Source organism: Vigna unguiculata, chromosome 5 (genome assembly GCF_037176805.1).
Source record: "Vigna unguiculata cultivar grain cowpea cultivar isolate G323 ecotype 2 chromosome 5, ASM3717680v1, whole genome shotgun sequence".
Lineage (NCBI taxonomy): Eukaryota > Viridiplantae > Streptophyta > Magnoliopsida > Fabales > Fabaceae > Vigna > Vigna unguiculata.
In genome coordinates this window covers 10245123-10317211 of record NC_140796.1, presented here as the reverse complement: position 1 = coordinate 10317211, position 72089 = coordinate 10245123, and the positions used below count along the sequence as shown (strand labels likewise).

General features: G+C 30.6%; 3 protein-coding genes, 1 long non-coding RNA gene and 1 other non-coding gene across 7 annotated transcripts; 3 read left to right on the top strand and 2 right to left on the bottom strand.

Annotated features, from left to right (window-relative positions):
• Positions 1-17147: 17147 nt before the first annotated feature.
• On the bottom strand, positions 17148-17235 carry TRNAY-GUA (transfer RNA tyrosine (anticodon GUA)). Its single transcript is given in 2 exon segments — positions 17148-17183; positions 17199-17235. It is a non-coding gene; the product is annotated as a tRNA-Tyr (tRNA).
• A 1027-nt stretch (positions 17236-18262) lies between these two features.
• Positions 18263-21775, bottom strand: LOC114185777 (vacuolar cation/proton exchanger 3). Of its 2 annotated transcripts, XM_028073688.2 has the most exons (11): positions 21348-21775; positions 20774-20841; positions 20602-20630; positions 20114-20310; positions 19786-19998; positions 19449-19697; positions 19265-19318; positions 19068-19184; positions 18884-18974; positions 18729-18793; positions 18263-18648 (listed from the first exon to the last, which is right to left on the bottom strand). In XM_028073688.2, exons 1-10 carry the CDS (start codon positions 21615-21617, stop codon positions 18732-18734), a joined length of 1350 nt encoding a protein of 449 aa, XP_027929489.1. In that variant the 5' UTR covers positions 21618-21775; the 3' UTR covers positions 18263-18648; positions 18729-18731. The 2 variants fall into 2 exon arrangements, with proteins under 2 accessions (XP_027929489.1, XP_085529807.1); XM_085673681.1 differs by having other exon boundaries at positions 18263-18793.
• Positions 21776-23631: 1856 nt separating this feature from the next.
• Positions 23632-24734, top strand: LOC114186365 (uncharacterized). The gene is made up of 2 exons (XR_003605026.2): positions 23632-23880; positions 24428-24734. It is a non-coding gene; the product is annotated as an uncharacterized LOC114186365 (long non-coding RNA).
• Positions 24735-41536: 16802 nt separating this feature from the next.
• Positions 41537-46994, top strand: LOC114185994 (LIMR family protein At5g01460-like). The gene is made up of 14 exons (XM_028073987.2): positions 41537-42166; positions 42276-42361; positions 43637-43752; positions 43860-43970; positions 44304-44402; positions 44509-44631; positions 44813-44875; positions 44971-45035; positions 45133-45242; positions 45360-45474; positions 45568-45633; positions 45987-46097; positions 46326-46392; positions 46485-46994. Exons 1-14 carry the CDS (start codon positions 41817-41819, stop codon positions 46530-46532), a joined length of 1530 nt encoding a protein of 509 aa, XP_027929788.1. The 5' UTR covers positions 41537-41816; the 3' UTR covers positions 46533-46994.
• Positions 46995-50679: 3685 nt separating this feature from the next.
• On the top strand, positions 50680-68729 carry LOC114185419 (GDSL esterase/lipase WDL1-like). 2 transcript variants are annotated; one of them, XM_028073133.2, is made up of 9 exons: positions 50680-50832; positions 53286-53437; positions 56432-56570; positions 67172-67319; positions 67515-67592; positions 67697-67837; positions 67918-68000; positions 68089-68232; positions 68318-68729. In XM_028073133.2, exons 4-9 carry the CDS (start codon positions 67209-67211, stop codon positions 68529-68531), a joined length of 771 nt encoding a protein of 256 aa, XP_027928934.1. In that variant the 5' UTR covers positions 50680-50832; positions 53286-53437; positions 56432-56570; positions 67172-67208; the 3' UTR covers positions 68532-68729. The 2 variants fall into 2 exon arrangements, with proteins under 2 accessions (XP_027928934.1, XP_085530065.1); XM_085673939.1 differs by lacking the exons at positions 50680-50832; positions 53286-53437; positions 56432-56570 and having other exon boundaries at positions 65303-67319.
• Positions 68730-72089: the final 3360 nt, after the last annotated feature.

Genomic DNA, 72089 nt, shown 5'->3' with positions numbered 1-72089 from the left:
TTACGGGTCGAGATTGTGGTTCGTATCTTACATGGTCAAAAGTTATGTCGATATTGCGGGTCGTGTTTTTGGTTCTAGTTTACGGTCGAATTTACAGGTTGATTGTTCGGGACTTCTTTACGTGACAAGTTTACAATCGACTTTATTGGATAGGTTTACAGAACGAGTTTATGGGTTGAGTTCTCGGGCTGAGTTTACTGTTCAGGTTTATGGGACGAGTTTATTGGTTATGTTTACAGGTCTAGTTTATTGGTTGAGTTTTGTTTTGACTTTTAGAGCGGAGTTTACCAATCCCGTTTTCGAATCATGTTTAACGGGTCAAATAGGTTAGTTAAGTTTACGGCTCGAGTTTATGGGTCGTGATTGTGACTCATATTTTACGGGGTCAAATTTTATGTCGCTCTTTCGGGTAGTGTTCTCAGTTTGAGTTTACGGTCAAATTTACGGGTCGATTGTTGTGGTCGTGTTTACAGGAAAACTTTGCGATCAAGTTTATTCGACGGGTTGACGGGCCGAGTTTACAAGTCACCTTTTTGGGCCGAGTTTACAGGTCAAGATTTCGGGTCGAGTTTAAGGGTCGGGTTTTTGGACCGAGTTACTAGTTGTGTTTGTGGCTCTAGTTTATTGGTTGAGTTCCGTTTTGAATTTTCGAGCCGAGTTGACAGATAGGATTTATCAATTGTATTTTATAGGTGGCCTATGTTAGTCCAGTTTATGGGTTGAGTTTACAGGTCGTGATTGTGGCTAATATGTTACGTGGTCAAATTTTATGTCAATTTTACGGGTCATGTTTTCAGTTCGAGTTTACGGTCCAATTTACGGATCGATTGTTAGGGTCATGTTTACAGGACAAATTTATGATTGACTTTACGGGATTTGTTTATAGACCAAGTTTGTAGGTCGAGTTCTTGGGCTGACTTTACGATTCAAGTTTATGGGACAAGTTTACTGGTCATGTTTACAGATCTAGTTTATTGGTTGAGTTTCATTTTGACTTTTCGAGCTGATATTACCAATCCCGTTTATGAATCGTGTTTAACGGGTCGAATATGTTAGTCAAGTTTACACGACGACTTTAGGGGTCATGATTATGGCTCATATTTTATGGGGTCGACTTTTATGTCGTTTTTACGAGTGGTGTTTTTAGTTTGAGTTTACGGTCGAATTTACGGGTTGATTGTTAGGGTTGGTTTGCGGGACAACTTTGCGATCAAGTTTATTCGATAGGTTGATGGGTCGAGTTTACGGGTCGCCTTTTTGGGCCGAGTTTACGAGCTTAGTTTACGGGTCAAGTTTTTTAGCCATGTTTAAATGTTAGGTTTATGGTCGAGTTATTGGTCGTGTTTACAGCTCTAGTTTACTTGTTGAGTTTCATTTTGACTTTTCGAGCCGAATTTACATATTGGGTTTATGAATCGTGTTTTACATGTCGACTAGATTAGTACAGTTTATGGGTCGAGTTTACGGGTCGTGGTTGTGGTTCTTATCTTACGGGGTCAAATTTTATGTCGACATTGCAGATCGTGTTTTTGATTCGAGTTTACGGTCGAATTTACGAGTTGATTGTTAGGGTCAACTTTACGAGACAAGTTTACGATCGATTTTATTGGATAGGTTTACGAGGCCAGTTTGTGGGTTAAGTTCTCGAGATGAGTTTAAGGTTCTGGTTTATGGGACGAGTTTAATGGTTATGTTTACGGGTCTAGTTTATTGCTTGAGTTTCCTTTTGACTTTTAGAGTTGAGTTTACCAATCCCTTTTATGAATCCCATTTAACGGGTCGAATAGGTTAGTCAAGTTTACACGCAGACTTTAGGGGTCATGAATATAGCGCGTATTTTATGGAGTCGACTTTTATGTCGGCTTTACGAGTGGTGTTTTTGATTCGAGTTTACGGTCGAATTTACGGGTTGATTGTACGTGTAGTGCTTATGGGTCGAGTTTATGGGATAGGTTTACGCACCGAGTTTACGAGTCGAGTTTTCAGGTTGAGTTTACGGATCAGGTGTACGAGCTGACTTTACTTGTTTAATTTACGAATCTAGTTTACGGGTCGAGTTTACAAGTTGGGTTTACAAATCAAGATTAGGGGTCGTGTTTTATAGGTCAAATTTGCTGGTCAAGTTTACATATCAAATTTATAGGTTGAGTTTAAAGATCGAGTATACAGGGTCAAATTTTTAATTTAATTTTATGAGTCGTGTTTTCTGTTTGACTTTACGGTTGAATTTACAAGTCGATTCTACGGGTCATGTTTACGAGACAAGTTTACGATCTACTTTATTGGATAGGTTCACGGACCAGGTTTACGGGTTGAGTTTACGAGTCAGCTTTTCAAGCCGAGTTTATTGGTCCTTTTTACGGGTCTAGTTTATAGGTTGAGTTTCGTTTCGACTTTTCGAGCCGAGATACGCATCGTGTTTACGTATCATGTTTTACGGGTCGAATAGATTAGTCATGTTTACACGAAGACTTTATGGCTCATGATTGTGGCTCATATTTTATGGGGTCATCTTTTATATCAGTTTTATGGGTGCTTTTTTCAGTTTGATTTTACGGTAGAATTTACGGGTTGATTGTTAGGGTTGGTTTACAGGACAACTTTGCGAACGAGTTTATTCGATAGGTTGACAGGCTGAGTTTACAGGTAGCCTTTTTGGGCCGATTTTACGGGCTTAGTTTACGGGTCAAGTTTTTGGGCTGAGTTTAAATGTTAAGTTTATGGTCGAGTTATTGATCATGTTTACGATTGTAGTTTACTTGATGAGTTTTGTTTTGACTTTTTGAGCCGAGTTTACATATTGAGTTTATGAATCATGTTTTACAGGTCAACTAAGTTAGTACAGTTTACGGGTCGAGTTTACGGGTCGTGGTTGTGGTTCTTATCTTACGGTGTCGAATTTTATGTCGACTTTGCAGGTCGTGTTTTTGGTTCGAATTTACGGGTTGATTGTTAGGGTCAACTTTATGAGACAAGTTTACGATCGATTTTATTGGATAGGTTTATAGAACCAGTTTATGGGTTGAGTTCTCGGGATGAGTTTACGGTTCTGGTTAATGGGAGAGTTTAGTGGTTATGTTTACGAGTCTAATTTATTGGTTGAGTTTCCTTTTGACTTTTAGAGCTGAGTTTACCAATCCCGTTTATGAATCGTATTTAACGGGTCGAATACGTTAGTCAAGTTTACACGAAGACTTTAGGGGTCATGAATATGGCTCGTATTTTATGGAGTCGACTTTTATGTCAGCTTTACGAGTGGTGGTTTTGATTCGAGTTTACGGTCGAATTTACGGGTCGATTGTACGTGTAGTGCTTATGGGTCGAGTTTAAGGGATAGGTTTACGGACCGAGTTTACGAGTCAAGATTTCAGGTTGAGTTTACAGATCAAGTGTACAGGTCGAGTTTATTGGTCTAGTTTACGGATCAGGTGTACGGGCTGACTTTACTAGTCTAATTTACGGATCTAGTTTATGGGTCGAGTTTACGAGTTGGGTGTATAAATCAAGATTACTGATCATGTTTTATATGTCAAATTTGTTGGTCGATTATGGAGGGTCAAATTTTTAATTTAATTTTACGAGTCGTGTTTTCTGTTTGACTTAACGGTTGAATTTACAAGTCGATTATAGAGGTCATGTTTACGAGACAAGTTTACGATTTACTTTATTGGATAGGTTTACGGACCAGGTTTATGGATTGAGTTTACGGGTCATGTTTTCAAGCCCAGTTTATTGGTCCTTTTTACGGGTCTAGTTTATAGGTTGATTTTTGTTTCGACTTTTCGAGCTGAGTTTACGCATCGGGTTTACGAATCATGTCTAATGGGTCGAATAGGTTAGTCAAGTTTACGGGTCTTGATTTTATGTCGATCTTACTAGTTGTTTCTCGATTTGAGTTTATGGTCGAATTTACAGGTCAATTGTTGGGGTTGGTTTAATGGACAACTTTGCGATCGAGTTTATTTGATAAGTTGACAGGTCGAGTTTACGAGTCGCCTTTTTGGGCTAGGTATACAGGTCGAATTTACGGGCTTAATTTATGGGTCAAGTTTCCGGGCCGAGTTTAAATGTTAGGTTTATGGCCATTATTGGTCGTGTTTACGGCTCTTGTTTACTAGTTAAGTTTCGTTTCAACTTTTCGAGTCTAGTTTACGGATTGGGTTTATGAATCGTGTTTTATAGGTCGACTAAGTTAGTACAGTTTACGTGTTGAATTTACGGGTCGTGATTGTGGTTCGTATCTTACGAGGTCAAATTTTATGTCAACTTTGCGAGTCGTGTTTTTTGTTCGAGTTTACCGTCGAATTTATGAGTTGATTGTTGGGGTCATCTTTACCAGACAATTTTACGATCAATTTTATTGGATAGGTTTATCGAACGAGTTTATGTGTTGAGTTCTCGAGCTGAGTTTACGGTTCCGCTTTGTAAGACGAGTTTACTAGTTATGCTTGCGGGTCTAGTTTTTGGGTTGAGTTTCATTTTGACTTTTCGAGCTAAGTTTAGCAATCTTGTTCATGAATCGTGTTTAACGGGTCGAATATGTTAGTCAAGTTTACACGAAAACATTATTGGTCATGATTATGGCTTATATTTTACGAGGTCGACTTTTATGTCGATTTTACGAGTGGTTCGGTTCGAATTTACGATTGAATTTACGAGTTGATTGTACATGTTGTGTTTATGGGTCAAGTTTATGGGATATGTTTACGGATTGAATTTATGAGTCGAGTATTGAGGCTGAGTTTATGGATCAGGTGTACGGGCTGAGTTTATTGGTCTTGTTTATGGATCCAGTTTATGGGTCGAGTTTTCGAGTTGGGTTTACAAATCAAGATTACAAGTCGTGTTTTATAGGTCAAATTATCTGGTCGAGTTTACGGATCGAATGTATAGGTCGAGTTTAAAGATCGAGTTTGCAGGTCATGATTAGTGTCGTATTTTACGGGGTCAAATTTTTTAAGTTAATTTTACGAGTCGTATTTTCTATCTGACATTACGATTGAATTTACAGCTCAATTGTAGGGGTCATGTTTACGAGACAAGTTTATGATCTACTTTATTAGATAAGTTTACGGACCAAGTTTACGAGTCAAGTTTAAAGGCCGAGTTTATTGGTCTTGTTTACGAGTCATGTTTATAGGTTGAGTTTTGTTTCGACTTTTCGAGCCGAGTTTATGCATCGGGTTTACGAATCGTGTTTTACAGATCGAATATATTAGTCAAGTTTACGGGTCGAGATTGTGGCTCATGTTTTACGGGGTCAAATTTTATGTCGATCATACGGGTCGTGTTTTCGGTGAGTTTGCTATCAAATTTACGAGTCGATTTTACAGTACGTGTTTACGGAAAAAGTTTGCGATCAAGTTTATTCGATAGGTTAACAGACCGAGTTTACGAGTCGGCTTTTTGGGCCGAGTTTAGTGCTCAAGTTTATGGGTTGAATTTTTAGACTGAGTTTAAGGGTCAGGCTTATGGGTCGAGTTACTAGTCGTGTTTACGACTCTAGTTTACTGGTTGAGTTTTGTTTCGACTTTTCGAGCCGATTTTACGGATTGGGTTTACGAATCGTGTTTTACAGGTCGAATAAGTTAGTCCAGTTTATGGATCGAGTTTAAGGGTCGTACTTGTGGTTCATTCCTTACGGGGTCAAATTTTATGTCGATTTTGCGGGTCGTGTTTTTGGTTCGAGTTTACAGTCAAATTTATTGTTGATAAACTGAGTCATCTTTACGAGACAAGTTTACGATTGACTTTATTGGATATGTTTATGAAACAAGTTTATGAGTTGAGTTCTTGGGCTGAGTTTACGGTTTTGGTTTATGGTACGAGTTTACTTGTTATGTTTACGGATCTAGTTTATTGGTTGAGTTTTGTTTTGACTTTTCGAGCTGAGTTTCCATATCCCGTTTACAAATTCTTTTTTAACGGGTCGAATAGATTAGTCAAGTTCACATGAAGACTTCACGGGTCATGATTATAGCTCATATTTTAGAGGGTCAACTTTTACGTCAATTTTGTGGGTGGTGTTTTCGGTTCGAGTTTACGATCAAATTTACGAGTCGATTGTATGTGTTGTGTTTATGGGTCGAGTTTATGGGATAGGTTTATGGACCGAGTGTACGAGTAGTGTTTTCAGGCTGAGTTTACGGATCAAGTGTACCAGCCAACTTTACTGGTTTAGTTTACGAATCTAGTTTACGGGTTGAGTTGCGAGCTTAGTTTACGGGTTAAGTTTTCGGGCCGAGTTTAAGGGTCAGGTTTATGGCCGATTTATTGGTCGTGTTTACGGCTCTAGTTTACTGGTTGAGTTTCGTTTTGACTTTTTGAGCCGAGTTTACGGATCGGGTTTATGAATCATGTTTTATAGGTCGACTAAGTTAGTACAATTTACGAGTCCAGTTTACGGGTCATGATTGTGGTTCGTATCTTACGGGGTCGAATTTTACGTCGACTTTGTAGATCGTGTTTTTGGTTCGAGTTTACGATCGAATTTACAGGTTGATTGTTGGGGAAATCTTTATGACGCAAGTTTATCATCGACTTTATTAGATAGGTTTACAGAATGACTTTATGGGTTGAATTCTTGGGTTGAGTTTACAGTTTCAGTTTATAGGACTAGTTTACTAGTTATGTTTACGGGTCTAATTTATTGGTTGAGTTTCGTTTTGACTTTTCGAACTGAGTTTCCAATCCCGTTTACGAATCATGTTCAATGGGTCGAATAGGTTAGTCAAGTTCACACGAAAACTTTAAGGGTCATGATTATAGCGCGTATTTTACAGAGTCGACTTTTATGTCTGTTTGATGGGTGGTGTTTTCAGTTCGAATTTACGATCGAATTTATGGATCGATTGTACGTGTTGTGTTTTTGGGTCGAGTTTATGGGTCTTGTTTTCATATTTATGGGCGGAGTTTACTCGTCGTGTTTATGAGTCTAGTTTACTGGTTGAGTTTCGTTTCGACTTTTCGAGCCGAGTTTACGAATCTCGTTTATGAATTGTGTTTAACAGGTCAAATAGGCTAATCAAGTTTACGCGAAGTGTTTACGAAACATGATTATGGCTCATAATTTTTCGGGTCACCTTTTATGTCGATTTTACGGTCGTGTTTTCGATTCGAGTTTATGGTTAAATTTACAGGTCGATTGTACGTGTTGTATTTACGAGTCGAGTTTATGGTATATGTTTACGGACCAAGTTGACCAAGTTGACCAAGTGTCGCAACATCGAAAAAAATTGCGACGGGATGACCAATGTAAAAAAATGTCGTTTAAAATATAAATTTAATAAAGGGGACTTTCCACCACAGTTTTTGGGAAACTTGGGAAAACCTAAAGAAATAAATGGTTTGCAAAACCGGATTAGGTCCAGGAGTTGGTTACGGGTGGGAAAGATATTAGCACCCATACGTCTGTCCTAAGACGATACCTTTAATCAAGTGTGGAAAACTAATATTATTTTAATATATTTGTTTTTTTTTTCAAAAGTCAAACAGAACATTACTAAAATGAATGAATTTTTTTATTTATTTTATATTTGGGTCCGACAAGGTGTTTAACCTTACTCCTACGATTCTCATAAAAATGAGAAATGAGGGTTACGTAGTTCTCTTTTTAAAAAAGCAAATTATTAAAACTTCTATTTGATTAATATCTTTTTTCTCAATTTTTAATTTTAATATATAGGTATTATTTATCAAGTGAATCTGAGACTCAACATGATAAAGATTTACCATCAAGCAAGTCCGAGACTAGACATGATGATTAAAAATTATTTAAGAAAATTATTTAATTATCAAGTAAGTCCGGGACTGGACATGATAATTAAAAATTATTTAAGAAAAATATTTAATTATCAAGCAAGTCCGAGACTAGACATGATAATCAAACTTTATTTAAGAAAAACATTTAATTATCAAGCAAGTCTGAGACTAGACATGATAATCAAACTTTATTTAAGAAAAAATATTTAATTATATCAAGCAAGTCCGAGACTAGACATGATAATCAAATTTTATCATCAAGCTAGTTTGATACTAGACATGATGATTAAATATGTTTTAAAATTTTAATTTGTAATATTTTACTGTGTAATTTTGATTAAAAACAAAGAGAATCATCTATATGTAAGAACAAAACCTAAATAAAACATGAAAGATAGAAAAAAAATAGGGGTGTAAAGAACCTAAATCTTTAATTAATATTGCAGGGTATGCATATTAAAACAATGGGTACAAACAATAAATTGAATAAGACTGCAAGTATTAAACTACAAGGGTGAGCAAAGTAATATAGGTTTAATCCAATTATTAGCATATGGGAGTATAAAGGGTTAAAACAGGGTACAGAAAGAAAGTTCAGATCGTCCAGGCTTATACCCAATTCCTTTTCTGCTAAACTGTATTTTATCACTTTTATCATTATTATTGTTTTTTTATGGTTTATCCTTCTTTCACTTATTCATCATTTCTTCTACCCTTATCCTAAAAAGAACTTTAAAATATGCAGCATTAATAAGCTAAAACTTAAAACGTTAAAATCTAAAATATTTATAAACTAAAGTTAAAACGTTAAAACTTTCAGGTTTTGCTCTAAATACTTTGAACTCTTTGCACCTTCATCACTCAAGATACCATCACCAAAACCCTAATCTTCTATCGCGGCATCCAACAACAACACTGACTTTCTAAACCACCAATCATTGTATCACTTTAATCAAACTAGAAGCAAATTCTGTATTCCATTATGTACAAATATGAACCATCAACATATTACTCCGGACAGTGGAATCATGAATAATGCAATATGTAACCAAGCTTGTTTAACAGAAACACTTAGAATGATAGCATGCAAATCATAAAATCAACTAGGATTATTAAACATGAATACAAAACAAGAATTGAACAATGGAACCCTAATAGTAAGCATCATAATCGGTGAAGATGAAGGTAATTGCATATGAATGGAAATTTATTTGAAACTAAACTTCAGAAAACAAATGCAAGTCCAGTGAGTATAGGACGAATATTCAAATTAAAGCGCATGATCAATGCAAATCCATCAAATGCGCGAGCAATTCGAACAAAGGATTCAAAATAAAAATTCAATAGAAACCATAGGGGAGATCAAGAATGAGTACCTTCGTTGCAGTGACATTTCTTTCCTTTGCTATCCCAAATCTTTCTTCTCCCTCTTCTCTTTCTCTCTTTCTCTCTTTCTTCTCTTTCTCGCTTTCTCCCTCTCTTCCCAAGACTCCAGCCCGCTTCTTTCTGTTTCTTCCGTTTTCTTCCTCAAAACCCAATCGACTTTCTCGCTTTCTCTCTTTCTTTTCTTTTCTCTCTTTCTCGCTTTCTTCTTTCTTCTCTCTTCTGACTTTTTTCTCGCATTCTTTCTTTCTTTCTCCCTTCTTTTCTTCTCTTTCTCGAAACCTCAGTCGAATCCTCTTTCTCTCTCTCTTCTTTCTTTTTTTTTTTCTTTCTCGAAACCTCTTTTTTTCTCCCGCTTTTTCCTTCAAAACCGAATCCCCAACCTTTTCTGTTTTTCTCCCTCCTCCCTCCAAACCGAATCCCCTCCTTTTTCTTTTGCCTCTGCTTTTATAGTCATTCCCCGCGTGAGTGAAGAGTGCGTTGGTTAGTTAGTTGAGTTAGTTGGGTGAGTGAAACGTTAATTTGTAAGTGCAGTGTATGTGCCTAAGTTGCAGGGATGGCAACTCGGCGGGCGGGCACGGATTTCGTTATCCTATATCCATTTTCGTAAAAAAAAATTATTCACATTCTTATACTCAAATTTAACGGATATCAAACTTTTGTCTCATCTCCATTTCCATTCCCACCGGATAACGGGTATAATGAAACTTAGTTGATAAAATTAAAAAATATTTTCAAAAAAACATAAAAGGAAAACAAATATTCAAATTAAAATATATTTTAAATGTTTGTTTGCTTTAATTTTTTAAATTCTAATGAATATCTTTTTTATACACCAATAAAATTTATAATACATCACTTGATCAAAATGACACAAAGAACAAATAATAAATATAATAATAAAATTTTGACATAGATTTTGTATCTTTTGAACTCCAATATATGTTGGATAGTGACAAAAAAATATTCAAGGCAATTACATTAAATTTTTATATTGTAGTAAATAAAAGTTATTTATACAATTAAAGTGAAAAAATTACACTATGATTGATAATGAGTTAGAAAATAAAAAATAACTAGATAGAATATATCGAAATATTATTCTACATGATGAAATTAAACAATAAATAAAAATATTAAAAAGTTAACAAATGTGTGTCTTAAAAATAATTTGAGAGAGTATTGAAAGAAATCGCACAAAGGAAATCAAATGTATAATTAAATGTATAATAAGATGAAAAATATCATAGAGATCTAAGAAAACTTTTCAAATATCAACATATATACCCAATGGTTGAAAAAAAACGAAAATTATTTTAACGAAACAAAAGAGTTCTTTAAATTAAACAAAAAATTAATAATAATAAGTAAAGAATTTTTTTTATATTACCTTAAATTGAGAGTATTAAACATTCTCATTAGAAAGAAAAATATATAATAAATAAAATATTAAAAAATAATAGAAATATTCAAATGCATAAATTTTTTTTAATTGACATACATCATTTAAACATAATTACATAAAAGTTATGATATGGTTAAAAATATATTGGAGATGCGAATAAGTTTCATGACAAACCAAATAATTAGAAGAAAAAAAAATAGAATATATATATATATATATATATATATATATATATATAAGATTACTTAATTAATTGTGAATATTTTAAAAATTTAAATCAGGACGAAGATATGGTGGGGACGGGTATTATGGCGGGGATATGTACATCCTCATCCCCATCCCCATACCCAATTGAAAAAGTCGAGGATTTCCTATACCCATACCCAGACAATACGGAGATTCCCGTCAAAACGGGGACGAGTTCGGGCAATACCCACGGGAATGGGTTTATTTGCCATTTCTACTAAGTTGTAACTTGTGAGGTGAGTGTCTATTGTGTTTCGTGGGCCATGGGTTAAGTGTTAGTGTAGTGCGTGAGGTGCATGGGTTATGAACACGTGAGTGCAGTCAGAGGTTCTGAGGGAAGTGATGTGACCCACCAAGTCCAATTGCACCTTCAAGCTCAAGCTTAAGTCCATTAAAAGACCTAATAATAAGAAGTATGATAAAGAAGATTCAAATGGGCCTTCCAATAGATGGATACAAATCTAATGGGCTTGTCACATTATTTTCATAAACCAAAGAAATCACCAAGACCTGAAGAAGTGCATCAAAGCCCAGTAGAATAGATTTTAAATTGGGCCAATGTTTGGGCTTTGCTTTCAATAATGGTATAAGACATAAAAATAAGTGTTATATGTACAAATGGGCTCGGCCCACTAAGAGTCTCCCTTAGATTGTGACTTCCTCATGGATCATGCATCCCATAGAGCTAAGTCCACACTTCACCCATACGCCTCCTACATCTAAGGGCTAAGAGAGTATCTTCTTTTCCAAGTCTTCATTCAAAGGATAGGAAGATGCCTCCTTGTCCAAGCCACCATCCAAGGATGATGATTAAAGCTTCTCCTCCAAGCTTGATCTAAGGGTCAAGAATTAGTCTAACTTTTAGGCTCACATATAAAAAGCCAAAAGTAGACCATTTGTACATTTTTACTCTTGAATTTTGCAATAGAAGCATAGTGTTGAGAGTATTCCACCCTATTGCATTTGAGAGTCTCCTTTGCTAGAGGATTGAATCATCTCCTCTAGCCACCTTCCCCTAGCTTTCAAATACCTTAGTCCGAACCAATGCTTAGCAAGAGCCTTAAACACTTGCTTCCACTCCCTTTCATGGATCACGTCTACTTCATGGAACTTTCATCCATTCCGCACCAAGAGCTCCACCAAAAAATGAGATAATGAATGTCGTGTGCAAGTGTGAGAGTTTAGTGAGGTGTAAGTGCAGTGAGGATCTAGTGAGAAAAGAGTGTGTGTGTTAGACTTTAGTAAGGATTGAGTGTGAGGGTTTGGTGAGGTGTGGTGCAGTGAGGTTCTAGTTAGAAAATGTTGTGAGAGAGTGAAGCAAGCGGTGAGTGCAGTGAAATGTGGTGTATGTGGGTTATGTGTGTGTAGTGAAGTGAAGTGTGTGTGTAGTGAAGTGAAAATAGTGAGTGAAGTGAGGGATGAGCGTGGTTGTGTGTGTTACGTGAAGTTGGTGCTAGTGCAGTGGAGTGTGGGTGCATGCATGGTGTATGTGGGGGTTGTGAGTGTGAAGGTTTGAGTGATATGGGTGATGGGAAAAACAATAACACAAACAATATACCAGAGAATGCAGCGGATATAATTTTCCCTAACTTGCAAGAATCTATGAGGAGCAATAATCAAAGAGCAGCAATAATAAATCACCAAAAGCACAAATAAAGGCACCAAGATTTTTAACATGGAAAACCCCTCAAATCAAGGGTAAAAACCACGAGTCGTCCAGACCAAAGAAATAGCTTCACTATGATCAACAAGAGTACAAAAGAGTCTCAATCAATAGCACAAATTAGTGCCAACACCCAACCAAATAACAAAGCAACAAAGCTTTCAAAATAGAGAAGAACAAGAGAGGAAAACCTATAATATCACTGCTGTAGTGCGAAATTAATATCTCCCAACTCAGACCTCGTATCAAAGATCCGACCGGTCAGAATGAAGAGCAATGAGTTCCGAACCTGCTGTAAAAATTTCAGCCCGATCCAACGGTGAACGAATCTGCAGCGCCGAATTTACTGCGACAGCTCTATGAAAAACGTGAACAGAATTTTCCCTCTACCTCTCCCTCTATGTGTTAGGGCTTTCAGTGTGTTCTGACTCTATTGTTCTGCCTCTCTCTTTATTTTATACCCCCCTGCACTAGGTTAAGTGAGACATGGGCTTCTCAAATTTTGGGCCTTTTCTCCACATAGGAAGGGAGCCCAATACCCAACAGTGGGCCATGGGTGCGTGAGTTGCATGTGTGGTGAGTGCGTGTGGGTTCGGTGCGTGAGTATTAAGGGTGGTTTGAGTGTGAGTGAGTGAAAAAAAAATTAAAGGTGCAGGTTTGGCCGTGGAGTGTGCAGGAGAGTGGGGTGTGAGGGATGCAAAAGAAAAAAACGTGTGTGCATGAGATGAGAGGTGTAGGATGAACTGTGAGTGCAGCGAGGTAAAATGTGATTAGAGATGGCAAATAAACCCGCCCCCGTGGGTATTGCCCGAACTCGTCCCCGTTTTGACGGAGAATCCCTACATTGATTGGGTATGGGTATGAGTATGGGGAATCCCCGACTTTTTCAATTGGTTATGGGGATGGTTATGGGGATGTACATATCCCCGCCATAATATATGTCCCCGTCATATCTCCGTCATCATTTAAATTATTAAAATATTCACAATTAATTAAGTAATCAAGTAATCCTATATATATATATATATATATATATATATATATATATATTCAATTTTTTTATTTCTTCTAGTTATTTAGTTTGTCATGAAACTCATTCACATCTCCAATATATTTTTCATCTTATCATAACATTTATGTAATTATGATAAAATGATGTATGTCAATTAAAATTTTTTTATGTCTCATATTTGAATATTTCTATTATTTTTTAATATTTTTATTTATTGTATATTTTCTTTTCACATGAGTATGTTTAATATACTTTCAATTTAAATGTTTAATAACATAAACCTTTCATTTACTAGGTAATATAAAAAAAAAATCTTTACTTATTTTTATTAATTTTTGTTTCATTTGAAGAACTTTTTTGTTTCGCTAAAACAATTATTTCTTAACCACTGAATATATATGTTAATATTTGAAAAGTGTTCTTAGACGTCTAAGGTATTTTTTATCTTATCATACCCTAAATTATACATTCATTTTTCTTTGTGCGATTTCTTTCAATAGTTTCTCAAATTGTTTATAAGACATACAGTTGTTAATTTTTTTATATTTTTATTTGTTGTGTATTTTCATCATGTAGAATACTATTTTAGTATATTTTATCCAATTATTTTTTATTTTCTAACTCATTATATCAATTGTACTATAATTTTTCATTATAATTGTATAAATAACTTTTATTTACTACAATATCAAAATTTAATGTAATTGCCATAAATATTTTTCTATCACCATCCAATATATATTGGAGTTCAAAAGATACAATATCCATGTTAAATTTTATTATTATGTTTACTATTTGTGTTTTGCGTTATTTTGATTAAGTGATGTATTATAATTTTTATTAGTGTTTAAAAAAAGAGATTCATTAGAATTTAAAAAATTGAAGTAAACAAACATTTAAAATATATTTTAATTTGAATATTTTTTCCTTTAATTTTTTTTTAAATTATTTTTAAATTTTATCAACTAGGTTTCATTAATGTTTGCATTTTACAAATTTACAGTTTTCATTAAATTTTATTCGGTATTCTAATCTAAAATATAAACAATTATAATTTATTTCAAAGTATTTGATATTGAAGAAACAATCATCATCCTAATATTGAATATTTGACAATATTATGTTTCCTTTACCGTAATTTTTTATTATTTTATAAAAATCAAATAAAATTTATATTAAAGTAGTAAGGAAACGAGTATGGGTATGAGTACGAGATTATACCCGTTACCCTGCGGGGATGAGGATGGGATAAAACTTTGATATCCGTTGGGTTTGGGTATGGGGATGGGGATGAATTTTTTTTACGGGGATGGATATGGGATAGTGAAACCCGTCCCCGCCCCGCCCCGTTGCCATCCCTAAATGTGAGGTAAGGAAAAAAATGCATGGTGCAGGTGAGTTATTGAGTGAATGGGTTAGAGTTTTAAAAACATTTTAATCAAAATTGGGCGACCAAAACCCTAAAAAAATTTATTATTATTATTTTATTTATTATTTTTCTTAATTCCCAATTAAATCACTTGATCATCTTCTTTTTTTTGCATATTTTTCTATTTTTCTTTTCACAAACTCTATTTGTCTTATTTTTATCTTTATTATTATTCAGTATTTTTATATTCTCTTTTTTTTTTTCTAAAAGAAACATTTTATTGTCCGGGACGAAATTAGGTGTTGACATCTAATTTACGGATCAGGTGAACGGGTCAAGTTTACTAGTCTTGTTTTCAGGTTGAGTTTACAAATCCAGTTTAGGAGTTGATTTTATCAGTGAGTTTACGGGTCGGGTTTACGGGTTGGGTTTACAGGTTGGGTTTACAAATCAGATTGCAGGTCGGGTTTTAAAGGTCAAATTTGTTGGTTGAGTTTATGGATCGAATGTCGAGTTTAAAGATCGAGTTTGCGGGTCATGATTAGGGTCGTATTATACAGGGTCAAATTTGATTTTAGGAGTGGTGTTTTCTATTTGAAATTACGGTTGAATTTACAGGTCGATTGTAGGGGTCGTGTTTACGAGACAAGTTTACGATCGAATTTATTGGATAGGTTTACGGGCCAGGTTTTTCGACCAAGTTTATTGTTCCTGTTTACGAGTATAGCTTATTGGTTGAGTTTTGTTGAGTTTTGTTTCGAGTTTTCAAGTAAAGTTTATGCATTGAGTTTACGAATCATGTTTTACGGGTTTGAATAAGTTAGTCAAGTTTATGGGTCAAGTTTACGGGTCGTGATTGTGGCTCATATTTTATAGGGTCAAATTTTATGTCGACCTTACGGGTCGTGTTTTCAATTTGAGTTTATAGTCAAATTTACGACTCGATAGTAGGGTACGTGTTTACGGAACAAGTTTGCGATCGAGTTTATTCGATAGATTTACGAGTTTACGAGTCAAGTTTCAAACTGAGTTTACGAATCAGGTATACGATCCAAGTTTACTGATCTAGTTTACGGGTCGAATTTACGAGTTGGTTAGATGCTAGTAGCAAATAACTAGTAGCTAGCAACTAATAGCTAGTAGCTAAAAGCTAATAGCTAGTAGCTAGCTGCTAGTAGGTAGTAACTAGTAGCTAGCAGCTAGTAGCTAGCAGCTAGTAGCTAGCAGCTAGTAGCTAGCAGCTAGTAGCTAGCAATTAGTAGCTAACAGCTAGTAGCTACTAGCGAGTAGGTAATAGCTAGTAGCTAGTAGCTAGTAGCTAGTAGCTAGTAACTAGTAGCTAGTAGACAACAACCAATAGCCAGTAGCTGGCAGCCAGAAGCCAAAAGCCAATAACAAGAAGCCAACAGCCAACAACCAACCAACAGCCAGCAGCCAGCAGCCAGCAGTCAACAGCTAGCAGGTAGCAGTTAGTAGACAGCAACTAGCAATTAATAGTTAGCCGCTAGTAACTAGCAGCTAGTAGCTAGTACCTAGCAACTAGTAGCTATCAACTAGTAGTTAGAACTAGTAATTAGAACTAGTAGCTAGAGTTAGTAACTAAAAATTTTATATTGGTTGTTGGTACTGCGCGTTTAAAATTTAATAAAAGTACATTATTATAATAGTGGATAAACGTTATTAATATTATAATAGTGGATAAACGTTATTAATATATATTAAAAATTGAATAAATTAAGTTACAAATTTCATGTTTTCACTAAACCAGTTTAACACAAATTGATTATTTATTTTTTGTTGGCATCGGTTGGAGCTGGTCCAGAATTGTTTTTGTCGAACATTGGTATGAGGCCCATCGACCAAAACAATCAAATATGGACCATGAAAGGTTAGAATATTACTTCCTGCACCTTCACAATTACTAAATGCACTTTGGCACTAACATTAAAATATTAAAATACTCTTTTTCATTACACAACATTACCAGTTCAGAGGAGGAAGAAGAATGCTGCATAAGAAAAAAAAACATGGAAAAGAAGTTTGTCTTGGAATTTCTTTTCAGAATGCATTTCATATATTCTGAAAAACTTGTTCTATAAAACGTTTTTTAGAAAGTGTTATATATTTTTTGAAAAATTATTCTGAAAATCATATTTCAAAAATCTTGTTTTAGAAATCTTCTTCCAAAAAATTCGAAAAAAGTCTTATTCAAATTTCGGAACATGAAATTAAAAAATTACAACAAAAAATAAAATGTTTGCGGGAGTGCCAAATGCAAAAACCAAAATTTATTTTCTTCAGCAAAAGTTCCGACCTGCCGGATTCGAACCAGCGACCTAAGGATATCTATTCAAATCAACTACAGTCCTCCGCTCTACCAACTGAGCTAAGGTCGGTTTGTGATACAGGGTTATAACATGAGTAAAGACTGTCTTTTCCACCGAGAGAGTATATTTAATTCTATTTACAATTTCCTTTGGACACTCTTTCTACATATCTTTAAGAAAATACTCTTTTCAATAAATATTTCTGAGATGTATATTTAAAATCTTTCAAACTTTGGAAACTTTATTTTTAAAACTTATTCATTTGATAAGATTTTGGAAACTAAGTTCCAATATGAATAGGATTAGTTACGTTTTCGAATTTCTTTTGTCAAACCTTTAACCATTAGGCACATTATTGAAGTTATTTAATGGAATAAGATATATTTGTTATAATTTTGCAACTAAATTTTGGAGATAAGTTTATGTTGTATATACATGTTCTTTTAAATAACCTGATACATAAAACAAGACTAAAAAAAAGAGTGACATAAATTTAATATAAAACTGAGATATGATATAAAAAAAAGTGACATAAATTTAATATAAAACTGAGATATGATAAAAAGAAAAAATAAGATATCACTTCCCTGGGTATATAGATTTAGTAAGGCCAAAAATATATCATCTTTCGGGATTCACTACTATAAATTTTCATATTACATGAGATTTTTCTTGCAAATTTGTTAAAAAAATTTGCAAGAAAAAACTTTTTTATGTCATTTTTTTCTAAAAATTTTAATTGGTAGGTAATTTCTTCGTGTATAATCATTTCCTACAAAATTATAAAATTTGTAAGTATTTCTTACAAAATTTGTTGCAAAAAATGTTTATACAAAATATTTTGCAAGAAAATTGGTAGCAATTTCTTACAATTTTTTTTTCACAACAAAATTTGTAAATAATTTTTACGAAAATATTTTTAAAATAAAAATTAGTAGGAAATATGAGTTTTTTTAATAGTAATTATGATTAATGAATCCAAAATTAAGGTATGCATAAATTAAACTTCTGTTTATTTGAAACTCATAAAATCTTGAACAAGGCTTTTCAAAATCACAACTAAAATTGATGATAATCTTTTGGAAACATAAAAAGATGAAGAAAAACCAAACATAATATAACTTTCAAAAGGTCGTACATAGAGTAGTAGTAAATAGAAACAAAATAAATACAAGAGATCTAGATATTCTGCAAACTGAAAAGAGATTCTTTCTAAATCAAACTCAAACAAAGAACAATCTCCACTTATTGGCATCTACTGAAGCACAGGATCAAAACCAGCTCTCTCATAGAACACACGTATATGATTGATCATCTTGCACAGTGCTCCATTTGCAAGTACTATTGCAAACTTCTTTTCTTCCTTCTTTATGGATATATGAAAGTGATCAGAATGAAACAATAACCAATCCAATTGAATTTGATTTTGGGTTTGGATGCCACCATTCTTCATCTCATGAAAGGACAAATATAGGCCAAAGCCTGCAATCCAAGTTCCCAGTTAACTTCTGAATTTTTATGCCCACTCAGGGATTTTTATGTGCCAATAAGTTGCTACTTACCCATTAAGCACTTAAAACAGCATTAATGGCTGGTTTAGGAATGACGTTTGTAACATCACCTTGGTCTGTGAAAGATAAGTGATCAAATTTTAGGCATGAATAACTAATTTATAAGAATATCGTAACCATTTTGAAATTTGACATATTTTACTCACTCAAAGGTGTTCTTTCTACGAAGAAGCAAGCTCCAATAACTATGTAGCACAGCAGCAGAATAAGGCCTTTCATGTAGTGAGAAGTACCATCCTATATAAATACGAGTGGTTTTGTCAATGCTTATATATATTCCATTAGGAGATTAATATAAGGTTTTTGTCTCTTGAAGTTTGTTAAATATACCTGTAAAGTGAAGCTTGTGACTATTATTGCCAAAGCAACTGAACCTGTCTCTAGGATGTTGAAGTTCAAATCCATTTTGATACCCATTGTCCAAGCAACGATCACACACAAAGGGACCTATATATTGTAGTTGCATAATCCCTCATCAAAAGAACCAGAAAAAAGAAGAAGAAACTGCATCAAAAGAAGAAACTTACCACAAACATGGCAATCTGAGTTGCTGAACCCAATGCAACACCCAATGAGATGTCCTGTGGTCAAAGCATATACTTTAGTTTCCATGAATTTCATATTTCCTTATAACACTTATGGGTTGGCCACTAAGAATATTATGCTTAATAAAAGGAAGTGTGAAGTTAATAAACACTCTCAAGTTCTCACCAGCTTGTTCTTGAAAGCAAAAATGATTGCTCCTGCATGTTCTGCTGCATTGCCAACTATTGGTAGCAAGATTATGCTGAGAAAGCTCACAGACAAACCCCATGAATCTGATGCATCCTCAATTGTATCCACCACATATTCAGACAACAAAGCAATGAACACAGTCATCCCAATCAGCCAAGCAATGCCACTCCAGAGTCCAATCACAGCTTGTTCATCATCTGAGCCATTGTTGTCATCTTCATCCTCCTGATCAATTCACACAATGTTAAATAAAATATTGGCATTAGTTAATTGCAAACCAACTTCACCATTTTCATGATTCAAGAAACCTTACATCTTCAGCTTCAAATAACTGCCTGTGTGTCCACAGTTGAAAGATGATGTAAACAACATATGCAATCAGCATCACAATGCTAGAAGCTCTAGACAAGTGGAGTGAAGGGTCAACAGTGAGAGCAGCTGAGGCAGCGCTATATTTGAACAGCATTGGAAGTAAGTAGCACAACAGTGCCAACAACAGCATAAGTGAGTTCACATCTCCTTGTCTCTGTAAAGTAAATTCTTAATTAACGTTAGCAGTTGTTCCATTACTAAAAAGACACTAAGAACTAATGAAAAATATACAAAAACAAGAAGAAAGTGTAAGTGGATTTTGGTCTTACTCTGTCATATTTTTGTTCCAATCTAACGTTTGCAATGCCACCACATAATAGAGAGGTTCCAAGAACCAGAAGAAGGTTTGAAAGAATAGAACCCAATAGAGAATACTTGACCACAGCAATTTTGTTACTGCTAAGGGCAAATATTGCTATTATGAGCTCCGTAACATTCCCACATGTCGCGTTCAGAAGTCCTCCAACTGTAATTGAGAACATGAACATTTAGCTGTGATGATACCACAATCAATTTTACTTAACCATTTCTTGGTGAACTCTTTTCTATTGTAGTTTAAACCCATTCCAAGATAAAAATAGCACATGGTTTTCTCTCGAAAACCAATAGTCTAGAAACTATGATTGGTGCAACAGTGTCAGAAGAGTCTTGATTCATTGTCGTTTATATTTTTATGTTCCAAATTAAAAATTAACCAGTAAAGAAAATTTTCATTGTCAGAAAACTCTCCAATTGATGATGCACTCATGATTCATACCTGTAGGACCAGTGTAGAAGGCAACTTGTCTGCAGTATTTTGAAGGCACGATCACCAACACAAAAAATAGAGTGAGAATCAGCAATGAACCCAGAAACAAAAATGCTTGTTGTGTAACAAATAATCCAGAGATAAAAAGAAATGGTGCAACAAGTTCATGGAGGTTTCTTACTCCGTGATGAAGCTCACTCGTTCAGCAAGTGGGGTAAGTCCAAGCAAGCTCAACACGAACACCCAAGGCTGTTCATGATAATAATAAAATATAAAACATTCAACAGTCATATATGAGGTAATATAACTGCAAATGATTACCAATAGAAAAATCAGTTTGCAACATAAATCCTTTGATTGACATGAATTTTATAGTAGTTTCACGTGACCGACAAAGTTTTGGAACAAACTTTGAATGTTTAAAAAAGGAACCGCCCTCAATCATAACTTAATTCCGTGCCGTATTCAAATACAATCCAACTATTTTTAAATTTGGTTGACCATGGTGTTTATAGAAAACGATTCATAATTTTACTGAATGCTGAATTAATTACTTGCAGATGTTTCAGAACATTTGTTCATGTGTTTAAAAAACTCAAGTTATTTATCATTCACAGAAATTGCTTTGAAATGATCGTATTATCATAACAGGATTGATATAAGTGTTCTATAGCCATTTGAACTAGCTATCGAACACTTATAAAAGAAACATGTGTTTGAGAGGTTGAATGGAGCAATGAGAGAGAATAACTCACTCTTCCAAAGCCACAGTACTCAGCAACAATGGCAGCAGGAATGGCAGGGATGAGAATGGAAAGCTTGGTGCCAAGAATAACTTCTTGCAAGTTGAGAAGCACGTTTCGGAGAGTGGCACAGGGAACCTTGGAAACAAGAGTTCGATCAGACTTCTTGCGAAGTGAGTTAGAGGACTTGCTGTGTGCAGTGCGGCCATGTCTCATTTCCCTGGTCAAAACCTTCGGGTTCCCGTTCTCCAGTAGCCATGGTTCATGTTGGTGAGAACCCATTTTTGTTACCTGCGTGAGGTTTTAGCTAGAACAAACACAAGGACACAGGGAGTGCAAAATGTGATGCAACAAGCCTTTCCTTTTTGCTGCACAGACCCCAAAACTACAGAGGGTATCTTCTTGCTGTTCGTATAGATAGCTACGTGTGCATGTATTTTTGTTGGTGAAACAGAAGAAGCTAAGGGTGTATTTATAATGAACCTTTTGAAATCTTGTGGGAACCTTCCTCGAAGTTTCCCTTGCTTTTTGTTATATAAGATTATCTAATAATTCCTCTTAATTGTCATTCAGATGTGAAAAACTAAACCTAGTTAATATAATTTTCATTCGGGTCTTAATCGGTATTTAACATGCAAAACAAAATATGCATCCATTGTTGTTTCAAACAAAAAAATAAGGGTTGATGATAGAAACAAGTTACTTATGACATTGAAGAGTGCAAAGTACAAATCACTGTACGGTTATACTTTACGTTGGAACTTGACTTCAAAGAATGTCAATTGAATGGTGAAATAAAGTTTACATTACATCATTTGTCTTACAAATATAACACTAATAATTAACAATACTATTATAATTATTAACTTCTCATTCTTAAATCAAGATGTTAGAAGACTTTTTTTTTCTTATTAAATTACTACTGTTTCAAAATTTGATTTAAATAAAAATATAAATTACTCTAGATTTAGTATTATAGTACTTTAGAAGAACATTTGTTTTATTTTCAAATGTCAATAGTAAACTTATAGATTTATAAAATGAACGTTGTGTTAAAGTAAATTTTATGGACTAAAAGTGATTTTGTTGAAAACGAAAATTGAAAAAAAAAATTATTATACTGGCCAAGATAAAAATTTAACTCATTTAAAAAAAATAAAAAAATAGACATCAAAATTAAAATTTGTTTCTTATTTGCTATGTTGCACATATACGATACGTGTATCAGATATGTCGTATCTGATACGTCGATACGTTTATTTTCAAAATAATAATATATGATACGTAATTTATATGACAGTAATTATTAAAAACATAATAAATATATTATCGTAATTGTGTGAGTCCAAATTAAAACTATATGTACTAAAGTTGTCAACATAAAAAATATAAATTATTGTTATCATAAGTACCACTCCGATACTAATTGTTAGGATCAAGCGCTTACCATTTGACCAAAAGCTATAACTATTAGTCAGACTGAAACTCTTTTTATTTAAGCGTGTAAGAGCCCGACCCACTTGACCTCTATTGCGAGACAATTGATGCCACCTGCAACAAAAGTATGTTAGAGACCAATTATAATTTTTTGGAACTATTTTATTAGCTGTCAATAATTTTTAGTTTTTAAATTGGTACTCAAATTGGTCACTACATAGTGACTAATTAGTTTTTGTCAGTAAAATTGATCATTATCTTGTAGTGTACTACAATTTTATAAATTAAATGCTTCATTCATAAGTATCCTAAAGAATGATATACGGATATGTGTGAACAAAGATACATAATTCAAGTTGTAATATCGGTACATTATAATTTATTTGTTTGACTTAAATTCACTTTTTGTTCTCTAAAGTTTTACAAATACACAAAGTGATAACATCTTTCGGTAAACAATTAGGTTGTTTAATTTTGTAAGATTAAATTATCAAATTTATAATTAAAATATTATAAAGAATAAAATTATACACTTGCAAAATTATAGGAAGAGAAAGTGAATCGAAAAAAAAAAAGTTAATTTTTACTTGACATTAAGAAATTAAAAATCAAAATTTATAGTTTTTTTTGTGTTCATTGAAAGTACAAAGGAAAAAAAAATACAAATTTGACTTCAATACAAGTTTAGATGAAAGATTTGATGGAAGTAAAAGGATAGTAAATAAAAAGCTAACTTAATAATTTTACACATGTGAAAAATCTTATTATAATTAAGTGACAAGACACTTAAATTAAATTACACTAATTTGTATATTTCTCTTAACCATGCACTATTCAACATACTGTTTTGCATATGAAAGATAGTGTCCTGACTGTGCAAGACAAGAAGAAATTAACAAAGAACTTCAATGCTGGGAAGTAGCCAGACATTATTGACATTGAAAGTGGTAAGAAATTTCCCATAGCAAAAGACATAAAGTGCATTTTATCTGCTCTATATATTGCTCATAATCTTCTTGCACAAAACAATTGTTCAAGAGATTTAGAGAAGAAACCAGACTTGGTCCTAGTTTTTCTCAGAGGTTTGGGAAGAGCCACATTCCTCAAGGTACTGCGTCCTTCACTTTCCTTCACACTTTCACGGATTCGTTGAACTCGTCACTGTTTTTTTTATCACACATTCACGTTATCATTCATGAAATTTCTCTCTCCTGAAATATTATTAATGAAAGATAAATTATATTTAGTAGGGTTTAAATATTCTAAACAGGTATACACTAAAACATTCAGAATTAAAATTACCTTTTTAAGTAGAAAATAAAATAAGGAAACTTCTGTACATTTTAAACTTTTACTTTTACTTTTAGGTTAGTTACCGTTATTACTTTACATATGATCAAATGAAATCTCTTCTTCCCTTTTTCTTTCTGCAAACCCGTAAATAATAAATTACAATTCAATCATAGTGTTTTATTTTAAAATTTTCTTGTTAGTTTTCAAAAGCCAAATCATGCAATATAATCGGGGTCAGGGTAAAGAATGTCTGCAGACATGAAATATATTGTTTAGGATTAATGTTGGTCTATATCATATAATATAAGAAAAAAATCTCCCTTGATTAATTATTCTCCATTATTGTTGCATGTCTTCTACAGATTCATCATTGTTTGATTGGCTCTGTGAACACTGCAGAACATGGTTTTGATCAACTTATCAAACCTCTTTATTTCTCGTGACTGTATGGTGGTTACAGAACTATCACACCTTCCCTATCTCTCGTGACTATGGTAGCACAGAGGGACCGCAACCATTTGTCTTTATAATCAGTGTGTTTTTACTTTCAAATTTAAATCTGACATATCAAACATGAACCTTATTATGATCTCAAGATATTTGTAACCGTACCATGTGGCTTGAAATTTTTAGAACAATACTCAGTACTGTACTCAACCATTTCTGATATTTTGTTCGAGTACTGTGATTCAAGTTACTAATGTTTTTAAAACAGATTTAAAGCAAGAAAAAAAAAAAACAACAACATAGTCGCTAGGGCTAGGTAGCAAGAAAAAGATGGGTATGGTTGATATGAAAACATGGTGATGAAGATTGCAGAAAAATATGTGAAACTCTAAATTTGCAAAAAGATTGTGCAATCAATGATGGATATCGTATGATGGCCATGCATTCGTAATTTGTTTTGTCGCATGTACATAGATCTAACTGTCGAATAGGGTGAGCCACGAGGGGATCACATGCTGAGGAGGCAAACTTGTTCAGCTTTATTTTTTGTGTCTATCCTCTCTCGACCAAAATTGGAGGAAATGAGTGAATAAAAAACTAAGGATTGAGAATTTCAATGTTCAAAACTTGGTTCTGTCTTGCTATCACATTATTATCATCACTTGCATCCAAAACTCATCCATTGATACGTAGTCCCATCTAATTGGTAACCCTCTTCTTCAATAGCCACCCTTCAGTGTTCCAATAGCCACTAAAATGTTTGCAACATCCCCACATGCATTGGTCTCTTCTTACCTTCACACCTTCCACGAAGCTTCCTATTTTCCCTTCAAGTTTATGCTTGATATCAACCTATGCACACTTGCCGATATATGCAAGCAACTGGCTTTCTTCCATTATCTTTCTTTTAGCCCTATTCTACACAACTCTCCAATCTTCTCTTTACAGCCATACAAAATTATTATCGCTTGCAAAATTTTGGAAATTCTCAAATCGGGATCACTCTCATTAGTTCAGATTTTATCTTTAAATGTTACGTATCTTTCTAGAGAGAATAGAACATTAATAAGAGACGAGTTAAACCTAAATATAAGGCATGTATATCACTTTCAACTAAAAATGCTTAAGACTATAAATTTTCATGTCTTCATTTTTATAGAGTGGTTAATTTTTTATTTTTAAACTATGTGAAATTTAAACTCGTAATTCTCATCAAAATGCAGATAATGTGTGTTTAACAGAATTTTGCATTCAAATCTTTCAAATAGAAACATGTAGTTCAATTTAGTGGTCAAACTTAATTTGGTAGTCGGTTAGTCTATATATTTATTATTTTACACCGCTTAAATTACAAAATATAGAGTTGTTTGCAAAGATTGATTAAAGTTTAGCAACATTATCTAACGAGTTTTATATTGAAACAAATGGTAATGTTGTTTAAGAAAAAAGTATTGATAGTCAATTGTAATACTAAAAAAATTATAGTAAACTCTAGTTTAACAACTTTATAATAGAGGGTGATTTATACGTAGGAAATGTAAGTTTATATATAGAAGACGTTGTAAAATTCATAAAATGAAGATAGTCTTCTCATTTAAATGACTATGCAAGTTCTGAAAATTTTTTTGTTATAAGAAAAAAGGTAGATTTATTATTTGTCTTGATTGAAATTTCAATATATATTCGCTAAAATTTATGTTTATTTTACTATAAGTTAGTTTTGTTTGGTGAAATAAGTTTATAGTTTTCAGCTTTTAAGGTGATGCAAGTGTATTTCATAATCCATAATTGGGTTTCTAAATTTGTAATTAGACGAAATTAATCTATCAACTTTGATCAAAGAGATTATTTCGGATGAAAGATATAGATGCGTGAGAAAAACAAATACAGATTCGTATCATATATAATTAAAATGAGAATAATTTTAATCATTCAGCAATACGATTTAATTATTAATTAACATTATTTTTCTCATGAGCAATGCTCTCTTTATACGTAAAATAGTGGTTTCCTTGAACCTTCCTCTGTCGCTGTTTGTTACAATAGAATGCTTGTTTTCTTATAGAATACGTGAGGAGTCTCTGGAACCATATTATAAACAGTAGAACATTATGTGAGTGTGAAGATTTATGTGGTTCTTATTCCAATAAGATAATATTAAAATAAATTTGGCCACAATCTTTAATTATTGAAGGTGGTACATGTAGATATTTTAATATTGTACTGTGCCCATGATGGAGTTTGGACCACCTGAGCTGAACCTCATAATAATTCAAGAAGTTGAAGATAGTACAATAGTAATCACAGAAGAATGTTACCTAGGAATTGACCACATTTTTTTTCACTTCCGTTACTTAACACTTAAATGTTTTCAACCAGTAAAATTTATGAAATTAGTTTTCAAATTAATAAACATATAAATATTTTAATAGAGAAAAAAAGTCGTCTAGTATAACATTGGTAGTTGTAATTTCTGACGGATTAAGCCGTCAGTAATTACCGAAAAATTGATCTATTGATAATAAACAATGATTTTTGTGAAGGATGTGTTCGTCGGTAAATACCGACGGATCTCAAGCATCCACGGTAAATGATTACCGACAATGCGTTATCTAACGGATTTTTGGTCGTCAATAATACTGATTTATCGACGGATTTGTGTCGTTACAAATAGATTACTACCGTCGATAATTACAGTAATAAGATTTGGTTTAAAATGTACTGATAAAACTTTATCATATTCATTAAGAGTTCCTGTATTGGTTATACCAATTTCTCCTCCATGAGAAGCATTATCATTCCTTTTGTCCATCTTCTTCCCACATCTCCTTATATTTTAAATTAAAGTACTTTGTTCTCTTCACTTTTAGATCGCTAATAATCACGACTAACTTGCTTTATCATGAAATATTTCATTGTTAGTTGAGCTATGAATTCCATTTAAGGAAGAATTTCATGCTAATGAAATATAAAAAAAAAAACAAATAAAGGTTTATATCTGTAGAATGTTTTGATACTAAAGCTAAAAGAAATAAATTAATAAAGATCATAAAAACTAGTATGGATTCAAGTATTATTGTATGTGAAAGTAGTATTGTATGTGAATGTGATGGAGGTACAAATCATTCTTAAAAGACATGGACATAAAATATAATTATTATATTTCTAATGATTATGATTGAAAATTACATAACTAGATTTTATATATATGTGTGTGTATATAATTGCAAATTTTGTTTGATAGTAACTTGTTTAGAATATAATTGAATAATATTTAAGATATCAACGTACATTTTTCTTTAACAAAAAATAACTGTCGTGGGATTCCATAGTTTCATTTTAACATGAAAGTTGTGTTGCATTTAACACCTAAATATAGACAAAATGAATCTATATAAATGAATTAAATTACTAATTAACTATTTTTATTATTATATTTACTTTTATGAGTGATATAAACAAATCAATTGGAAATTTACCTTATCTTAAATAAGATAGGATAATATAGTTAAAAACTGTTAATTAGTGAAAGAATTTGTAATTGATAAAAATTATAATTTTTATAATTTTTTTTGGCATAAAAAATCATGAACTATATCTAAAACGATGTATTGAAATTTTCAATTCATACATACCTTCAAATGTACCTAGTTAAGATACATTTTAAACGTTATAATGGTGCATGTTTATTATCTATTTAAAAAGGTTTAATTAATAATTTGATTTTTTTTCTTACTCCACCTTGGACTACTTTCCACCACCTCTTTACATTTGCACCACTACAAGAAAATGCTTTATTACTAACCAATTTTAATGATCAAAAGTTGTTAGGTACTATAGTGACAAATTTATATACCAATTTAAAAAATAAAATAAAAAATTATTGATTACTAAAATAGTCACTATTATAAGTAAAAAATTATAATTGGTCACTAAGGAAAGATAAAATTGAGGAATATTATCGTGCATTTCTGCACATTTGTATTGTAGATGCTCTGCACATTCGTATTGCGGATGTTGTGTTTATATAAACACAATATTGTATAATCATAATCTCTGTAATCATTGAATACAATAAATAATATAGGAAATAATTGATAATGATGGTTGCACACATGAGAAATAATACACGGACAAAATTCAAGGTTATTGGAATAATATTATTGACATAATATTTCTAGTATTGATTCTAATAATTAGAATCACAACTTTCTCTAACTCCCTCTCTCAAATTGAGGTGACTCAATCATCCAAGTTTGTCTCTCAAAATGTTGAACCTTATGTGTGTGTGAGAGGTTTGGCTAAATAATCTACAATTTGATCTGTTGTGGACACATAGGCTATTGTGAGTTGATTCTTAAGCACTTGATCACGAATGTAGTGAACATCTATCTTAATACGTTTAGACCGAGCATGCATCACTAGATTGGATGTCAATGCCTTAGCACTCAACTTATCAGACCACAAAATCAGCTTTCTAGTCATAGGAAATTTCAGCTCATCTAGAAGTGATCTGATCCAAGTTACTTCTGCTGCTAGGTTAGCTAAAGCTCTGTATTCTGACTCAATATTTGACTGTGACACCACTTTTTTGAAGGCACATGAGATTAATGTCTCTCCAAGGAAAACACACTGCATTGCTATGAATTTCCCATCATCTATGCTAGTGGCCCAATTTGCATTAGAGAATCTCGCTATATTAAGATCGGTTGATGGTTTGATATGAAGACAAAAAGTTGTTGTGACATGGAAATATCTCAATATTCTTTTTATTCCTTGCCAGTGATCCATGGTTAGAGAACTCATATATTGGCTGATTTTGTTGACAGAAAATGTTATGTATGATCGAGTGTTGGTTAGATATTGTAATGCACCTATAGCATGTTTTATAATGTAGGGTTAGCAATAAGTTCTCTTTTAGCAGTGTAGTTTTGATTGCAAGGTTTGTTGAAGTATTCGTTGAAAGATTATTGAAATTGTTCAGTTGTTCTATTATACTTTCAAAAGCCAATAGTTGGGCTTGTAGATCAACCCAACTAAGGTTGATTTGATCAGATAATTTGACCACCATCGGATTGTAATCAGCATCCATTCCATTCATCGTTTGAATCATCAAATCTGAGTTGGAGATTAGTGATCTTGTCAGCTTTAATTTATTAGCAAATTTCTTCATTTTAGGAAGATATTGATCCATCTTCATTTCTTCTTTACGAGTGTTGTGAAATTCTGACTTGAGGTAGATTGTCCTTGATTTTGTGTGTGCACCTGCTAGGCTTTGGGCTTCATCCCAATGTTCCTTGGAGGTTTCACAGTGTAGCAACTATGTTGCAATATCAATGGCCATTGAGTTTCTCAGCCACCCTAGGAAAGCTTGATCTTGTGCAATCCACTCTTCATAATTATGATTGGTTTTCAGAGTTTTGTCACTTGTAGTGACAAACGATTCTGGACATTCTTTTATTCCTAGTATGTAGCCATCAAGTTTGCAACCTCTTATCAATGGAAGAACTAGTGACTTCCATAGGAGATAGTTATCTTTGTCCAACCTGACAGAAACAGTTGTGAGTAGGTCATTTATGTGATTTGTATTGGCTGCGAAAGACATGATTGGATCGAGAGCCTTCAAGCTTAAGAGCTATTATACCAAGAAATATTGTCGTGCATTTTTGTACATTCATATATTGCATATGTTGTCTTTATACAATACAATCATAATCTCTATAATAAAGTCATCATTGAATACAATAAATAATATAGGAAATAATTGATAATGATGGTTGCACAGATGAAAAATAATACATGGACAAAATATTAGGGATATTGGAATAATATTATTGACACTAGCGCAAACACAGGTGCTATCACGCTTGTGTATACGCATTTTTTGAAATATGTGTAATATTATATTAGTAGATGATGACATTGTAATGTTATTAAGTTAATATATAAAATGAAATTATATTTATTAAAAATAAAGTGAAATATATCATAAAAAATGAGAGAAAAATAGTTGATAAATAGGAAAAAAGAGAAGAAACAGAGATAGACGATTTGATAAAAAGCTTGTAAAAGTAACAATCAATTTTAAAAAATATAATAAATAATTATATTTTAAAGGATAAAATTATAATTTTGAAATGTGGACACAAACGAAGAAATCTTCTTTATATATTGTTATGGATAATATCTTTGATGCTGATTCTAATAATTAAAATCACACTTTTCTCTAACTACTAAATTTGTCATTAATTAATTAGAGACCAATTTATAAACTAAGTCATTTTTGTAGCCAAAACCAAGGTAGCTAATTTTAAAGACTAATTTAGTGACCAATTATATTTTTTTATTCATAATAGTGACTATTTTAGTAACCAATAATTTTTTACTTTGTAGATTGGTATCAAAATTTGTCACTAGAGTGACTAACAACTTTTAGTCATTAAAATTAGTTATTAATAAAGTATTTGAAGCATTTTATTTATTGTAGTGCACTATTTATGTTAAAAAATTTGCACCACCTCCTTACACTCCCACTACATTTTATGTTAAAAAGTTTAATTTGTATTTTTCTGTAATCGATTCTTACATGAAGTGGGAGATTTTGGGTGAGGAATATTTAGGACTTTGAATTAGACAAAGTAATGTAGTGATGTTTTATTAGTTGAAAATAGTGCACAATGAATATGTAGTGAGATTGAGTGAGATGAAGAAAGTGAAGGAAGTGGTTGTTGGTAGGAATAAAAAAACAGAAAAAATTTAATGTATAAAATAATTTAAATTTTAATACGTCTAACTAATGGAAAAATCAAATTAACTTTATTTAATAAATATTAAAACTTAATTAAATAAAAACTAAAGTGAATCATAAATATGAATATAGAAACCAAATTATTAATTAAGAATAAGAAAAAAACTTTATGACGTATAATGAATAAATGACAGAAAGATAATTTAATATTTTATGGTTTAGTTTTGTGATTTTAATTTGTCAAACTCAAATTTATTGATAATTCTTCTTGATATATTTGCGCTATTTTATTTTTGCCACATTCTCCATATTTGTTGAAGAATTGAAGTACGTGAAGACATACAATACAACAGAGCAATTAAATTAAACCTCTAGAATTTAGGAACATTGGGACAAGTCAACATGGTCATGTGAACCCAAATCATTAGTTGTTGTCAAGGACACATTCGACTTTAACATGTTTGTGTCAAATTTTTGCATGGTCTAGATGAGTAACAAGCATGTATGATTGTGTCACGTGGGTCATGTGAACTTAATTTCAAAAGCAATTTTCAGTATCACAAGTAAGTTTTTTCACAAAAAAATATTTTATATGTTTATAGTTTATAAAACTTTTACCTTTAATCTATATAGCTATCTTTCTTAGAATATAACAGTAAATTAAGGATGATTTATTAAGTATATGATTGAACAATACACTACAACTCGAATGAAAATAATATTCAGTACATTTTAATGAGCTAGGGTTCTTTGTGTTTAATCTAAAACCTAAACCATAGAACTTGGTGTGTTAGGTTTGGTCTAAATCACATCCGTCATATGATATGAAATAATTTAAATCAACTTAATTAATTTTGTAATTGAATCTTCACCTTGGTCCAAATATAATGATATATCCCTTGACGTTGATTTAAGATCATTGCTTGCCACGAAAATTAAGTGTCCACTGATTGATTTCCAATCATGTCGAAGTTGAAAATAAATTAATCATGATAACATTAGTTTTATTTTTAAATATTTAGCTTAAAAAACATCTCTATTTCTTTCGACTTTCAATGAGTGATATTTCTACCGCATCCAATAATTTAACACAGATTAAGACTTAAGACGATTTAAATACTCTTTTCTCTTTTCCTACCGAAACTCATTTTAAGGACAAAATCTTGACGAAACCCATAGTTCAAAACGAACAATACCTCAGATGCATATTGATTAACCCTAATAATATCTTGGAATCAAAACATTGATGTCCAATTGATAATGAGATTTTACATGTGAACATCATTAGTCCTTTAAACCCTCTATTGAGAATGATTCGTTAATTTTACTCTTTCTTTAAATTTAACCAACTTTTTTTATTTGATCATTATTTTAAAACTTAACTATTTTTTAATTAAAAAATTACCTATAAAATAGATAAAAACTATTTATTTTTAATTTTATAATCTATATATATCAAGAAGATTATTTTTTGTACACACATTTTTTTTATTCTTACAATTTAAGTAACTATTATTTTAAACTAAAATAATTACATTTTCACTTATACCTTTTAAATGACCGTTAATATAAATTTAGTTATTTTATAAATTAAAATTATCATTTTAACATTTTATCCTTTTAATAACTACATTTTTAAATTTAAATCATTATTTATAATAAAAAATTATTTAATAAAAAAATACAAATTATTTATTTGTATAATTATTTTCAATAAAAATTATTTTATAGTTTAATAAATCTTTCTAAAAAACAGTGCGTGTTTCCACTAGTTTTTGATTAACAAAATCAAATATTAAGAAAATAAAAATTGTTCAAAGGAATTAGAAACTTATCCAAATTTATAGTTTTTTTTTTACTATATATCTCAGGTATATATCATACCTATATACATTGTGATAGATACTTTTTTTCTATTAATAACATATGAAAAATGTAATTTAATTTGTAACTCCTCGTACAAAAACACTAGTCAAATCCAAAACAACCATGATCGAAATGTAACATTATTTTGTTCACACAGTGACTTTTTCTCTAAGTGCATGGAATGAGGAGTGGAGGGAGGATGAAAATGGCCACATGTTAATGGAGGTAATGCCATTTTTTGTTGTCTTTTTAAGTCCACCCTGAACCTATTCAAATCCTTTGTACTTATTCAAAGATATTATAAAATTCGGAACTTGTCATTTACTTGGTGCAGAAGACGTGGAGAAAAGAAATAGTGGTCACTATCAAGGTTTGAGAGATGAGGTTTTAAATGGTTAATACCAAATGCAAATTATGTCCATGATAACGAAACTTTCATAATATTTTTTTAATGTTTGTTTCAATTTTAAGTTTTAATACATTAATAATCTTATTTAACAAGTCGAAGTTAATGACAATATTTTTTATTTATTTTTTAATATACCTTTTAAAAATAAAATCGTGAAAAAACTTTAAATTTTAAGAAATAAATATCATAAATGTGTGGTGGTTGACTTTAACAATAAGATTGTAAAACTTAGGATAAAAAAATTATCAAAGTTAGTTTTAAATTCAAAATTCTAAAATTATTCTTTTAGAAAAAAAAATATTTAAATTATTTTTAATTGTCACTTCTAAAAAACATAAAACAATTAGATATATCAAATTAATATTAAAACTATGTCTTATTTTTGTTTATCACTTTCTTCATTTTAATTACAGATTCTCCATCAACCAAACATAATAAACCATATTTTTTTCATTTTCTCTTCTTTCATTTTCAAAATGAATCCAAGTACAAATGAAGAAAATCTGTGTTTCAAAAAAAAACAGAGTTCTCCGTTTAGTATCACATATTTTCTACATTATTTCCACACAAAGGTTGTCTTTTACGTAGGTAATGGAACCGTACTACTCAAATTCAATTTCGTAAGAATTCCGTACTATAGCGGCAAGTAAACAATTGCGACAAGTCAAATTTTGCTAACGTGTGGTTGTACACACGTCACTCACAAACAAAAATGAGCACTTATTTATTTGGTACCCCCACCGGACCACTTGCAGTGTAATTTGAAGATAGAAGTTTAGCATTACTGTGGAAAATAAACAACTAATACAACAATCTTTATTAAAAATTAAACTCTATTAATGTTACTTGATCCACATAACTTACACACCCGAAAACAATTGATGCACTTTATAATTTGGTTTTTATAACAAATTTATTTAATATCATATATTAATAAAGATGATTAAATATCGTCTTGTTCTTGTCTAACACTGAGGAGGGATAGGGGTAGTCCGGTGAGGACGACTTCCCGCAAACTGGATGGAGAAGAGGGTGAACAAGGTTTCAAAGCAGTTTATGGAGTATGATGGAAAAGGCCTTGCACAAGACTACGTCCTTAGTCGTGTACAAGCTGACATGGGTTACATAAATCTTCACGTGCTCGTCAGGGTCTGTGTCTCCGTCATATTGTTCCAGGGTGAAGGCCTCCCATTGTCGCATGAGGGGGGTTTCAGTGATGTTGTCAATGAAGGGATGGCGACACTCCTGTCTACTTGCTATTGCGGCCATAGTCGGAGGGGTGGTAATGTGATGGAGGGGTGGGGGGGTGGGAGGGGTGAAGGTGTGAGGGATGAGGTTGTATTCACTTTCCTCTTCAGTGGCTTGATAGAGGGGAGTTTTGGACTCCACATGAATCTCATTCTCCTTTCCTTTCCTTTTTGAGCAGCATCCATCTCTATCTTCCTTCTCAAGCGAGCGTTCTCCTACTTCAGTGCGTCCATCTCCTTGGCGTTGCTCTTCTTAGCCTCAGCAAATTCATGCTGCATCTTGGCTTGTCCTTCAAGGATGGGATCAAGGTCAATCTAGTATGTGTCGGCATCTTTGGCTACCAGCTCAACATATTTTGCAACACCAACTTTTCTACGGGTTGAAACCATCTTCAGCAATTCTCGAATTGTTTTGGTAAGATATTAATTTTAGCCCCACGGTGGACGCCAATTGTTCTTACAAAAAGGAGTCAAACGATCAAGTTAGCGAGAACTCTCAAAGTCAAATATTAGTTTTCAGTATTAATGAATTGCGTACCTTTAATTATTGTCCACCTATATTTATAGAATATTAATCACAAATTACCTGGCTATGGGATGGGCCTTTATTGGGCTTACCGATTCTTCTTTGGGCTTGTGTGGACCTGATCAAGGCCCAAGTACCAAGCCTATGAATTGATAGTTGTTATTTCCTAAATGTAGAGTAGGTGACCCTTATTGGTATATAACCTTAGCCACCATGTATGTATTGTCTTTCTATATAGTTGATTAGTGATCTGTACCAAACAGGACTATTAGTTGGCGGTTAAGGCTGGGTACTCAGTCTTGTCGATCCTATCTACCTAATATAGTGCAGTATTTTAGTTGTTTACACCATTTAACACATTTTAACTCAAATGTCAACCCGAATAACTATTTAACACGCAAAAAATATTAAAATCGTTGAAATAAAACAAAAATTATATGTTCACTTTTAAAATTAAAAACAAAAATATATCAAAATTTAAAAAACGAATAAATTTCAATTTCATAAATTTATCGAATAAAAATATATTTAACCCATATATATATATATATATATATATATATATATAATAATCTATAATAATCTATAATAATAAAAGAGATTCTTCTTTTCGTTTCCACATTTTATAATATCCGTTTTATCCTTAATTATTTTAAAAATTAATTATTTTATAAATAATTTACTTTTAATCATTTTCTACAAATCTCTTTTATCTTAAATCATTATTTAAATTTTCTTTTTACATATTTTTTTATTTATTTTATATTTAACAATTTGAAAATTAAAAAATATGAATACACATGCGTCGTCGTGACTGTGTGTTCGCTAGTATATATAATCGCTAGATATATAAAAGTAATTGGTTTTTGAATGTTTAAGTATCTTAAATTGTAAACATGATTGAATATTAAATGCATGGTGAATAATAAAAGTGAAAAGGGGAACGTGGCAACAAGAGCAACGTGTACATATAAATCACGTATCTTTTGCGAGAATCTAAATGGTTGTACCATATCACAACAGGGCTCCACCAAGCCTTACAATTTGCATGTGACATAGGAAATCAAATACTGCAACCAAATCTTCCCTCTACTTATGTTTAAATTGAAGTTCTGTTTTTTTTTTTTTTTATTTCTTTCTTTTGCTTAGTTTATTTAATAAATATTAATAAGTAAATACAAAGAGCACAAAAATTTAATAAAAAATTGATTTATCTACAAATATTGAATAAAATTATTTAATAACTTGTTTAATCCATTTAATAAATTATTGCTGTCTTGTTACTTTTTGTTAATAGTATTTGATAATTTAATAATTATTTTTAAATTTCGCTAATTTGTTTGATTGATTTAATAATTTATTTAAATATTTAATTTGTTTTGAAGTTTAGTTTAAGGTTGTGTGTGTATTTATAATTTTTGTTTTAATTTAGTTTTTTTGTACGTGTGTTCAAACTAATATATAACTTTTGTAGTGTAAAAAAAATAGGAGTAAATAAAAGAAAAAGGACTCTTAGATTAATTGAGTAACAAAATGCAAATGAAATTAAATTTGTATGATAACATTGTTAAAGTATTGATATAATAATTATCTATTTGCGGTACATGATCGTTTTTTTATACATGATAGTTTCTTTATTTGTCTTTGGATTTTTTTTCGTGGGTCATGTTTAGTAGATATATGAGAATGAAGTATAATTGGACTATAATCATTATTGTTTTCACGTTGTCCTCACTTATATTTTTGGACTCTCGTGTAGGTGTTATGTACCCATAACAATGCATTTATAATATTGATTTATATACGAATAATGATATTTTAACCCAATTTTAATTTATCACTTTAATTATCTTTAGATAATCATATCATATTACTAACAAAATCAATATAAATAATTGAAAAATATTAAAGTGGTGAATTAAAAATAATTAAACAAAAATATATCAAAATATCATTATTCTTTATATACAAAAGGTAATGTCATTGTGGAAGTGACAAAATATTTGATGGGTAGAAAAAAATTTGACTAAGATGAAAAAGTGTTGGATTTGTAAGAAACTTGTTAATATGAAAATTAGAAAGACATGTTTTTTATGGTTCATAAATCTTAACATTTGAGTTGTTGAAATTGTTGAATATTTGTAAAGACTTAACATGTAGATGAAGAAAGTTGTGAGTGGGTTTGTCCGGTTTCTTGTAACATGTTGTATTATTGTTGAGATATAATCGTTAATTAAATGAATAAAAATATATTACTATTTTTTTTGAAAAGTGAACTTACTTCTAGTTCAATATTGGTTGCAAATATGGTAATATGGTATATAGTATGTTAAATGAAACATATAAGAGAAATAACAATTTAATTTAGGAGAATCATCAACACTAGTCAAATGTATGATGTCATTTGTGATAAGTAATCCACAAAAACTACAAAAATTTTGTCAAATGTATGAGTATACAACACCAAATCAAGTCAAATGCATGAAATTTCGAAAGAGCACGTTCTTTACTCATTTATGTTCTTGTTACTACAACCATTGGTGTGAATGTAAGAAATTTCAGACTTTTTAACTATATTATCACAACGTTATCTAGAAATTGATTTTTATATTGAGAAATGGGCCATGACCCTTCAAAAAATTTTATATTTATATAATTTTATATATGATTTCAAATTATTTTTTTAAATTGTACTATATTTGATATTTTTTAAAATTTTTATATATCTATATTTATATATAAAGGAAAATTTCTTTTTTTTTCCACATTTGTTTTCCAATTTTACCTTTTAAATCATTTTTTTTAATTTAAATAATTATTTTGTTAATAGTTTAAGTGACCATTTGTTTAATTTAACATTTTTTTTCAATTTGAATAGTTTTTTAGACATAATCATAATAAATGGAAATTAATTACAGTAACATTATAAAAATTATTTATATTTAATTTTACAAAAATAATATTATTAATTTTTATTATCATAAAAAATTAAATACAATAATTTTATTTGTTTATATAAAATTATTTTGGACATAATTACTATTTTGATTTCTATTTTTTTTCAAAAATATCACGTTGGTCTTCCAGTTTTGTTTTATTTCAATTTGGTCTCGATTCTTGAAAAATTGATATAATTTGATTTTTTTTGTTAAGTTTCTTGAAACAAATTAAGGTTTTTTCATTAAAATTTAAATTGTGAGTAAGAATGATTTGTTTTGTTAGTGTAATTAACATAATCCTAGTATTAATCTTGATGAAAAATTATTGATCCGTTTCAAAAAATTTAACGAAAATGACCAAACTGCATCAATTTTAAAAAATTTGAGACCAAATTAAGACTAAATGTGACATTCCATTTAATAGATAATTCTAATAATTAAAGTATCACAAAATTATAATAAAATAGAGCAATGATAGAAACATATCAAAACTAACATTTTACAATTGTCCAAAATATATTGAAACATAAGGAAATATCAAGGGCACAAAGCAATGCCATAAACATGTTTCATAAAGCAAAACAATCTAGCCAAGGATTGCTCATAGAGCAAGAAATTTAAAATATAACAGTTCCAAAAGGGTGCTTAAAGAGTTATAATAATAAAGCCTAGTCTAAACAACTACATTTCCACTATCTTCACAATCACCAAGAGCCTCCACATATGCTCACACCAACATTGGTGATTATCGCAAAAAGGAAAAACAAATAGAACACAGATAGAGAGAAAGGGTAAGCTAGAGAAAAAAATTAATTTTGACATACATATATGCAAACAGGTTATAAGCAAGCAAATCAACAAGCATACCAAAAATGTGATAGCAAATAATCAAAGACCCTATAACTTGGTTATCCAAATACATGTAATGAGATTCATTGGTTGCTTGTACTTGTGGTGACCTCTACTGCTCTGTAGAGCCATTACTAATGGATTTCACCCTACCATGCACAAGGTTAGTCCATGATCATATAAGTCCATTATCCTGCTAGAGACTAGGACCTCCTGCTACTCTAACCACTTGAACTAGTCTACTCTATGTGAATCTGACTGATTCATTAGAATGTCAGGATGCAGTCTTTTTGAATCCTTATTTCATTACATACACTACAAAAACACCACCATAAAGTCTTCCCAAAAGATTCATAGAATTACGTCAAGCTTATACCATATACATATTCTCACACATTCATTATCATTTCATACCAAGCACATCAAAATCTCAGCATCATTATATCACATACATGACATCATACGTTAGGCTCTAAGGTAAATCACTCAATCATGGAGACAAATAACCAAATCAGAGAAGAGTGCAGCAATAAAGCACGTCCTTGCACCAGTCTCGCTCAACCTAGAAACATTCGCTTAAGCAACAGAAGTTCTTTTGCTTAAGTTAGGCCTTCTCGCCTGGGTGAGAGCTCGAACAATGAGAACATTGATGTTTTGTGAATTCTCACTTAAGCGGGACCTTCTCGCCTGAGCGAGATTTCTCTTCGTTCAAAATCGAAGCTCCTCGCTTGAATGACAACTCGACAGAAGAAGAAGTGAGTTTCTGCTACTCTCGCTTAGGCGATAGCTGCTCGCTTAGGCGAGATTAGCAGGTTCTCACCTGTTCACATATGCAGATCCAGAAATTCAAGCACAAATTCACCCAACATATTTCCAATCAACACAAACATCAAACAAGCATTTAAAAATATGATTAAGCAACCAGCAACATGCAATATTTTTAAAAATTTAAACTCTAGCTTCCCTTACCATGACAAATGCTACTACGAGGGAAAAAACCCTAAATGAAAGGAACACTAGGACCCGAAACAACTTAAGGAGCTGAAAATAGAAAGAAAGGTACACGAAATGAGGCTCCAAGGAAGGTCCCCAAAGCTAAACAAACACAACTAAACTGAAAAAGAAGGGAAACATGAAGTTTTGGCGTTCAATTTACGTGGAAGGGGCGTTCGGCTAGCTCAAAGGGGGATCTCGCAATTGTCCTAGCTGAGCTTCTGTTCCAAGGAGAGTAAGAGTGAGAACTGTTTGGATGTACGAGAAGAATAGTAAAGTGTTAAGTGGAAAAGCTGAAGGGGTTTCGTGAAGTGGAAACCAATCGGTTGGCCTAAGACCTTTTACTAGAACTGGACCCAAAACTTAAAACACAATAAGTAGGCTTTACACTAAAAAAATCTGGAGGACCAACTTGACATTTAGATAAAAATATGGACAAAAAACGTAATTCAACCAAAATTTTGACACTCATAAAATACCAAAATATTGGTTGAAGATTCATCACTAATGTTACCATTGTTTGTTCCTCTTGTTAGTTACAACTAATGACATTTATTGATCCAATATAAAAAAAATACACGACATTTGTAAGACTTATAAAGGTGAATTTCATTCGATTCAAAATGAAAATTATTCTTCTACTTATACCGTATCCAAAATTCATACTTGCCCTCCATGTGGTATAAAAAATTAGGAAGACTAATCACTAATTGTATCTACAACAAAATGAATCAACTAATTTAAAACTTTAAAACAAGTAAAAAAAATGTTTTTATTATCATAGTGAATATCATATATTTAAAAATTGTCAAAACAACAAAATTGTGGAAAACAATGTCATTTAACACTAATATCCAAAGGAAATCTCATGTTTCAAATAGAGCACTGCAATTATGTATTATTTGACCACACTAGATTATAAGGTACACAATAAAAAAAAGGTACACTATCATACACTCTTTCAAAATATCATGAAGTTTGAAATAAATATCTTTCAAAGGTTATTGTAAAATTATTCTTATATTCTGTCGTTTGATTATTATTGAAAAGTACTAACATCATACTTTAATAAGTTATTTTCTAATGCTAAAGGGTAAGAAGGTTTCTCACGAAATTGTGGAAATAATATATATATATATATATATATATATATATATATATATATATATATATATATATACTTTCACGACTATTTTAATTATTTTAAAATTTAAGAAATAATTATTTATAAGATAAAATTCTGCACACTAAAAATTGATTCAACTTATTTGAGTATATTAAAAAATTAACAAGGCGTCTTAATGTATAATGAAGAACTGAAAAGAAAAATGTTGAGCCTTAAATTTCTTGAGCCCAGATAAACAAATTGGGCCCAATTAGCCCATTTCGAAACTCCACCTCACTATCCCAATTTCCAACCCTTCCCCTCCTGTTATGACTTGGAGTACAGCCTGGTTTGAATTTAGCTTACAACACCGAACTACCCCAGTTGAAGTTACAAATATACCCCGAACAGTTCACCAATAACCCATTATCAACAACGGTCACGAGGGCATAACAGTAACTCCACCCCTCACATCAAAATTACCACCGCTAACCGTAGCAAACCACCACCGGAACGAAACCAAATTCCTCTCTTCTTTCTCTCTGTCTGTCTCTGAACGAGATCCGACCAACCCTAACCCTGATTCCCAATTACTGATTCCTCTGATTTCGCCGTAGCGACGATGGGCGATTTCAACCTCGCCCTGGTGATCGTGGCGGTGGTGGTCTGCGTGATCGTGTTCCTCGTCAACGTGTACCTCTTGGTCAACTATCAGCATCCCGACGATGCCAACCAGGCCTACTTCCCCAAATTCGTCGTCGTTTTGGGCCTCTCTATCGCCGCCATCTCCATCCTCATGCTCCCCGCCGACGTGGCTAACCGCCATGCTTGCCGCCACGCGATCTACAACGGGGCATGCAACCTCACGCTTCCCATGAAGGACCTCTGGCTCGCCGTTTACATCGTCGACGCCATCCTCGTCTTCTTCGTCATCCCATTCGCCATGTTCTACTACGAGGGCGACCTTGACAAGTACTTCTTTTTTGTTTTTTCTTTGTTCGGTTTGAAATTTGAATTGTTGTTAAGTGTTTCGTGGATTTGAATGAAAAGTTGTGTTGGGTGTTTTTTGCGTTGTGTGCAGGAGTATGGGGACGAGGATTAAGAGTGCGTTAATGTGGATGGTCACCACGGCAATAGTGTGCGCCCTCCTTCTGGGTATTTTATACGGTATGAATGATTAATGTGATGATGCTCTTGTTTACTTTGAGTCGCGTTATGTTATGTGACTTGTGTCTCTTTTTACTTAGTCGTGTAAGGTAGGACTTAGAAGTGCTTTGCGTTTTAGTTGGGGTGTTTTTGTCAAGGACTTAGAATATTGAAAATGGGATTGGGGAATTGTGTGTATAGGGGTTATGGGTTGGGTTTTTTGATGGATGTGTGGTTGTGCGGTTTCTTCAAATGAAAATGAAAGGATGATTTCGTGTAATTGTGCATGTGCGGAGAAAGAGTGGGACGTATCACATTTGAGGGGGTTTCAGGTTGCTCCTTTTAGTGATGACAGTCTAGAGGTCTTTCAGAGGCTTTTGTGAATCAAACAGTTTTGGGTGCTGTCGATCTTGGCGTTGAATGACGGGCGGGGAGGACAATTGGATTAACCATGTTTTGGGAAGTAAGGATCTTAGTGCGTTTGCGAGGTTGGATAGTGGGTGGGATTTTTTTGAAGGCTGTTTTCTTGTATAACAGCTTACCTTAGAGAGATTTTTGTGTGGTAAAGATATTGGCGGGTGAATAGAAGTAGAGAGAGGTGAAGTTTAATGTGCATCATTTGCAGGGTTTTTATTGGGACTAAGGATGTGCTGCTTGACAATGCCTTGTGTTCTATACTTAATAAGTAATAAATAAATTTTTATGAGATATGGGTTAAAATAAAAGAGTGGGGTTTGTTGTGGATTACCGATAACAAAAGGGAGAACTGAGATCGGGGTGGGTCTTTCCAGCAAGAACAATTCATGCTGCACTGCAAGCAAGAAGAGTGTAATCAAAGTTTATACGAGTGAAATTGTGTCAAGGCATTATGGTTCACATTATTAGATGAGACAGGCAGGAACGAGTCACAAACTTGGTCCCAAAAAAGAGCCACTGAGAATTTTAACCCATTAAACTGGTTTCATTTCCTTCACAATGTTCTTCTCTTGATGTAGGACTAAGGAATGGAAATCATTCTATACACAATAAACAATTGAAATGTTTAAAATTATATTTATAGGTGTAAAAAGTATTGCATTGCATAATTCATAATCTGAGTTAAAGTCATGATTAAGAATTTGCTCATGGTTGTTTCAAGAAGGATAGTCATCTTTGTTTGTCATTTCAAATTCAATTCAATAAAGATATACTACAAAAACCCATCTTAAATGTTGAGTTAATGTTTTAAATTTGATGTGGTTTAATCTGAGATTTAAACTGTTTGCTTATGCTTCTCTTCCATAATTGATCTATTAGGGCTGGTTGGTAAGGTGGACTTTACTGTCAGGCATCTCTCTTCATCCACAACTGCATTTCCTAGCACATGGACATTCAATAGTAATGAACCATGTATTAAAAATGGTGTCCATCAGGTCTTTTTCTGTACTAGTTTCTTTTTTTAGCTGATTTTGTTGTTTTCAGGGGTAATATTTTTTCTGTTGCTCATACTGCATTTCCCCTCACATTGTCCTTAAACCAGTGCTCAGCTTACTCTGCCAGTCCTTCGTCAGAGCAAACATGGACCATGCGTACTACCTTCCCAGAATATGTTGTTGCACTCGCTACTATTGTTGGATCTGTGCTTTTTGCTGTAAGCTCAATCTTCATAAAATTTAACTTTTCTTTTAAGAGCTAAATGTTTGGACTAGACTTTTAGGCTTGTTTGGCCAAAATTATTGTATTGGATAAAGGACTACTCCTGTGGTTATAGATTTTTCAGTGAGACTGAATGAATTATAATATGGTATTATTATATTCTCTTTCGAAATTGAGATTTTCGTAACACCCTAAAAGTATAATAAAAGTACTGAACAGAAGAAAGAAACTTTCTCTTAATGGATTCGTGGATTTATTTAAACACGCCTAATGTAAGTAGTGGCTTTCATATTCCTGATATTTGACCACTGTTCTCTATTCAATTCAGATATTTGGCGGTGTTGGTATTGCATGTCTTCCATTAGGACTTCTATTTTCATTTATTCGGCGTCCAAAAGCTGTTATCACTCGATCACAGTATATCAAGGTGCTATATATTGTTTCGGAAAAAAAATGTTAATTCGTTAGCTTTGTATTTGTTTACCTGATTATGCTATACTATATTCATGGTGTGGTTGGTTTGGTTACTGCAGGAAGCCACTGAACTAGGTAAAAAAGCAAGAGAATTAAAGAAAGCAGCTGAGGATCTCCGTCAGGAAGAAAAGGGTGGTTCAAAGGGTAGAAAGTTTCGTAAAAATGTGAAGGCAGTCGAGAAGGTAAACAAATATGGATCATTTATCAGTTTTCTTTACTTTATTCTTTAAGTATTTTTGTGGAGACAATTGTTAGCTTGGGCTTTCCATATGAAATTTGTTGCTGGCACCATATACTTTACAGTTGTTGAAGCATTTTGTGAAATTAAAGTGATTTACTTATAAACCTCGCATAATTCTGCAGGAGGTGTTTCAATTAGAAGAAGACGTAAAGCTCCTTGAAGAGATGTATCCTCAAGGGGAAAAGGTCCATGATCAAATTTCTATTTTTTTTTTTTTTTAATTTTCAGGTATAATCAATGTGTAATGCTTTTTCCTCTGACTAAGCTTGCATGAATATAGGCTGAGACAACATGGGCACTAACAGTTCTTGGTTATCTGGCAAAACTTGTTCTCGGAATTTTAGGGTAAGCTATAAAAGTGTGGTTTCAGTATGATCCTTTTGAACTGTTGAACACTTTTAGCAAGTGTTATGTTTCTTATCTATTTGAAAACTGTTAACAGGTTGATTGTTTCCGTGGTGTGGATCATTCATATTATTATCTACCTATTAATTGATCCACCACTTTCTTCTTTCCTGAATCAAGTTTTCATCAAGCTAGATGATGTCTGGGGTACGTTGGAAATGTCTGGCTATTTTCTTCTTTTAGTTATTATGTATAATTGAATAAATACATTATAATATTCATTCAGTTAATCCAGATGATATATGTAATTTGTTATTTCATCAGGTCTTCTCGGCACTGCTGCATTTGCATTTTTCTGCTTCTACCTTCTCCTTGCTGTGATTAATGGTGCCATGGTGCTTGGACTGAGACTAGTTTTTATTACTATACATCCCATGAAGTAATTTAAGTGCTATCGATTTATATTTCATTCTCCATTTTGGTAGTTTGGCATCCCTATTTGTATCTGACAACATGATCTTATATCTGGCAGGTGGGGAGCAACTCTTATGAACTCTTTTCTGTTTAATGTGGGCCTTATTCTTCTTTCTTCTATTAGGTGAGTATAGTCTCTCCTGTACATTCCTAATGGGGTGCTATGTATATTGAAGTTAAAGCTTCTAGCTTCTAGCTGAGTGTCATAAAGTTTATATTGTTTTTTGTTTTTCGCTTACATAATGTGAGAAGAGTTTGACAATTGTGGAAATTTAAAATGAGGATACTGTTATGTTAGGTTCTGAATTTTCCCATTTGAAATTGATCAATTTTGAAGGGGAAAGGAAAATGAAGTCATTGTGTTGCTTTGCAAGTGTATTGGAGTGTTGCATGTAAAGTTTAAGGCACTTGTTATATGCTGTCATGATCAAGGCATGCTTATACCGTCGCTGAAAGTTGTATTATTTTACCTTGTAGTGTGATCCAGTTCTGCTCCACAGCTTTTGCCTACTATGCTCAAGCAACTGCAGCCCAGGAAATATTTGGCCACACTTTGGAGTCTCTTCGAGGAATTAAATATTTATACAAGTGAGTCAATTTGAATTTCTTCTGCCTCTACTTCCCTGACTTGTCTGGCAAAAACTGTTACTTCTTTTTGCTAACCTTTGAATCTAGAGTACACTATGGGCTTATTGTTCCAATTTTGACCTACTGTATAGTTTGAATTAAGACAAGAGTTTGTAAACATTGAATATGGCTATAATATGGTAGTAATGCAGTTTAATTGAGTTTGACTGACTGTTTATTCCATTACAGGTATAATGTGTTCCAAATTGCGTTTGTTATTTTAGCTGGATTGACCTTTGTGTATTACGCTGCGTTTGTAAGTTTACCTTTGCAAAGTTAGTTTCCATTATTTAAACGGTTGTTAATATTTTACTGATACTAAAAGTTTTCTTTACACGGAAATATCAGGGATGGAGAAGAAAAACACCTAGTGGCAGGTTCCAATTATCTACATAAGGGAGGGCGTGGCACAGCCTGGAGAAGCACTTTCTGGAGTGAGCCATCGGAGATTCCTTGCGTCATACCCTTTAGAGTGGTTTTTATATTTGGATGTGTTTTGGCCTAGTTTTGTTTCATGTTGAAATGTATAGAGCAAACTGATGATCATCTGAGTAGAACAATTTGATGCGGTGGAATCGTTAGTTGGCTGCTACAGCTTCATCTTTGGCCATTGCTGCTTCTGTCGCCGTTGTATGTATTATTCCTTTGTTTCATTCTCACATCCCATTCTCATTATGTAATTAAGCGTATTATTACGTCTGTGAAGAGTACCGGATTCCTACAAAGCGTATTAAAACCCTTGCCAAGAGAAATTGTACGAGCAGGGTTTTTTTCTTTTTTTTTCTTCTGTTTTATGTTCATACATGTTCTTGTACTTCATTCTTTGTATAATAGATTTTCTTAGTTCGGCTTTCAGAATGTGTATTTCCGTTTTGAATTGGTTGTTGATTATTTGACCAGCTAGAAAGTAGCTGTATACTTTCTCTTCTCTCTAGTATAGCTATAAGCTATATATTTTAACTACGTTTGTTCAACAAAAATAATATTAATTACATTTAATAAAGAGTGTACAGTACTATAAGAAACGCAGCTCAATTCTATTAATTGTGAAACTAATTAAAGTAATTTGAAGAAAGTAAATAAGGAAATGTTCCACTGTTTTGTTTACAATGTTGTAAATCACTCGAATTCCTTTAACGGTAATGGATATTGTTCCCCATCGTCTCACAAATCGTTATCTTGAGGGCTAAGATACTTCTAATAAAACTATTAAAAATACTTGAGAATCTTTCCGTAACGCATCGACGAAGGTCAACTAATAATTTTATGAATATTCCTATAAACCATTTTTAAGGTGATAATAGATAATAAGTTTAAATACTTGTTTGGTTTTCATTTTCGTAGTGTTTGTTGTGGATGGTTCTCAGTTTGACAGAATGTTTAAAATGGTCTTCATTTTGTCCGAATGTTTAAAATGGTCATCATTTTTGCAATTCGTGTTTTATTTGGTTCTTTTCTGTGACGCCGTTTAAATTATTAACGGAGCATTGGACAAGTGGCACAACTTGTATTAAGGTGTGTTACGTATACTGTATATATGGCTAATTAACATTAATTTTTCAATTTATGGAAGATTTTGCAATTAGGGAAATTTCTTCATCTTTGTCTTTCTTAAGCTCGAATTTGCAGATGAAGCAGTTAATACTTGTCACTTCAATGACTTCTCCAAATCATTAATCTGCCTCATTTATGTCATGATGATGACATCCTCTTCATTCACCACCATTTGAAAACCAAAAATTAAAACCAATTTATTATTAACACAACAATAAAAACAGATTGTACCCAAAATTTTCTACTAATATTCTTTGGAGTTCTTGTCATCCTCAAAGTTGTCATCTCTCCGCAGCTACAAATCGGGGTTAATCCATTTCTCGTTGAACCACCAACAGTGCACGAAGTGATACAACACGGTTGCCTCCAACTATTACAACTAGAGGTAAAGGAAGAAGATTGGGACCGTAACATACCTATATAATGGGATTGCAGGAAGAAGAAGATTGCAACAACACCAATTGGGAATGGAGGAACAAGATTGTGAAAACTCACCAACTGCCCAAACATTCCTTACCAAAACCCTAGCTCATTTATTTATCCCCAAATATCTAATTAGCCATATGTACAGTACATGTAACCCACCCTAATACAAACCGTGCCACCTGTATAATGCTTCGTTAATGATTTAAACGTCGTCACATAAAAGAACCAAATAAAACACGAATTGCGAAAATGAGGATCATTTTAAACATTCTGTTAAAATGAGGATCATCCGCAACATACACTACGAAAATGAGGACCAAAGAGGTATTTAAGCCTAGATAATATATAAATATGGAATGTTTGGTTATAATACATCATTTATATTCGTTCATTTTCATTTTAACTGTATGGACTGGTCGATCATGTATGGACTGGTCGATCAAGTCAATAATGATTGGTCGATTATATCAACAAAAGTTGATCAAATAGACTACTTTGAAGAAGATTTTCAAAAATGTTATCGACTTGTTAGTTCGAGCACAACTTTAATCAATTATGAAAAATCGTGTGTTTGTCAATATTTTACTCAGTTTCTCAATCATGGTCAACTTGATTGAGAATTACAATTGGGACTACATGACTTCCTTGTGATAATAAGTATTACTTATGACTAACCAATTTATGATAATTACAATTCCATATTGTCATTACAATTTTAGGAAGTCCTTCTTAATCTTAATTATTAACTTGTTTATGTTAATTAAATACCTAACTGACTTTCAGTCGTGTTGTTCTTGACGTGACTAAAAAATTGAGTAAAGTGTTAACAAGTGTATGATTTATTAGAATCACTTAAAAGTGTATTTTAAAAACCTTCTTCGAAATAGTCTCTTTGATCGACTCTTGTTAATGTGACCGGCCCATTCAGAAGAATTTCCAATTAATACATAAAGTTATAAGTTATATTTGACTATCTGAGTGCATGATGCCCCCCTTCAAGGTAACTACATTAAGCTTTTACATATTGGTCCGTATATCGGCCTAGTGTAATGGTCTTGATTACAACACCCGACCTTTGTTGGGTATTAATGCTTCGGTTAGTGGTGATGTATCCTTGACCAATTAGAGAATCTTGGACTACTATTTTGTTTACGCACTTCCCACGTCTTGCACCACATCCTATGTTGATGTCGGGATATCTGGAGGCAGTTGTTGTAATAGAGTGATAGTGGGCTGCGTAACTACCCAAGTGAAGTAATATAAAGGGAAGTTGATGTTTATAAACAAAGGATGAAAGAGAGATATATAGAGATACTGATTTAACTACATAGAGAATAACAGTGTGAGAGAGAATTATTCTTTTGTGTTTGTGTCAGCACCATTAACTTAAGAAGGAACACATGTTATTTACTAAACTCTTCTAAGTCTAAGTTTAATAATAAGTACAATATTTCTCTACACTAAATATACAAGTCTCTCAAAGTTAAGTACACAGTCTTTTTAGACTATATATATACAACACTATAATGTTATTTGATTACAACATTTACATTCTCTAAAGTTGATATCAAATATATACCCTCCTTACTTCTCACTTTCGAGAATGATTTTACGTGAAAATCTCTATTATACAACGCGCTTCATCAGCTCAAAACAAAAACAACAACATCAATCATTATTAATTATTTAATCTAAGGGTTAATTAAATAAATTCAAGTTAATTAAATTAGAATATATTCACTTGCCTTAACATCTTTTTCTCTTCATGAAAAACACCCAAAGGAAAGAGAAGACCTAGAGATACCTTAAATTTGCTTCCAAAAAATTGATTAAGAAAACATATCATTGAAAAACTAAATTAACTCTATTTGTGCTACTCTTTTAGATCACATGCTCTAAATGAAGAACAAAAGAAAAATTGTCTAAAAAATGTAGGGAAAAGTTAGAGAGTCCCTAAGTTTAGAAAGAAGAAATTGTAATGAAATTAAAAAGTTATTTTATATATTATATATGTTAAATCTTATAACTTAAAATATTTAAAACATTCATTTGTATCTTATCTTCGACGTACTTATATATATATTTATAGAACCACGTCCTTATAACAATTTCCGCTTTCACTAACTATTATATCCTTAATCATACTTGTGAAAATAAACAAAGGAAAAACACATTTTCCTCCCTCTGCTATTCTTCCTTACAAAATCATTATTGCAAAGCATATAACTGTAGAGAATGACAAAAGAAGTAGCCAACATAGGCTTTGAAATACAATACAAAATATGGCAGAACTAAATAAACGTCGACCACACATCAAACACGTGGTGGGTCAAAATGAAGAAGACATGAGATAAGGTGAATAGCTTTTAAGCCCAGTATGGAAGTATATGCATATTTGGCCTTAGTGAAAGGAGAGAAATTGAAATGTCAGAACCATTATTGAGGCACCATTGTATGGTGTATGCTACATAGAAAACTGTTCCCAACGTGTTATGTGACCATACTTCAAACACATGGTGGGCTAAAGACAAAGACAAAGATAAGGTGAATAGATTATGGAAGTGTATGTATATCTAGCATTGAAGTGAAAAGAGAAAAATTGAGATGTGAGAACCATTAGTGAGACCATGGTTTACTGTTATTGGTTGTTCCGTTCTTCAGCGTGGTTTCTATGGAGGTTGGGTAGCTACTATTTCTCACTTCTATGCTTTACAAGGTACTTTCTTCGTCTTCTTTTTCTTCTTCTCATTCTACTTATTTTTCTTTCTTTGTAAGATGTTGAGTTATTATACTTATGAGGGGATTTATGATGCACATTAGAACCATGATTCAATTTGTTTATATTGGTATTTTTAAATACTTTACTAATGTCTTATGCCCTTTTAATTTATGCATGCGTTAATGAACTTATAGAAGCATTTATATATACATAAGTTTATTTGAGTAAACCTGAACTCTTAAATATTATGAAATTTTACTTCTTTGTTAATGGTAAATTATTTGAAAATGAGTGTATTGACAATTCATTATCTCGTATCAATGCTGTCCAATTATTTTTGAAATTTCTTTATAAAGGAATTTTGTTTGTAATTACTAGATAGTTTAATTAGTAGGATGATACTCATTTTTTAAAAATTAAGACTTGATTGACATATTTTAAAAAACAGATACCAAAGTGATATATTCGAACAAAAGTGGTATCATCCGACCAATTAGACCTTACTAGATTATTTAATAAATTTTCCTTTTTTTTTTCTTAGTCTTGGATTGATGACCTTGTTCCCATATGTGCAACAATGTTTTTATTAGGAAGGGACAAAATAATTACTAAATTATCTTATAATTTAATATTTCATTAAATGACCATTAGTATCTAGGTTTAACATTTTATTATTAAAAGACCATTATCATGTGGGTGTAAAAAAATTAATAGTGGTTAAAAGATATTCTTTTCCTTTGGAAATATACGACATTTTGGAATGGTTAATCTCCCTATTCCAAAATTTAAGGCACCAAAGAGATAATATAACAAATAATCTGTAGTTTATAAATGTTGAAAAGTGCTATAATTTCTGCCATATTTCTATAGTGAGTTCGTCAATCACCTTTAACAAATTTTTATATTCTTTATTCAATTCCTAACTAATATTTTTCACTCATTAATATATAAATCATTCTCTTAACAAATATAAATAATCCAAGTTTAAAAAATTATTAAGAATACTGAAATAACTCCTAATAATAACATTAAGTATGTTTTAATTATTCTTATTATCTTTTGTACTTAATTATTTCAAATTGTTTATGTTTATTGGTTTTCTAATTTATTTACCACTTCTATTAAGTTTTAATTTTTTACAAAATAGATATCAGAGATAAATCATAACAAGAAAAATTCAATATGTACTTAAAATTGACACATGAAAATGATAACATACACAACAAGCACTAGTATTTATTTAATTATTAAGTTAAATTTGTTATCATTAATTAATTCAATGAATGACTTAGCATCAAAGGTCAACACAAGCTCTAACTCAATTGCATGTAGGGATGTCAAAAAAAATCTGTACCCGCGGGTGTCTGCGGATTAAACTCGCAACGGGTAGAAAACGGATATTAAAAATAGATACCCACTACCCGCGGGTACGGGTATTTTTGATACCCACATATTAATGGGGCGGGTACGGGTATCATAGTATCCGTACCCGTGGATACCCGTACCCGCTAAACTTTAATTCAGAAAAATACCCTTATGTATGTATGTATGTATGTATGTATGTATGTATGTATGTATGTATGTATTATGTATGTATGTATGTATGTATGTATATATATATATATATATATATATATATATATATATATTAGTAAAAAAACATTATGAGTCTTCATTCAATAATGGTGGTTGAATTCTTACCCCACAACGGAGTAGATTACTTCCAGATACTGTGGAGGAATTGATGTGTCTCCAAGACTGGTTATGGACCAACATGGAAGGAAATGAAATTAACAGTTGTACTTAGATATTTTAATTAAGTGATTATTAGAAATTTTTAATGAACTTCTTATGTTTTCAGACTCTTCTAGATTAAAATTTGACAACATGAAACTTTATACAATGTTGCAAAAGATGGACATTGATGAAGTTAGTAATTTATTTAATATTTCATTCAAAAATAAACTACAATATAACTTGTTAGTAATTTTTTATTTGTATTTTTCAATAATCAATCGGAGAAAGGGGACTTGTTGATCCAAACACTAATTATGGTTAAATATTTATTTTTTTTAAATATTTTTGTAAATACCCGCGGTACCCGTGGATATCCGCGGATATGCAAAAAGTAGGCGGGTACCCACATAACGGATACCCGACGGACATAGGTACGAGTATGGGACAAATATTTATCCAGTGGATAGGGTACGAGGGAGCTACTACTCGTACCCTACCCGCCTCGTTGACATCCCTAATTGCATGCATTCATCTCTGAATATCTAAGGTAGGCTGATTCATGTACAAGCCTAAACTTAAAACTATTTTTGAAATTAATGATAATATGGAGGTATTTTACTAAATTCAATTTAATGTTAAGATCTATTAAATTTGAAATTGTTTTATTATTATTATTATTAAGCTATAATAACTTGTATATTGTTTTTGAATAGAAACTACTTGTGTGGCAATTCGAATGACAACAAAATTTGTAGCTGGGAAGAATGGATGGAGTTATGATGCTTGAAAAAAAACAAAACAAAACTCTGGGAGACGGAGGCACGCACATGTAAATATGGAAAATGCTAAAAGAGTCCATTTCAAGGTACTTTAGATTATCAAATTATACAAAGTATAAAATTATTTTGATACTAACTAAATCTAATAAATTATATCCATGTTCTTTTTAATTGGTTGGTATCCATTGGAGTTAAAGTTTTATTATAAACATGGTATAGTTAGTGTCAACTCTTGTCGTTCATATTTCTCCTTCTTCTCCTCCTTTTTTTCTTATTATTTCTCTTCCTCTTCCTCCTTCATCTCCACCTCCTCTAACTCTGACCGTTATTGTTATCGCACCTCTGCATCACGTCATACTTCCACGTCGCCAGTGAGTCATCGTCGTCATTGTCACCACCAACTCTTGCCTTCTCTTCCTTCACTTCCTCTATCTCCTTATCTTCTTTTTCTCACTCATATTTCCTTAATATAAAAAGTCTCATCAAACTACCCATACAATATGTCACTCAATTTATCGATGGACAAATTTGTCAGAAATTAGGATTATAATTTATCGACAAAATTCACCGACAAAACGAACCGTTGGATACATTACCAACAAAAAATATCTGTCAATAATACAAATTCTAATTTATCGATGAATCTAACCAACCAATCTTACAAACAGATTTATTACTAACAAAAATTTCGTTCAACAATTTAAACTCTAAATTAGTTTAGTAAAGATCATCAATTGAATTTACTTACGAATTTATTTTCATTAGTAAAATTTGTAAATAATTATGAAAATTTTATCAATAAATAATATCATAATTCTTGATTAGATGCAAAGATAAAATAATTTGACAAAGAGAGAAAAATAAGGAGTTTTATTCTGGTTTGTGTGAACAAGAGGCTAGGCTTAATTCTTGATCAAGTTCCACTAAATTTGAATACAAGTATTCCATATTATATTTTTAGGTTGCAACATGAATATTTTTGTGGTCAATCTTAACTTATGGCATAAGTATCATTTTTTGGAATCACTCTTGACTTATATAACATGAGTATTCTTTTGTTAACTTATGGCACAGGTATTGTTTGAATCATTATCATCTACTTCTTTTAATGAAAATCGATTATAAAAATATAATATTTATTTTAATTTAATTTTTATTATACATTTGATTTTTTTCTGAAAAGAAATATGGACAACAAAAAAGTGTTATTAATTTCTTAAGAAGCTTGCGTAATTAATTGTGAAGCTCGACGGCCGATTGTTTTTCCACACTTTCTTGTGTAAATGTGGGTCGGTAATTAGTTAAAATTTTACAAATTTACTATATGTTAATAATGGATTGATTAAGAAAATATTATTTTACACAAATTAAATGATTATATATTCTTACGGTATAACTTGGTTGACATAATGGTTAAGCACCTTGTACTACATTAGGAAGATGTTTCGTATTGATGGGAAAGTCATTCCTGGCTTGGTTTGTTTGATTTGAAATGAAATAGTGAGGTTGTTTTTAATTAGGAAAATATTGTGAAAATATTAAGGGATTTGAGATGAATGTTAGTGAGTGATATGATTGGTTTGATAGATTAAAAAAAATAATGATAAAATATTACTATTTTAACCTTGATCATAAAAATAAATTAAAATAAATTTAATTATTTTAAATTATGTTAGAATGAATTATGAATTATTATTTAAAGTAAAAAAAAAAACTAAAATTGATCAAATTATATTAAATTAAAATGATATTGGTATTAATTAAGTCTAAAGAAATATTGATCATCTGTATAAATAAAAAGAAGTAATAATTTAAATTTAAATACTTTTTTATAAAAATGTAAAATGTAAAGATAAGGTAATAAAATAATTTATTTTAATACAAATTAAATCAATGAATAAAAAAATAATTATAAAACTTTATTATTATTTATATTACTATTATTATTACTATTACATATGTTTTTTTTTTATTTATTTATTTATTATTATTATTATTATTATTATTATTATTTACATTTCAATTCACTTGTGTCATGCTTCTTTCCATGTACACATCTATTGGAATCTTAACTTCTCCTTTATATATTCTTTTTCTTTTGTCTCACAAGAGGACAATTTTATCTTTCATTCATTGGCGGCCAACTTTATTTGGAAATCTTCACACAAGTAAGAAGTTCAGAAGTTCATATAAACATTTCTCTCATTTCCTTACAAATCACACATACAAACAACTTCTCCCCCTCATCCATCCATATCAACTCACCCAAAAATAAGGAGAGACTAAAACACACTTAATTTATTAATTAATCTAAAACGTTTTTTTTTGTCATTAATTTTGTAACTTATTTATTGGACATACATTTAATCATTTACTATTTTTATAATTATTCAACATTTATTCGATAGTCTTATTTGATATTTTATATAGTTATAATTTCTTTTTTAATATTTGATAATGAAGAAAATAAAATATTATGTTTTTATTATAATTTTTATTTTCTATAAAAAATTATTTAATTAATATTTAAAATAATAAAAGGATGATACAGGTATACCGATTCTCAATGGGGAAGAAAATGAAAGTAAGACAACAAAATTAATATTGGAGATGTGGACAATTTTTTATTTTAAATATAAGGATAAGATAATCAAATTTGATCTTATCTTGTCTTCTGTCATATACAAGTGACAAAGAAGGTTACAACTCTGATCAGGTTATAATTTTCAATCTGTTAATCCACTTTTATTTATTCCTCTTAGTTTGCTAAGTTAGCAGGATGAAACATATTAGATCACTAGAATACTTTTTTAATTAAATATTAAAATAAAAAATTAATTTAGATTTTTTTTAAGGATTTAAATATTTTTTAATAATATAATTTAAAAAATTAATATTTATAAATTAAGTTTCAATTATTATAAATAATAAAATGATTTAAATATAAATATATCATTCATTGTGCCCTTTTGTGGAATTAAAGCAGAAAACAAAAACTATATTTCACTATCCCTCCTTCCAAATCATTGTTACAAAGAATATGAACAGGTGGCTAATATAATGTTTGAAATCCAAAACAGGATATTGCTGAGCTAAATAAATCTCATCCACACTTTAAACACATGGTGGCTCAAAATGAAGAACAAACCACATGAGGTGCCTGTATCATAATGAGATATCAGAATACTGAGAAGGTCGAAGGTTGTGTTTGCCACCAAGGTACTTTTCTTCTTCTCATTCTACTTTTTTCTTTCTTTGTATACATAAGATGTTAATTCATTACTTAAGATCTTAATCCGTTTTGTGATGCATGTTGGAACCATATTGTTAAATATACATCTTAGACATATTCTATCTAATTTGAATTACTATGATAATTGAAACTTATAATAATAATTAATAATAATAGAATATAATTATGAAATATGAGGGAAGGTACAAGGTAAATGAAGATATATAATTGTTAGGTTTATAGAGGGGTATCACTGGAGAGAACAAACACCGATAAAACATGAGTTCAACTATATAAAGTATTGACACCACTCTCAACCCAAAGTCTTAAGACAATGAATTTATGGATTTTTATCTTTGTATAATGCTCTACTTCTTCATTTCTAGTCAATGTGAGACTTAGACTCGCTTGGATTCCTAACAATAATTCACATGGATCTACAAAAACAAGAATGATGAGTTTTTGACTGTTTTTTAATCTAGTGGATGTTGATATGATGGTATGAATGATTAAGTTGTTTCGTGAGATTAAAAGAAACTTTACAATACTTACAACGTAAAAGTTATCAATTTTAAAAGAAGATTCATCATTGTCTAGAATTGCAATCTCATTTTCGTTGTAGTTACTTTACATGAAAATGGATAATATTTTACCCCACATGGAGTAACATGGTGGAAGAGGTTTGAAGATAGGTTGAAGAATCATAAAGGTGCCTCTTTGGAATAATATGAGAAAAATATAGTATAATTTTACTTTAGATTTACAAAAATTCCTTTTTAAACTTATTGGTGTGAATAGAGCATAATTTCAATATAAAGAAAGTCAGTATTCAAAACATAGTTTAAATTTGTAAATAATTTTTCCGTTAGAACTAAAATCCTTCTTTTTCACGTTTTTTGTAATGTGTTTTAATTTATTTTTTATATTGTGTTTTGTAACACATTTTTTTCATTTTTTTCATTTTTTAAAATTTTGTTAATAGCATGTTTTAAGGGTATTATGTATTTATTAGTTTTTATGATATTTTATTATGTTCAGCTTGGATTTTTTTATATATATTTTTTAAATTACTTGGATATATTGTTGTAATTTTTTTCATAGTTTTAGATGATTCAGTTAATTAAAGACGTTAATTATGTTAGTTGAATGTAATTTGGGAATTTTAAAATAATACCAATAAATATATGTCTTTCTTATAATATAGGAAAGTAAATTTATAAATTACGAAAATATATATTATAAAATATATTTTTCACTGGTTATATGGATAATTTCTCCCATTTTACAATACATTTTTTTCCTTCTTAAATTGATTTATTCATTTTGCTATAGTATGACTAGTACTCAATTTATTTAATTGTTTACTACACATTTAAAGGTTGAGACTAAAGTTTGGGTATGTACAAGTAAACCAATAATACTCATTTTGTATATTTGGTGAAACTAAGGATGGATCCAGAAATTCAAGAAATGGGTGGGGGACTCAAAAGAAAATAAAATTTAATAAAAACAGTCACGATAAATAAATATATGATATCTCTTATTTAGGTTATATATGTCATTCCTTTATATCATACACATATAATACTTTCGTTTTAATATATAATATAAAATATATAAATATATAATTTATATTCTTTTTAAAGAAGGTGGCCAAGGCCCATGCCAAGCAAGTGTTTGTAGTTGTACATTGGTCAATAAAGTGTTAGTAGTTGTAGCTAAGAGAAACATACAACACTAATGTGAGAATAAGGTAGTTGAAGAGTTTCTCTTTACAATAACACCACTAGTCATTTAAATTAATTGTGTATGATATCAATATTTAACAAATGAAACTTTGATTTGTTCTCTAGTTATTGTGTTAATATGTCACACCTTAACCAAACTTGTGCATGATAATGGATAAAGAAACAATTATCTCGTCAACATTACAATACAAGGAAATTGGATGCGAAACATAAACTTACACTCAATTATTGCATACATCATATGACATTTAGATTTAATGAAAAATTAAAAATAAAAATAAAATTTAGATTTCAAGAGACAATTGAATAACATTTGGTATTTAAATCTATTTACTTACGGCACATATTAGCAGTCCATGACAAAACAGTTACATAATTTCATTAAATATATTGTTACAGGTTATGAAATGAAACAACTAGCTTTTCAACTTTAGTTATTAGTTAGAGATAAAAATTATGACAAACTATTTTATGGAATAAATCAAGTATCATTAGAGAAGTGGAATCAAGCATTTCATGGAGGAATGAGATACAAACATATGACAACAAATCAGGTAAATATATGAACTTTGCTTAAAAGATAACACATTTTTTGCCTTCTTATGTTCTTGTTAAAGAAACATTTGAAATAACAAAATCTTGGTTTGTGAAAAGAAGGATCAAGATAGAATACATGTTGCGAGCAAGATATCAATACCTTACTTAGAAAAAATGAACAAATATAAATCATATGTCATGTCCAATTGTATAATCGACAAAATTTTGAGTTTAATTATCACAAGATAGCTCCAACTTGGTTGATGACTTATATTATACACAATTAAATTAAATTATTAGTGGTATAATTGTGAGGATTTTCAAACTCTTCAATTATACCTTGTCTCATGTCATTACGTCATTATTATTTGTTTCTATTACTTCTTACAACTATTAACATTTATTGACCCAATGTACAACTTACATATTATTTACTAAGTTCAATTTTATGTGGTCTGAAACAAAGATTATTAGTCTATTTATATAGATCTAAACTTTATTTTCAACTTTAAAATACATCATAAATAATTAGAAAAGTCAAATAAATCAATTCAAAATATTCTTATTATCAAAACAAAAATTATAATAAATAATTAGCTATAAAATAATAAGATATGCATTTTTATAATATTTATTTCATTAATTTATTAAATTTATTTTATTACAGCAGAAACATATATTTTACTTCTATTGTTTTTAATTTTTTAGAATTGTCTTTCAATTAGCATAATTAATTTCATTTATCATTAAATTATCTAAAATTATAAAAATAAAAATTACAACAATATATTCAAGTAATGTTTTAAAAAATATTTATAAAAAAACACATCAAACGCGGGACAAATTCACAAATAAATAATAAAATGTTTTAAGAACCCAAAATTAAAAAAAAAAATTGGAAAAAATTGAGCCACTAAAAGCGTGCACCAAGCACGAATTTACAATATTTAAAAATAATAATAAAACTGTGTTTCTAAACACCAGTCTTGAAAAATAATATAAAAAAAATCCTTAAAAATGGACTAGTAAACACGATTTAAAAAATAAAGAAGAAACATACAATTTCTATAAAAATAAAAAATTATGAACAGTGACATATCTTGAGATAAAATTTAGAATGTCAAAACAAAAGATTAAGTATATTTTTTTGTTTCTGAATTTTGACGCCTGAATTGAAATTTGTCATGGTCTGAAAATTTAAAATATTTTTCACAAACTTTACAAATAAATGGATATAATTCTTTTAATTCAATTGTGTTGAATTTTTTTATGTATCAAACGCTTCCCTTGTATATATTAAAGTCGAAACGTGTTAGATAATGTAAACAATTCAAATGATAACATAAAACACATTTAACAGTGTGACATCCCATTTAATAGATAAATCTAATAAATAAAACATCGCACACAATTTATAATATATAAAAGATCATACGACAAGGAGTATATATGTGTCAACCATTACAGTTATCCATGAAATATACGAGAAGGACGTTCACGCACAACACACATGCCATAAACAAGGTTCGAAACAAAGTAATTTAAACTTAAAATTTGCTCACAAAGCAATTAACACAATAAGGCAACAGTGCCCTCAAAAGGCGCTCCAAGGAGCAATATCCGACCAAAGCTTAATTAGACTGCAACATTCCCATCATCACTGCGATCACTAGGGGTTTCCATATTTGCTCACACCAAGAATTTAATGATTATTGAAAAAAGGAAAAACCACATAAGAAGACAAACACAAGCAAAAAGGGTAAACTAGAGTAAAAGAAAATTTTGAACATGTTATAGTAAGCATATAATTAAAAACAGACCATAAACATGCAAAACAGTAGGCATACAATCATATGAAGCAAGCAAACAGGACTCTATGACTCAATTATCTGGATACATATAATAAGATCAGATTCACTGGATGTATGCACTTGTGGTGGCCTCTACTGCTCTATAGAGCCATTGCTAATGAGTTTCACCTTACCATGCACAAGGTTAGCCTTCAATCATCTATTCGGCCAAAGACTAGGGTCTTCCGCTACTCTTATCACTTGAATCAGTCTGCTCTACGTGAGACTAACTGATTCTTTAGAGTTTCAAGATGCAACCTTACTTGAATCCTTATCTAATTATATACACTACAACACCACCATGAAATCACAACAAGTTTCTATGAGTTCTCGCTTGAGCGAGATGATTCATCGCTCAAAACGAAAGCTCATCGCCTGAGCGAGAGCTCGAGCAAAAACCAGGGCGAGCTTCTGTTATTCTCGCCTGGGCGAGACAAGCTCGCTTGGGCAAAAACAATAGAGTTCTTCCTGCTCAACGCATGCAACCTAGAAATCAATGTAAAAACATACATGCAATCATAAATCAAGCCATAGAAAAGTGTCAAACCAACATGCAATCGACTCCACATCACATAAACGCCAATCCAGTACAATTTAACACCCAACTTGAGAAAAACCTAAGAAAATCATTTTTAAACTAAGATTTCTAGCTCCCCTTACCTGGATAGATGCTAGCAAACGAAGACAGACACTCAACAATGAGCACCACAGTTCCAGGAATACATATTAATGAGCTGAAAGGTGCATACAAGAATGAAGATAGGGTTATAAGGATAAACCCTACATAGAACTAATGCACTCAAGCTGAAAAAGGAAGAAAAACCCTAAGGTTGAGTGTTCAACTTACTTGGGGAAGGAACATTTTTGTTTGCACAGAGGAGAACTTATTAGTGCCCTAGCCCAACTTCTGAAAGGAGATAAAGAGAACATATGGTTTAGCTACGTGAGTGACAAAATGGAATTGAAAGGGCAGTTAAAAGGGGTTCAAGGGATACCAAATGGGCTGACTTGGTCCTTAGCACTTGGTCCGACCCAAACCATTTTTAAGACAAAAAAAAGGGTCTACAGACACTTTAACAAAATTTAACGTAATTAGGTTAAAATGATTATATCAATTCATATTTTTTTTAGATTTAGGGATAAAAATATATGAAAGTTTTGATGTGTCAAACACATTTTCTAACGTATACTCAAGTTGAAATATGTTAAACAATGTAAACATTTCAAATGATAACATGAAATACAATCGATATTTTAAAAGTATTTAACGTAATTAAATTAAAATGACTATATCTATTTATTTTTTAAATTTTGTGACAAAAATATATTAAAATTCAAGATAAATATATACACTAAAATTAGAATATATATATATATATAGAAGAAGAAAAATATTGACCCCTATCTTTGCTCTGACATCCGTCATTAATTACGAAAATATGTTTTTAACGCAAAAGAAAAAAAGATATATATTTATAAATCAAAATTATAGTTTGAAATACGATTTCTTTCTTTTTAAAGTAGGATTTGCTATTAATAAATTTTTTTAAATCTGTCTATGATGTAATTCCACCATCGGCATTTTGAATCATATGATATGCCATTAATCTAGAGGAAAGAGAAGAAATCTCAAACGTAAAGTCCTATTGCCACTATTGTACTATAGCTGCCTCTGTTGTCCACGTGATAGCCCCGTCTCATCAATTTCTCACACTATTGGTTCAAGACACGTCACACAGCATTAAATCAATTTGTCAGGCTATTATTGCTCACTTCATTTACATTAAAAAATAAATAAAAATATTTTGAATATAATTTAGCTATTTTAAATTAAATTTAAATACTAATCATAATAAACTACTAATATACACAATAACATATAATTTTAGAAATCAAATTTTTAAATATCATTGTATAAAATAATGTTTTTCATAACAACGTAAATTCATTAAAAAAAAGAGTGTAGAATACGACGAATATTATATGAGCATGTTGATCACGCTGGGTCAAAATCTATGAAAATTGTTTGTATTTAAAAAAGAACACATGTTATCAAATTTATTACAACTCATGGATCTTGTTTGCCAACTCAGACACCTTATTTGCCAACTCACACACACCTTCTTTGACTAGTTAGATTTTGTCGATGATTAATGAAATGTTTTTCTAAGATTCATTCGGTTTTAACGATATTGCTTATTATAACAAAATGTTGGATGATAAACATTATGGTTTGTATATACGGCCCTTGATAAAGTTACAATCCCAAATAATAATTTCCGTAATAAACGTTAAAATCCACATGGTGTTAGCAGTTATTTTATAAAATTATATCATACATTGACTACCTACAAAATTAGAATGGGAAAATATAAGTTACAAAATATAGACAAACATCATGTACTCAGGAGAGTAACAATAGTGTTGTCGGTCTTTAATGTTTTAGTGAACGAGGTAATGAAATTTTGATTGTATAATTAAGTGTTAATTAGGAGTTTGCACTTAGTTTGGTCATCGATTTTAAATGATTATATCAGAGTTAAATATGATTATAATTTTAAAATTTAAACATAAAATTAAAATTTTTAATATTTTAAATTTTTAATATTTTAATTTTTAAAATTTTTAAAATAAATAAATATAATTATTTTAACTTAATAAAGTTAATTTTTTTTATTTTAAATGATATTCTATATTAACATTTAAGTTAAAATATGTAAAATAATATATTAAAATGTGATTTAAAATTTAAGAAAAGTTAATTAAATCAAATTAAGAAAGTTATATTTATTATTTCTAAAATTTGATATCAAAATTTTGAAATAAAAATAAATTCTAATTTTATACTGAAATTTAAAAAATAGATTTAATTTAATATCTTAATATTTTAATATCCACATGGCTGAACGGTGGGAGTCATAGAGATTTGGAGTTGAATAAAAATAAAATTTTTTATTAGATGACACGATGAGACCATGTGTGGTTCATGTGACTTGATTTGGTTGATGAAGCATATAAAATAGATTATATAATCTTAAAAGGGTGAATTGAAATCAGATCTGTTACACCGGCTGGTAACATGCGTTACTGCTGCCGCAACTACTCGCAATAAAGTCCAACATTTCTTGAACTGCACATTTCAATTTGCAGGAGGCCCACTTGTTTGCCTATTTTCAAATGGGTATATTTGGAGTATAAATTTAAGAGAGGAAGAAACACCACTTTTCATCTTAATAAATGTTATTTAATTTGATTATCCTTTAAGTAAAACAAATATGACACGTAACAATATCCTACTCTTATATTTATTTCTATAAATAGTATATTTAAATATATTAGTATATATTTTTATATATAAGTAAGTATAAATGTTGTTATGCTTTTTATGTCTTGGAGAGAAATTATATTTTAAGCCCTTAAAATATATTTATTTCTTTTATATGTTAAAAGAGTCTATTATGTACATTAGTACATTATTATCGAATAAAGATAAAACAATTTTATAGTATATAAATATGTATAAATTTCACCTCACAAATCAGTTGTATGTGATTGAATTAAGCTTTAAATTTATTTCTTAATATGATATTATAGTTATTGGTTAAAGTCTATCCTATCTGAGTTTTGTGTTTGTTGTTAGTCATATAGTTTCACCTCCTATTAGATCGTTATTAGATCATCTATTAATATAACTTTTACATATGAAAAAATTTCGTAGATAAAATTTTTTAAAATAATTTATATATATATATTTTATGATATTTGTTATCTACGCCAAATTTCATAGGTAACACTTTGTAGAAAAATTTTCCATCAAAATGAGTCATGGTTACTTACGAAATTTTCGTACGTAATCTATGAACTATTACATTATCTACGACTACTCTTTGTAGATAAAATAAAATTATCTACGAAAAGTATTTCGTAGATAAATTTTTCTAGATAATAGCCAATTTTCTTGTAGTGTTGATTTTAACCAAGTAAAAAAATATTTACTTCTATCTTAGACATCTAGTAACAATTTTATTATAGTATAAAAAATAATATATATATATATATATATATATATATATATAATTTTTTTATAAATATTATTCAATCCATTTTGATTTTAATAAAAGATATTGATATTGAGTGAACACGAATATAAATATGAGTAATATTTAATTTTTTAAACTGGATACAAAGATGGAAACATACATGTATTTTATGTTCTCATTTCCAAACTCATCTCAATATCCATCATATTTTAAAACTAATAAAATATCTTTAATTTAGTATAATTAAAAAACTTATATTAACTTTTTTAATACTTAGTTTCATAACTTATTTATAAGACATATATTTTATCTTTTTATTTTTTTATGATTATTTAACTTTTATTCAATTTTATTTGATATTCTTATTTGATATTTACACAATTATAATTTTACCTTGATATTTAATATTAAAAAATATTTATTTTTTATATTGTAATTATTTTTTGTAAAAATATTATTTAATTAATTTTAAAAAAATAGAATGGATAGAGTATAGGTATAAGTAAGATGTGAATGAAAAAATAATAATTATGTCTATTAAATATAAATATGAAGATGAGAAGCAACATTTATTTTGAAGACAAATGAATATTTACTTTAATCTTAAAATAATTAAATGCCTACCTGTTCCACCCAATCATCACCTACAACTCATTAAAAGTTGTTACTTAATGAAAACTCAACAAGTCTAAAGTGAACAATAGTTTAGAACTAGTAATTAACTTTAATTTTACTGAGAATTCATATCAGAATATTAACATCTCATATAAGGGCTGAAGACTTTTTAGCCTCCAGAGTTAGGCTTGTTCCTCTACATCCAAAAATCCTATATCATGTAAAAATTTGAAGACAAAAGATGCATAATTTAATAAATTCTCATCTCTTAACCTACTGAAAAATATTTTAAGAAAAAAAAAAGAATGGAGTCCAAAAATGCCAAACAATCTTAAATATAATAGTATATTATATAAAATATTATTTATTAAATATTTTAAAAAGGCATTACTAAAATCGATTAAACCTTACAAAGTATAATTCAGCAAATTTAATTTCTTAAACCCTAACCAGTGAAAGATTCTCTTACACTAAACAGGATTAGTGGGATTGGATCTAATTTTTAGATCGAATCGGATTAGGTATAAGAATGATTTAAAAAAATATGTTAGTTCGATAATTCTTAGAAAATATACAACTCTATAGTTTTGTTATATAAATATAAAATATTTGAGTACACAAAATATTTATTTGTATATAATATGAGTAGTTATCAAATAGTTGTAAATGGGTCGAGAATATACTAGTAGTTATTATCAAACCTAACATGTGTACTACTATTATTGTATGAAGGTTAGGTACCTGCTACCCTCGTAAAAAACGTGTATGGACTTGAAAGGAAAAGACGTCACATTTTTAAAGCATTGCTTTGAAAACTTGTACTGGATTAATAATGAATAAAACAGTGACATAAAAAAAAACAAAAAAACGACAAATTTATAATTTAGTTTTAAACTAAAATACAATAGATAAAATGTGCACACAATCAAAATATTAAAAGCACACAATTTTTCAAAACAAAAGACTAAAGAGTTCTGCTTTAGAGTGTGAATTGAATAGACTAAAGAGACAAAACTATATTTGATTTTGTAATACTGAGATTGTGAATTTTTCTGAAAAGATGTGCGATTTACAATAATGCATTCCTTTGTATGACATGTAATATTGATTCTACCAAAAAGTCTCTTGATTCAATAATTGAAAAGCACGTCCTAACCAAATCCAATTCATGGCCATAAAAAAGAAAACAAAAAAAAAAAAAAAAAAACCCTGAATCTTAGAAACAATACAAGGATTTATTTATCTAACTTAAACAAGTTACCTTGTCAACCTTTTTTTGTCTCTTATGGAAACCCCACTCCACATGCACACAAAAGGTCTCTTTACATAACTATTTACTTTAAGGCTATACAGAAAGAACATCTAAAGTGAGAGTAACACTAAAAAGGGCCTTTGATGAAGAAGTAGTTGTTTATGCATTCTTATTTTTTCAATTTTTGACGTGATATTGGTACCAGCGTGGACAAAATAAAACAAAGACAGAGAGAAAATAGACATTTAACATTTCAAATTCAATTTGTATACGTCAATCTGAAAGGATTTATTGGGTGAAATTTTACTGCATGATATATAATTAATTCATGAATGAATGAAAACTTATGTACACATAGTATGGAAATGAATTGAGATTAAAAAAATAAGTGGAGACAGTGAAGGAACCAATAATTGATCTGAATTTTCTCCTAAAAAAAGGGGGAAAGATTAAATAAAAAAGACTGGAGGATTGAGAGGTAGGTAGTAGGTAGGTGATGAAGTCAATACATATATTTTAGTCCAACGTATCTCACTGCATATTCAGCGTTCAAGGAAAAAAACAGAGAACCAAACAGAGAGCCATGTCAGGAACCTCGAGGCCTCAGTTTGTTCTGTTTGGTTCTTCCATTGTTCAATTTGGTTTCTTCGGTGATGGTTGGGCTGCTAATCTCGCTCACTTGTACGCTCGCAAGGTACCTTTTTTCTTCTTCTCATTCTTTTTACAAGGTTCAGATCACAACAACAACGATGCATTTTGCTCAAGGGATTTTGAGTTGAATTCAACCCTTTTTAGAAAGTTTCTTACTTGTATGGTTATATTATGTATGTCACCTTTCTATTTAATGAAAATCAGTTTTACGTGAACCTTAAAACCCCTTTTGGCACAGGCTGATATAATCAACCGAGGATATGCTGGTTGGAATACAAGGCGAGCTCTGCAGGTTCTGGACAAAGTTTTTCCCAAGGTATATTCATCGTTACAAAATCTCCGTTTTGTTCATTGGAAGATGATATTGCGATCTTTAAAAACATCATGCGATTGATTCCTCTGTCAACTTGTTGAATTCAGGATGCTCGTGTACAACCCTCACTGGTTATTGTCTACTTTGGTGGCAATGATTCTTCGTTCCCTGACCCAACAGGATTCGGTACTTCTGTGCCTCTCGAAGAGTATCTCGAGAACATGAAGAAGATCATTAACCATCTCCAGGTTTTTATTTTCTCTCTACCCTTTTCTTCTTATTCTCGTCGTCACTGCAGAAGCTTGACCCGTTTATGAACGATCGGCAGAGCCTCTCGGACACCACTCGCATTATTGTACTCAGTGCTCCTCCCATCAATGATGAAGCGCTTAACATACAATTTGCAAGAAGGTGGTGATTCAAATTTTACTTCATTGTTACAAGTAGTAATGGTGACATTAGTTAGGTTAGAATTTGACTAATTGTTGGAGTGAAACAGCAATGGGAAGCCATCGAGGACCAATGAGACCTGTCGAGTGTATTCAGAGGCGTGTTTGGAACTGTGTCAGGACATGAACATTAAGGCCGTTGATCTATGGACTGCTCTTCAGAAAGTGGAAAAATGGCAAGATGCTTGTTTTATGTAAGTGTAGCCTCGTATTGAAAACATTGAAGTATGGATTTTTATTGTGTTGATGACGACGATGATGTTTTGTTTTGTTTTTCAGCGATGGAATTCATTTGTCACCGGTGGGAAACAAGGTGGTGTTCAAAGAGGTGTTGAAGGTGCTGAAAGAGGCAGATTGGAAGCCTAGTTTGTATTGGAGATCGATGAAAAATGAGTTCGACGAAGATTCGCCGTATGATCCATTTTTTGATGATGGAAGACCGTACAATAATCTTTCGAACTGGGTCCTCCCTGACAACGACTACTGGGATTAGAATCATGTATCGTAATTTAGTGAATTGTTTGCAGAAGCCTTGAAAATAAAGTGCCATCGTAGTTTCCTTGTGTACCATCGTAGAATGGAGGTGGAGTTCTCTGTGGTTTCTTAGTGTATGAATGTAATGAAGTGTTGCTTGAAGTTTTGCTCTGTTCTTTAATAAGTGGCTTTAAATAAAGTTGTGTATCTTCTTCCATCTATCAAAGCCTCTGTTGTTTTACCAAGTAAAATCACTGATAATAGCACATAACTATTGAAAAATGATTCATTTATACAATATATGATATGATAAGAAATAAATAAAACGAAAAAACAAGTTTAATATAATAAGTGTACATAGAATCAAGATTTATGTTAGGCTTAATTATTATTTTGGTCCCTTAATTTATTGGGTTGGTTCACTTTGGTCCCCTTATTATTTTTGGGTTCAATTTGGTCTTCTAATTCTTTAAAAGGTTCAATTTGGTCCCTGCTGTTAAGTCAACTTTAACACCGTCTCCGTACATGCCACGTGTCATTTTGTGGAATTTTCAATTTTTTATTTTTATTTTTATTTTTAATTTTTTAATTTTTTTTTAAAAAAAATTTAAACTGCCACGTGTCACCTTATGGTTGTGACACGTGTCATCTTATGGTTGTGACACGTGTTACTTTGAGATTTTTTATTTAAAAAATGTACTGCCACGTGGCAGGTCACGATTGTGCCACGTGTCAAGCTAACATTTGTTGTTTTCAATTTAGTCCCTCTATTTACAATTTTGATTCAATTTAGTCCCCCAATTTTTTAAGATGATTCAATTTTGTCCTCTCTAATTTGATACCAAATTAGTAATTAAGCTTAATTACAACTTATATATACATATTAAAATAATTTTTATTATATTTATAGATTAAATTACTCCATCTAACTATTCAAATTATTATTTTTTTTTACATGTATAGAAACTTTCAAGTGTAAAAAATTACAAGTGAAAATTATAACAAATGAAATAACATGAGTATTTAGGGAGTGATTTGATGTACAAATGGTAAAAAATTATTTAAACATGAATGTATAAATTGTAATTAAGCTTAATTATTAATTTGGTCTCAAATTGGAGAGGACAAAATTAAATCATTTTAAAAAATTGGGGGACTAAATTGAATCAAAATTGTAAAAAGAGGGACTAAATTGAAAACAACCAATGTTAGTTTGACACGTGGCACAATCGTGACCTGCCACGTGTCACAACCATAAGGTTACACGTGTCACAACCATAAGGTGACACGTGACAGTTTAATTTTTTTTTAAAAAATTTAAAAAAAAATTTAAAAAAAATTAAAAAGAAAAATAAAAAAAATTTGAAAATTCCACAAAATGACACGTGGCATGTACGGAGACGGTGTTAAAGTTGACTTAACGGTAGGGACCAAATTGAACCTTTTAAAGAATTAGAGGACCAAAGTGAACCTAAAAATAATAAGGGGACCAAAATGAACTAACCCAACAAATTAGGGGACCAAAATGATAATTAAGCCTTTATGTTATAAGGTGTGTACAAATATACTATGAATTCACATACTTTTTTAATTGGTCAAAATAAAATGTTGGAATCTTTTTAAAGAAATAAATTGAAGACATTTATCACTTATGAAATAAGTGTTATTTTTACCATAAATCGTTACATACCATAAATTTTATCACAGATTTTTATCAGACATATTTGTCCCATGAATTTCTCTCAGCATATTTTCCCTTAGGATTTATAGATTTTTTTCCTATCTAATGTTCTTTTTTTTTTTGTTGAATGTCAAAATTCTAAGTCATTTAGATTCTTAACATTAAGAATACTTTAAAATATGTGACTTCAATAAACATTGATAAAAAGTGCGACTTAGCTGTTGGCTTCTATAGCAATGGTTAATAAACGGATGTAGAATTTTCTATCGTACACAACACTAGATTTTAAATAAGAAGTTTGGAACTTACATAAATTTTATAAACGGGTTAATATGTTTGATGAGAGGAAAAAGTTTAATTTTGAAGAGATGAGAAATTGGTTCTAACTACAAGAAAGTCTAATCAAAATAGGTAAAGAAAAGTTAATACTACATATTCTAAAACAAGAGTGCTGATCAAAAAAAAAAAAAAAATTCTAACTAAAAAATTATAATAAGTTTTAGAAGTCTTTTGTGGATTCTGAAATGGTTTAATATGATCATTGAACTTTAGTTTTCAACTAATATTTGATTTCTTTTTTCCCATCTATATATTTACTTAATTTTTTATCATAATAATTTTTTATTTTTTTTTATGTGTGTAACATATTTTTACCATTATTTTAGTATTGTTCCATATATTTTTTTTTAATATAATATTTATGATATGGCAATGAACACTAACATAAACTTATTGGAAAACTACATAATATAAATATATATATATATATATATATATAAGAAAAAAATAGAGAATTATATATTTCAAATTTATTATCATATTTCTAAAGTTTAATAAAATTTAGAATTATTCCAAATTAATGTGTGTACAGAAAAATTGATCAAATTATATCAATATAAGTTTTTTTTAATGTTAATATTTTTAAAAGGATTTTTTTTTGTCAAAAATTAAAATTCATTTAATGTAACATATTTACAACTTTTTTATAATATAAACTTATTTAAAATTTCATTTACAAATCAAAAGTGACACGATGTATATTTCTAAAACTAAATTAAGTTTAAATAGAATTCAACATAAATAAATATGAGTATATAAAAGATAAATTATGTTTTGATATTCTGACAACTTACTTTAAAAGTAACATGATTATTAAAAAAAAATTATTTTTGTATTTATAAAAAGAAATTAAAAATAAAAGATATATATATATATATATATATATATATATATATATATATATATATATATATATATATATATATATATATATATAATAGGAGTGAAAAAGAAATTTAAGTGTCAAAATATCATAAAACATTTATATGAAATTAAAAGTTTGAAGTTTAGGTTTCACAAATTATAAATAAAATTATATTGATACTTTTTTTTTCTATAATTTCAGTAATATATTTATAAGAAAAGATAATAAAAAGAAGATTGGTCAATTAAACACAATATTTAATTTTTGATAAAAATCAATATCATTAACAATGTTTAATATAATATTCTGAGTCACTAAAATGTATGATCCATTTGGATTATATATTTTTTTAATACGTATTTATATTTAATTTTTCAAAATATTTTATTAATTTTTACCAACGAAATATTTAACAGATAAAAAATTAAAATTATATTTGTATGATAATAATAATTTATAATTTTTTATTTTGATAATTTTTAATATATATAATTTTAATTTAGATATGTACAATAATAATTATATATTTATTAATGTTTTAAAAAAGTTTTGTAAAATTTTTTATGTATTTTATTATTTTTAAAATAAACATATACGGAAGATGGTAGCTTCAAACTTAAGATATATTTACTTTATAGTCACTCTAATTAATCTATCAAAATCAGATTCTATTTTGTTGTGGTGTGTGAGAG

Coding starts and splice junctions, on each gene's coding strand:
- LOC114185777 (XM_085673681.1), bottom strand. CDS start 21,617: ATGGGTTCTCACCAACATGAACCATGGCTACTGGAGAACGGGAACCCG. Junction 20,311..20,601: donor CTTCTACACTGGTCCTACAG/GTATGAATCATG, acceptor TCTCAATTACAG/TTGGAGGACTTCTGAACGCG. Junction 19,698..19,785: donor AGTTATTTGAAGCTGAAGAT/GTAAGGTTTCTT, acceptor TGAATTGATCAG/GAGGATGAAGATGACAACAA.
- LOC114185994 (XM_028073987.2), top strand. CDS start 41,817: ATGGGCGATTTCAACCTCGCCCTGGTGATCGTGGCGGTGGTGGTCTGC. Junction 42,167..42,275: donor TACGAGGGCGACCTTGACAA/GTACTTCTTTTT, acceptor CGTTGTGTGCAG/GAGTATGGGGACGAGGATTA. Junction 44,632..44,812: donor ATGTGAAGGCAGTCGAGAAG/GTAAACAAATAT, acceptor ATAATTCTGCAG/GAGGTGTTTCAATTAGAAGA.
- LOC114185419 (XM_028073133.2), top strand. CDS start 67,209: ATGTCAGGAACCTCGAGGCCTCAGTTTGTTCTGTTTGGTTCTTCCATT. Junction 67,838..67,917: donor AGATCATTAACCATCTCCAG/GTTTTTATTTTC, acceptor AACGATCGGCAG/AGCCTCTCGGACACCACTCG. Junction 68,233..68,317: donor TGGCAAGATGCTTGTTTTAT/GTAAGTGTAGCC, acceptor TTTGTTTTTCAG/CGATGGAATTCATTTGTCAC.